The sequence below is a fragment of the Salvelinus fontinalis genome, chromosome 36 (assembly GCF_029448725.1).
Source record: "Salvelinus fontinalis isolate EN_2023a chromosome 36, ASM2944872v1, whole genome shotgun sequence".
In the NCBI taxonomy this organism is placed as follows: Eukaryota; Metazoa; Chordata; class Actinopteri; order Salmoniformes; family Salmonidae; genus Salvelinus; species Salvelinus fontinalis.
In genome coordinates this window covers 34,259,392-34,331,480 of record NC_074700.1, presented here as the reverse complement: position 1 = coordinate 34,331,480, position 72,089 = coordinate 34,259,392, and the positions used below count along the sequence as shown (strand labels likewise).

At 39.9% G+C, this 72,089-nt stretch overlaps 2 protein-coding genes across 3 annotated transcripts; one reads left to right on the top strand and one right to left on the bottom strand.

Annotated features, from left to right (window-relative positions):
• Nucleotides 1–42,631: 42,631 nt before the first annotated feature.
• Nucleotides 42,632–55,780, bottom strand: psmb6 (proteasome 20S subunit beta 6). Its single transcript, XM_055901357.1, has 6 exons — nt 55,666–55,780; nt 54,092–54,159; nt 52,832–52,963; nt 51,008–51,137; nt 43,885–44,029; nt 42,632–42,855 (listed from the first exon to the last, which is right to left on the bottom strand). The coding sequence occupies exons 1-6, from the start codon at nt 55,753–55,755 to the stop codon at nt 42,728–42,730; spliced, it is 693 nt and encodes a 230-aa protein (XP_055757332.1). The 5' UTR covers nt 55,756–55,780; the 3' UTR covers nt 42,632–42,727.
• Nucleotides 55,781–68,292: 12,512 nt separating this feature from the next.
• trappc1 (trafficking protein particle complex subunit 1) lies at nt 68,293–70,518 on the top strand. Of its 2 annotated transcripts, none has more exons than XM_055901356.1 (5): nt 68,293–68,399; nt 68,798–68,896; nt 69,159–69,229; nt 69,742–69,880; nt 70,161–70,255. In XM_055901356.1, exons 2-5 carry the CDS (start codon nt 68,798–68,800, stop codon nt 70,239–70,241), a joined length of 390 nt encoding a protein of 129 aa, XP_055757331.1. In that variant the 5' UTR covers nt 68,293–68,399; the 3' UTR covers nt 70,242–70,255. The 2 variants fall into 2 exon arrangements, with proteins under 2 accessions (XP_055757331.1, XP_055757330.1); XM_055901355.1 differs by lacking the exon at nt 70,161–70,255 and adding an exon at nt 70,262–70,518 and having other exon boundaries at nt 68,294–68,399.
• The last annotated feature ends 1,571 nt before the right edge of the window (nt 70,519–72,089 follow it).

Here is a 72,089-nt window from a genome sequence, read left to right as displayed (position 1 = left end):
AGTAGGGTATATCTCCAGTCATTTACACAGACAGTAGGGTATATCTCCAGTCATTTACACAGACAGTAGGGTATATCTCCAGTCATTTACACAGACAGTAGGGTATATCTCCAGTCATTTAAACAGACAGTAGGGTATATCTCCAGTCATTTACACAGACAGTAGGGTATATCTCCAGTCATTTACACAGACAGTAGGGTATATCTCCAGTCATTTAAACAGACAGTAGGGTATATCTCCAGTCATTTAAACAGACAGTAGGGTATATCTCCAGTCATTTAAACAGACAGTAGGGTATATCTCCAGTCATTTAAACAGACAGTAGGGTATATCTCCAGTCATTTAAACAGACAGTAGGGTATATCTCCAGTCATTTACACAGACAGTAGGGTATATCTCCAGTCATTTAAACAGACAGTAGGGTATATCTCCAGTCATTTAAACAGTAGGGTATATCTCCAGTCATTTACACAGACAGTAGGGTATATCTCCAGTCATTTACACAGACAGTAGGGTATATCTCCAGTCATTTAAACAGTAGGGTATATCTCCAGTCATTTAACAGACAGTAGGGTATATCTCCAGTCATTTAAACAGACAGTAGGGTATATCTCCAGTCATTTACACAGACAGTAGGGTATATCTCCAGTCATTTACACAGACAGTAGGGTATATCTCCAGTCATTTAAACAGACAGTAGGGTATATCTCCAGTCATTTAAACAGTAGGGTATATCTCCAGTCATTTAAACAGTAGGGTATATCTCCAGTCATTTAAACAGACAGTAGGGTATATCTCCAGTCATTTACACAGACAGTAGGGTATATCTCCAGTCATTTAAACAGACAGTAGGGTATATCTCCAGTCATTTACACAGACAGTAGGGTATATCTCCAGTCATTTAAACAGACAGTAGGGTATATCTCCAGTCATTTAAACAGACAGTAGGGTATATCTCCAGTCATTTACACAGACAGTAGGGTATATCTCCAGTCATTTACACAGACAGTAGGGTATATCTCCAGTCATTTACACAGACAGTAGGGTATATCTCCAGTCATTTACACAGACAGTAGGGTATATCTCCAGTCATTTACACAGACAGTAGGGTATATCTCCAGTCATTTAAACAGTAGGGTATATCTCCAGTCATTTACACAGACAGTAGGGTATATCTCCAGTCATTTAAACAGACAGTAGGGTATATCTCCAGTCATTTAAACAGTAGGGTATATCTCCAGTCATTTAAACAGACAGTAGGGTATATCTCCAGTCATTTAAACAGACAGTAGGGTATATCTCCAGTCATTTAAACAGACAGTAGGGTATATCTCCAGTCATTTACACAGACAGTAGGGTATATCTCCAGTCATTTAAACAGACAGTAGGGTATATCTCCAGTCATTTACACAGACAGTAGGGTATATCTCCAGTCATTTACACAGACAGTAGGGTATATCTCCAGTCATTTAAACAGACAGTAGGGTATATCTCCAGTCATTTAAACAGACAGTAGGGTATATCTCCAGTCATTTACACAGACAGTAGGGTATATCTCCAGTCATTTAAACAGTAGGGTATATCTCCAGTCATTTAAACAGTAGGGTATATCTCCAGTCATTTAAACAGTAGGGTATATCTCCAGTCATTTAAACAGACAGTAGGGTATATCTCCAGTCATTTAAACAGTAGGGTATATCTCCAGTCATTTAAACAGACAGTAGGGTATATCTCCAGTCATTTAAACAGACAGTAGGGTATATCTCCAGTCATTTAAACAGACAGTAGGGTATATCTCCAGTCATTTACACAGTAGGGTATATCTCCAGTCATTTACACAGACAGTAGGGTATATCTCCAGTCATTTAAACAGACAGTAGGGTATATCTCCAGTCATTTAAACAGACAGTAGGGTATATCTCCAGTCATTTACACAGACAGTAGGGTATATCTCCAGTCATTTAAACAGACAGTAGGGTATATCTCCAGTCATTTAAACAGACAGTAGGGTATATCTCCAGTCATTTACACAGACAGTAGGGTATATCTCCAGTCATTTAAACAGACAGTAGGGTATATCTCCAGTCATTTACACAGTAGGGTATATCTCCAGTCATTTAAACAGACAGTAGGGTATATCTCCAGTCATTTAAACAGACAGTAGGGTATATCTCCAGTCATTTAAACAGACAGTAGGGTATATCTCCAGTCATTTACACAGACAGTAGGGTATATCTCCAGTCATTTAAACAGACAGTAGGGTATATCTCCAGCCATTTACACAGACAGTAGGGTATATCTCCAGTCATTTAAACAGACAGTAGGGTATATCTCCAGTCATTTACACAGACAGTAGGGTATATCTCCAGTCATTTACACAGACAGTAGGGTATATCTCCAGTCATTTACACAGACAGTAGGGTATATCTCCAGTCATTTACACAGACAGTAGGGTATATCTCCAGTCATTTACACAGACAGTAGGGTATATCTCCAGTCATTTAAACAGTAGGGTATATCTCCAGTCATTTACACAGACAGTAGGGTATATCTCCAGTCATTTAAACAGACAGTAGGGTATATCTCCAGTCATTTACACAGACAGTAGGGTATATCTCCAGTCATTTACACAGACAGTAGGGTATATCTCCAGTCATTTAACAGACAGTAGGGTATATCTCCAGTCATTTACACAGACAGTAGGGTATATCTCCAGTCATTTACACAGACAGTAGGGTATATCTCCAGTCATTTACACAGACAGTAGGGTATATCTCCAGTCATTTACACAGACAGTAGGGTATATCTCCAGTCATTTACACAGACAGTAGGGTATATCTCCAGTCATTTAAACAGACAGTAGGGTATATCTCCAGTCATTTAAACAGACAGTAGGGTATATCTCCAGTCATTTAAACAGACAGTAGGGTATATCTCCAGTCATTTAAACAGACAGTAGGGTATATCTCCAGTCATTTAAACAGACAGTAGGGTATATCTCCAGTCATTTACACAGACAGTAGGGTATATCTCCAGTCATTTAAACAGACAGTAGGGTATATCTCCAGTCATTTAAACAGTAGGGTATATCTCCAGTCATTTACACAGACAGTAGGGTATATCTCCAGTCATTTACACAGACAGTAGGGTATATCTCCAGTCATTTAAACAGTAGGGTATATCTCCAGTCATTTAACAGACAGTAGGGTATATCTCCAGTCATTTAAACAGACAGTAGGGTATATCTCCAGTCATTTACACAGACAGTAGGGTATATCTCCAGTCATTTACACAGACAGTAGGGTATATCTCCAGTCATTTAAACAGACAGTAGGGTATATCTCCAGTCATTTAAACAGTAGGGTATATCTCCAGTCATTTAAACAGTAGGGTATATCTCCAGTCATTTAAACAGACAGTAGGGTATATCTCCAGTCATTTACACAGACAGTAGGGTATATCTCCAGTCATTTAAACAGACAGTAGGGTATATCTCCAGTCATTTACACAGACAGTAGGGTATATCTCCAGTCATTTAAACAGACAGTAGGGTATATCTCCAGTCATTTAAACAGACAGTAGGGTATATCTCCAGTCATTTACACAGACAGTAGGGTATATCTCCAGTCATTTACACAGACAGTAGGGTATATCTCCAGTCATTTACACAGACAGTAGGGTATATCTCCAGTCATTTAAACAGACAGTAGGGTATATCTCCAGTCATTTACACAGACAGTAGGGTATATCTCCAGTCATTTACACAGACAGTAGGGTATATCTCCAGTCATTTAAACAGACAGTAGGGTATATCTCCAGTCATTTAAACAGACAGTAGGGTATATCTCCAGTCATTTACACAGACAGTAGGGTATATCTCCAGTCATTTAAACAGTAGGGTATATCTCCAGTCATTTAAACAGACAGTAGGGTATATCTCCAGTCATTTAAACAGACAGTAGGGTATATCTCCAGTCATTTAACACAGACAGTAGGGTATATCTCCAGTCATTTAAACAGACAGTAGGGTATATCTCCAGTCATTTAAACAGACAGTAGGGTATATCTCCAGTCATTTAAACAGACAGTAGGGTATATCTCCAGTCATTTACACAGTAGGGTATATCTCCAGTCATTTACAGACAGTAGGGTATATCTCCAGTCATTTAAACAGACAGTAGGGTATATCTCCAGTCATTTAAACAGACAGTAGGGTATATCTCCAGTCATTTACACAGACAGTAGGGTATATCTCCAGTCATTTAAACAGACAGTAGGGTATATCTCCAGTCATTTAAACAGACAGTAGGGTATATCTCCAGTCATTTACACAGACAGTAGGGTATATCTCCAGTCATTTAAACAGACAGTAGGGTATATCTCCAGTCATTTACAACAGTAGGGTATATCTCCAGTCATTTAAACAGACAGTAGGGTATATCTCCAGTCATTTAAACAGACAGTAGGGTATATCTCCAGTCATTTAAACAGACAGTAGGGTATATCTCCAGTCATTTACACAGACAGTAGGGTATATCTCCAGTCATTTACACAGACAGTAGGGTATATCTCCAGTCATTTACACAGACAGTAGGGTATATCTCCAGTCATTTAAACAGACAGTAGGGTATATCTCCAGTCATTTACACAGACAGTAGGGTATATCTCCAGTCATTTACACAGACAGTAGGGTATATCTCCAGTCATTTACACAGACAGTAGGGTATATCTCCAGTCATTTACACAGACAGTAGGGTATATCTCCAGTCATTTACACAGACAGTAGGGTATATCTCCAGTCATTTAAACAGTAGGGTATATCTCCAGTCATTTAACAGACAGTAGGGTATATCTCCAGTCATTTACACAGACAGTAGGGTATATCTCCAGTCATTTACACAGACAGTAGGGTATATCTCCAGTCATTTACACAGACAGTAGGGTATATCTCCAGTCATTTAAACAGACAGTAGGGTATATCTCCAGTCATTTACACAGACAGTAGGGTATATCTCCAGTCATTTAAACAGACAGTAGGGTATATCTCCAGTCATTTAAACAGACAGTAGGGTATATCTCCAGTCATTTACACAGACAGTAGGGTATATCTCCAGTCATTTACACAGACAGTAGGGTATATCTCCAGTCATTTACACAGACAGTAGGGTATATCTCCAGTCATTTAAACAGACAGTAGGGTATATCTCCAGTCATTTACACAGACAGTAGGGTATATCTCCAGTCATTTACACAGACAGTAGGGTATATCTCCAGTCATTTAAACAGACAGTAGGGTATATCTCCAGTCATTTAAACAGACAGTAGGGTATATCTCCAGTCATTTACACAGACAGTAGGGTATATCTCCAGTCATTTAAACAGTAGGGTATATCTCCAGTCATTTAAACAGTAGGGTATATCTCCAGTCATTTAAACAGTAGGGTATATCTCCAGTCATTTAAACAGACAGTAGGGTATATCTCCAGTCATTTAAACAGTAGGGTATATCTCCAGTCATTTAAACAGACAGTAGGGTATATCTCCAGTCATTTAAACAGACAGTAGGGTATATCTCCAGTCATTTAAACAGACAGTAGGGTATATCTCCAGTCATTTACACAGACAGTAGGGTATATCTCCAGTCATTTACACAGACAGTAGGGTATATCTCCAGTCATTTACACAGACAGTAGGGTATATCTCCAGTCATTTAAACAGACAGTAGGGTATATCTCCAGTCATTTACACAGACAGTAGGGTATATCTCCAGTCATTTAAACAGACAGTAGGGTATATCTCCAGTCATTTAAACAGACAGTAGGGTATATCTCCAGTCATTTACACAGACAGTAGGGTATATCTCCAGTCATTTAAACAGACAGTAGGGTATATCTCCAGTCATTTACAACAGTAGGGTATATCTCCAGTCATTTAAACAGACAGTAGGGTATATCTCCAGTCATTTACACAGACAGTAGGGTATATCTCCAGTCATTTAAACAGACAGTAGGGTATATCTCCAGTCATTTACACAGACAGTAGGGTATATCTCCAGTCATTTAAACAGACAGTAGGGTATATCTCCAGTCATTTACACAGACAGTAGGGTATATCTCCAGTCATTTACACAGACAGTAGGGTATATCTCCAGTCATTTACACAGACAGTAGGGTATATCTCCAGTCATTTACACAGACAGTAGGGTATATCTCCAGTCATTTACACAGACAGTAGGGTATATCTCCAGTCATTTACACAGACAGTAGGGTATATCTCCAGTCATTTAAACAGACAGTAGGGTATATCTCCAGTCATTTAACAGACAGTAGGGTATATCTCCAGTCATTTACACAGACAGTAGGGTATATCTCCAGTCATTTAAACAGACAGTAGGGTATATCTCCAGTCATTTACACAGACAGTAGGGTATATCTCCAGTCATTTACACAGACAGTAGGGTATATCTCCAGTCATTTACACAGACAGTAGGGTATATCTCCAGTCATTTACACAGACAGTAGGGTATATCTCCAGTCATTTAAACAGACAGTAGGGTATATCTCCAGTCATTTAAACAGACAGTAGGGTATATCTCCAGTCATTTAAACAGACAGTAGGGTATATCTCCAGTCATTTACACAGACAGTAGGGTATATCTCCAGTCATTTACACAGACAGTAGGGTATATCTCCAGTCATTTAAACAGACAGTAGGGTATATCTCCAGTCATTTAAACAGACAGTAGGGTATATCTCCAGTCATTTAAACAGACAGTAGGGTATATCTCCAGTCATTTACACAGACAGTAGGGTATATCTCCAGTCATTTACACAGACAGTAGGGTATATCTCCAGTCATTTACACAGACAGTAGGGTATATCTCCAGTCATTTACACAGACAGTAGGGTATATCTCCAGTCATTTACAGACAGTAGGGTATATCTCCAGTCATTTACACAGACAGTAGGGTATATCTCCAGTCATTTACACAGACAGTAGGGTATATCTCCAGTCATTTACACAGACAGTAGGGTATATCTCCAGTCATTTAACACAGTAGGGTATATCTCCAGTCATTTACACAGACAGTAGGGTATATCTCCAGTCATTTAAACAGACAGTAGGGTATATCTCCAGTCATTTACAACAGTAGGGTATATCTCCAGTCATTTAAACAGACAGTAGGGTATATCTCCAGTCATTTAAACAGACAGTAGGGTATATCTCCAGTCATTTACACAGACAGTAGGGTATATCTCCAGTCATTTACACAGACAGTAGGGTATATCTCCAGTCATTTACACAGACAGTAGGGTATATCTCCAGTCATTTAAACAGTAGGGTATATCTCCAGTCATTTACACAGACAGTAGGGTATATCTCCAGTCATTTAAACAGACAGTAGGGTATATCTCCAGTCATTTACACAGACAGTAGGGTATATCTCCAGTCATTTACACAGACAGTAGGGTATATCTCCAGTCATTTACACAGACAGTAGGGTATATCTCCAGTCATTTACACAGACAGTAGGGTATATCTCCAGTCATTTAAACAGACAGTAGGGTATATCTCCAGTCATTTACACAGACAGTAGGGTATATCTCCAGTCATTTACACAGACAGTAGGGTATATCTCCAGTCATTTAAACAGACAGTAGGGTATATCTCCAGTCATTTAAACAGACAGTAGGGTATATCTCCAGTCATTTAAACAGACAGTAGGGTATATCTCCAGTCATTTAAACAGACAGTAGGGTATATCTCCAGTCATTTACACAGACAGTAGGGTATATCTCCAGTCATTTACACAGACAGTAGGGTATATCTCCAGTCATTTAAACAGACAGTAGGGTATATCTCCAGTCATTTAAACAGTAGGGTATATCTCCAGTCATTTACACAGACAGTAGGGTATATCTCCAGTCATTTACACAGACAGTAGGGTATATCTCCAGTCATTTAAACAGTAGGGTATATCTCCAGTCATTTAACAGACAGTAGGGTATATCTCCAGTCATTTAAACAGACAGTAGGGTATATCTCCAGTCATTTACACAGACAGTAGGGTATATCTCCAGTCATTTACACAGACAGTAGGGTATATCTCCAGTCATTTAAACAGACAGTAGGGTATATCTCCAGTCATTTAAACAGTAGGGTATATCTCCAGTCATTTAAACAGTAGGGTATATCTCCAGTCATTTAAACAGACAGTAGGGTATATCTCCAGTCATTTACACAGACAGTAGGGTATATCTCCAGTCATTTAAACAGACAGTAGGGTATATCTCCAGTCATTTACACAGACAGTAGGGTATATCTCCAGTCATTTAAACAGACAGTAGGGTATATCTCCAGTCATTTAAACAGACAGTAGGGTATATCTCCAGTCATTTACACAGACAGTAGGGTATATCTCCAGTCATTTACACAGACAGTAGGGTATATCTCCAGTCATTTACACAGACAGTAGGGTATATCTCCAGTCATTTAAACAGACAGTAGGGTATATCTCCAGTCATTTACACAGACAGTAGGGTATATCTCCAGTCATTTACACAGACAGTAGGGTATATCTCCAGTCATTTAAACAGACAGTAGGGTATATCTCCAGTCATTTAAACAGACAGTAGGGTATATCTCCAGTCATTTACACAGACAGTAGGGTATATCTCCAGTCATTTAAACAGTAGGGTATATCTCCAGTCATTTAAACAGTAGGGTATATCTCCAGTCATTTAAACAGTAGGGTATATCTCCAGTCATTTAAACAGACAGTAGGGTATATCTCCAGTCATTTAAACAGTAGGGTATATCTCCAGTCATTTAAACAGACAGTAGGGTATATCTCCAGTCATTTAAACAGACAGTAGGGTATATCTCCAGTCATTTAAACAGACAGTAGGGTATATCTCCAGTCATTTAACAGACAGTAGGGTATATCTCCAGTCATTTACACAGACAGTAGGGTATATCTCCAGTCATTTAAACAGACAGTAGGGTATATCTCCAGTCATTTAAACAGACAGTAGGGTATATCTCCAGTCATTTACACAGACAGTAGGGTATATCTCCAGTCATTTAAACAGACAGTAGGGTATATCTCCAGTCATTTAAACAGACAGTAGGGTATATCTCCAGTCATTTACACAGACAGTAGGGTATATCTCCAGTCATTTAAACAGACAGTAGGGTATATCTCCAGTCATTTACACAGACAGTAGGGTATATCTCCAGTCATTTAAACAGACAGTAGGGTATATCTCCAGTCATTTACACAGACAGTAGGGTATATCTCCAGTCATTTACACAGACAGTAGGGTATATCTCCAGTCATTTACACAGACAGTAGGGTATATCTCCAGTCATTTACACAGACAGTAGGGTATATCTCCAGTCATTTACACAGACAGTAGGGTATATCTCCAGTCATTTACAACAGTAGGGTATATCTCCAGTCATTTACACAGACAGTAGGGTATATCTCCAGTCATTTAAACAGACATTAGGGTATATCTCCAGTCATTTACACAGACGGTAGGGTATATCTCCAGTCATTTACACAGTAGGGTATATCTCCAGTCATTTAAACAGTAGGGTATATCTCCAGTCATTTAAACAGACAGTAGGGTATATCTCCAGTCATTTACACAGACAGTAGGGTATATCTCCAGTCATTTACACAGACAGTAGGGTATATCTCCAGTCATTTACACAGACAGTAGGGTATATCTCCAGTCATTTACACAGACAGTAGGGTATATCTCCAGTCATTTAAACAGACAGTAGGGTATATCTCCAGTCATTTAAACAGACAGTAGGGTATATCTCCAGTCATTTAAACAGACAGTAGGGTATATCTCCAGTCATTTACACAGACAGTAGGGTATATCTCCAGTCATTTACACAGACAGTAGGGTATATCTCCAGTCATTTAAACAGACAGTAGGGTATATCTCCAGTCATTTAAACAGACAGTAGGGTATATCTCCAGTCATTTAAACAGACAGTAGGGTATATCTCCAGTCATTTACACAGACAGTAGGGTATATCTCCAGTCATTTACACAGACAGTAGGGTATATCTCCAGTCATTTACACAGACAGTAGGGTATATCTCCAGTCATTTACAACAGTAGGGTATATCTCCAGTCATTTACACAGTAGGGTATATCTCCAGTCATTTACACAGACAGTAGGGTATATCTCCAGTCATTTACACAGTAGGGTATATCTCCAGTCATTTACAACAGTAGGGTATATCTCCAGTCATTTACACAGACAGTAGGGTATATCTCCAGTCATTTAACAGACAGTAGGGTATATCTCCAGTCATTTACACAGACAGTAGGGTATATCTCCAGTCATTTACACAGTAGGGTATATCTCCAGTCATTTAAACAGACAGTAGGGTATATCTCCAGTCATTTAACAGACAGTAGGGTATATCTCCAGTCATTTACACAGACAGTAGGGTATATCTCCAGTCATTTAAACAGACAGTAGGGTATATCTCCAGTCATTTACAACAGTAGGGTATATCTCCAGTCATTTACACAGACAGTAGGGTATATCTCCAGTCATTTAAACAGACAGTAGGGTATATCTCCAGTCATTTAACAGACAGTAGGGTATATCTCCAGTCATTTACACAGACAGTAGGGTATATCTCCAGTCATTTAAACAGACAGTAGGGTATATCTCCAGTCATTTAAACAGACAGTAGGGTATATCTCCAGTCATTTACACAGACAGTAGGGTATATCTCCAGTCATTTAAACAGACAGTAGGGTATATCTCCAGTCATTTAACACAGTAGGGTATATCTCCAGTCATTTAACAGACAGTAGGGTATATCTCCAGTCATTTAAACAGACAGTAGGGTATATCTCCAGTCATTTACACAGACAGTAGGGTATATCTCCAGTCATTTAACAGACAGTAGGGTATATCTCCAGTCATTTAAACAGACAGTAGGGTATATCTCCAGTCATTTAAACAGACAGTAGGGTATATCTCCAGTCATTTACACAGACAGTAGGGTATATCTCCAGTCATTTACACAGACAGTAGGGTATATCTCCAGTCATTTACACAGACAGTAGGGTATATCTCCAGTCATTTACACAGACAGTAGGGTATATCTCCAGTCATTTAAACAGACAGTAGGGTATATCTCCAGTCATTTACACAGACAGTAGGGTATATCTCCAGTCATTTACACAGACAGTAGGGTATATCTCCAGTCATTTAAACAGACAGTAGGGTATATCTCCAGTCATTTAAACAGACAGTAGGGTATATCTCCAGTCATTTAAACAGACAGTAGGGTATATCTCCAGTCATTTAAACAGACAGTAGGGTATATCTCCAGTCATTTAAACAGACAGTAGGGTATATCTCCAGTCATTTACACAGACAGTAGGGTATATCTCCAGTCATTTAAACAGACAGTAGGGTATATCTCCAGTCATTTACAACAGTAGGGTATATCTCCAGTCATTTACACAGACAGTAGGGTATATCTCCAGTCATTTACACAGACAGTAGGGTATATCTCCAGTCATTTAAACAGTAGGGTATATCTCCAGTCATTTAACAGACAGTAGGGTATATCTCCAGTCATTTAAACAGACAGTAGGGTATATCTCCAGTCATTTACACAGACAGTAGGGTATATCTCCAGTCATTTACACAGACAGTAGGGTATATCTCCAGTCATTTAAACAGACAGTAGGGTATATCTCCAGTCATTTAAACAGTAGGGTATATCTCCAGTCATTTAAACAGTAGGGTATATCTCCAGTCATTTAAACAGACAGTAGGGTATATCTCCAGTCATTTACACAGACAGTAGGGTATATCTCCAGTCATTTACACAGACAGTAGGGTATATCTCCAGTCATTTACACAGACAGTAGGGTATATCTCCAGTCATTTAAACAGACAGTAGGGTATATCTCCAGTCATTTAAACAGACAGTAGGGTATATCTCCAGTCATTTACACAGACAGTAGGGTATATCTCCAGTCATTTACACAGACAGTAGGGTATATCTCCAGTCATTTACACAGACAGTAGGGTATATCTCCAGTCATTTAAACAGACAGTAGGGTATATCTCCAGTCATTTACACAGACAGTAGGGTATATCTCCAGTCATTTACACAGACAGTAGGGTATATCTCCAGTCATTTAAACAGACAGTAGGGTATATCTCCAGTCATTTACACAGACAGTAGGGTATATCTCCAGTCATTTACACAGTAGGGTATATCTCCAGTCATTTAAACAGTAGGGTATATCTCCAGTCATTTAAACAGACAGTAGGGTATATCTCCAGTCATTTACACAGTAGGGTATATCTCCAGTCATTTAAACAGTAGGGTATATCTCCAGTCATTTAACAGACAGTAGGGTATATCTCCAGTCATTTACACAGTAGGGTATATCTCCAGTCATTTACACAGACAGTAGGGTATATCTCCAGTCATTTAACAGACAGTAGGGTATATCTCCAGTCATTTACACAGACAGTAGGGTATATCTCCAGTCATTTACACAGTAGGGTATATCTCCAGTCATTTACACAGACAGTAGGGTATATCTCCAGTCATTTAAACAGACAGTAGGGTATATCTCCAGTCATTTACAACAGTAGGGTATATCTCCAGTCATTTAAACAGACAGTAGGGTATATCTCCAGTCATTTAAACAGACAGTAGGGTATATCTCCAGTCATTTAACACAGTAGGGTATATCTCCAGTCATTTACACAGACAGTAGGGTATATCTCCAGTCATTTAAACAGACAGTAGGGTATATCTCCAGTCATTTAAACAGACAGTAGGGTATATCTCCAGTCATTTACACAGACAGTAGGGTATATCTCCAGTCATTTAAACAGACAGTAGGGTATATCTCCAGTCATTTACACAGTAGGGTATATCTCCAGTCATTTAAACAGACAGTAGGGTATATCTCCAGTCATTTAAACAGACAGTAGGGTATATCTCCAGTCATTTACACAGACAGTAGGGTATATCTCCAGTCATTTAAACAGTAGGGTATATCTCCAGTCATTTAAACAGACAGTAGGGTATATCTCCAGTCATTTAAACAGACAGTAGGGTATATCTCCAGTCATTTACACAGACAGTAGGGTATATCTCCAGTCATTTACACAGACAGTAGGGTATATCTCCAGTCATTTACACAGACAGTAGGGTATATCTCCAGTCATTTACACAGACAGTAGGGTATATCTCCAGTCATTTAAACAGACAGTAGGGTATATCTCCAGTCATTTACACAGACAGTAGGGTATATCTCCAGTCATTTACACAGACAGTAGGGTATATCTCCAGTCATTTAAACAGACAGTAGGGTATATCTCCAGTCATTTAAACAGACAGTAGGGTATATCTCCAGTCATTTAAACAGACAGTAGGGTATATCTCCAGTCATTTAAACAGACAGTAGGGTATATCTCCAGTCATTTAAACAGACAGTAGGGTATATCTCCAGTCATTTACACAGACAGTAGGGTATATCTCCAGTCATTTAAACAGACAGTAGGGTATATCTCCAGTCATTTAAACAGTAGGGTATATCTCCAGTCATTTACACAGACAGTAGGGTATATCTCCAGTCATTTACACAGACAGTAGGGTATATCTCCAGTCATTTAAACAGTAGGGTATATCTCCAGTCATTTTAACAGACAGTAGGGTATATCTCCAGTCATTTAAACAGACAGTAGGGTATATCTCCAGTCATTTACACAGACAGTAGGGTATATCTCCAGTCATTTACACAGACAGTAGGGTATATCTCCAGTCATTTAAACAGACAGTAGGGTATATCTCCAGTCATTTAAACAGTAGGGTATATCTCCAGTCATTTAAACAGTAGGGTATATCTCCAGTCATTTAAACAGACAGTAGGGTATATCTCCAGTCATTTACACAGACAGTAGGGTATATCTCCAGTCATTTAAACAGACAGTAGGGTATATCTCCAGTCATTTACACAGACAGTAGGGTATATCTCCAGTCATTTAAACAGACAGTAGGGTATATCTCCAGTCATTTAAACAGACAGTAGGGTATATCTCCAGTCATTTACACAGACAGTAGGGTATATCTCCAGTCATTTACACAGACAGTAGGGTATATCTCCAGTCATTTACACAGACAGTAGGGTATATCTCCAGTCATTTAAACAGACAGTAGGGTATATCTCCAGTCATTTACACAGACAGTAGGGTATATCTCCAGTCATTTACACAGACAGTAGGGTATATCTCCAGTCATTTAAACAGACAGTAGGGTATATCTCCAGTCATTTAAACAGACAGTAGGGTATATCTCCAGTCATTTACACAGACAGTAGGGTATATCTCCAGTCATTTAAACAGTAGGGTATATCTCCAGTCATTTAAACAGTAGGGTATATCTCCAGTCATTTAAACAGTAGGGTATATCTCCAGTCATTTAAACAGACAGTAGGGTATATCTCCAGTCATTTACACAGACAGTAGGGTATATCTCCAGTCATTTACACAGTAGGGTATATCTCCAGTCATTTACACAGACAGTAGGGTATATCTCCAGTCATTTAAACAGACAGTAGGGTATATCTCCAGTCATTTAAACAGACAGTAGGGTATATCTCCAGTCATTTACACAGACAGTAGGGTATATCTCCAGTCATTTAAACAGACAGTAGGGTATATCTCCAGTCATTTAAACAGACAGTAGGGTATATCTCCAGTCATTTACACAGACAGTAGGGTATATCTCCAGTCATTTAAACAGACAGTAGGGTATATCTCCAGTCATTTACACAGTAGGGTATATCTCCAGTCATTTAAACAGACAGTAGGGTATATCTCCAGTCATTTAAACAGACAGTAGGGTATATCTCCAGTCATTTACACAGACAGTAGGGTATATCTCCAGTCATTACAGTAGGGTATATCTCCAGTCATTTAAACAGTAGGGTATATCTCCAGTCATTTAAACAGACAGTAGGGTATATCTCCAGTCATTTAAACAGACAGTAGGGTATATCTCCAGTCATTTACACAGACAGTAGGGTATATCTCCAGTCATTTACACAGACAGTAGGGTATATCTCCAGTCATTTACACAGACAGTAGGGTATATCTCCAGTCATTTACACAGACAGTAGGGTATATCTCCAGTCATTTAAACAGACAGTAGGGTATATCTCCAGTCATTTACACAGACAGTAGGGTATATCTCCAGTCATTTACACAGACAGTAGGGTATATCTCCAGTCATTTAAACAGACAGTAGGGTATATCTCCAGTCATTTAAACAGACAGTAGGGTATATCTCCAGTCATTTAAACAGACAGTAGGGTATATCTCCAGTCATTTAAACAGACAGTAGGGTATATCTCCAGTCATTTAAACAGACAGTAGGGTATATCTCCAGTCATTTACACAGACAGTAGGGTATATCTCCAGTCATTTAAACAGACAGTAGGGTATATCTCCAGTCATTTAAACAGTAGGGTATATCTCCAGTCATTTACACAGACAGTAGGGTATATCTCCAGTCATTTACACAGACAGTAGGGTATATCTCCAGTCATTTAAACAGTAGGGTATATCTCCAGTCATTTAACAGACAGTAGGGTATATCTCCAGTCATTTAAACAGACAGTAGGGTATATCTCCAGTCATTTACACAGACAGTAGGGTATATCTCCAGTCATTTACACAGACAGTAGGGTATATCTCCAGTCATTTAAACAGACAGTAGGGTATATCTCCAGTCATTTAAACAGTAGGGTATATCTCCAGTCATTTAAACAGTAGGGTATATCTCCAGTCATTTAAACAGACAGTAGGGTATATCTCCAGTCATTTACACAGACAGTAGGGTATATCTCCAGTCATTTACACAGACAGTAGGGTATATCTCCAGTCATTTACACAGACAGTAGGGTATATCTCCAGTCATTTAAACAGACAGTAGGGTATATCTCCAGTCATTTAAACAGACAGTAGGGTATATCTCCAGTCATTTACACAGACAGTAGGGTATATCTCCAGTCATTTACACAGACAGTAGGGTATATCTCCAGTCATTTACACAGACAGTAGGGTATATCTCCAGTCATTTAAACAGACAGTAGGGTATATCTCCAGTCATTTACACAGACAGTAGGGTATATCTCCAGTCATTTACACAGACAGTAGGGTATATCTCCAGTCATTTAAACAGACAGTAGGGTATATCTCCAGTCATTTAAACAGACAGTAGGGTATATCTCCAGTCATTTACACAGACAGTAGGGTATATCTCCAGTCATTTAAACAGTAGGGTATATCTCCAGTCATTTAAACAGTAGGGTATATCTCCAGTCATTTAAACAGTAGGGTATATCTCCAGTCATTTAAACAGACAGTAGGGTATATCTCCAGTCATTTAAACAGTAGGGTATATCTCCAGTCATTTAAACAGACAGTAGGGTATATCTCCAGTCATTTAAACAGACAGTAGGGTATATCTCCAGTCATTTAAACAGACAGTAGGGTATATCTCCAGTCATTTACACAGACAGTAGGGTATATCTCCAGTCATTTAAACAGACAGTAGGGTATATCTCCAGTCATTTAAACAGACAGTAGGGTATATCTCCAGTCATTTACACAGACAGTAGGGTATATCTCCAGTCATTTAAACAGACAGTAGGGTATATCTCCAGTCATTTACACAGACAGTAGGGTATATCTCCAGTCATTTAAACAGACAGTAGGGTATATCTCCAGTCATTTAAACAGACAGTAGGGTATATCTCCAGTCATTTAAACAGACAGTAGGGTATATCTCCAGTCATTTAAACAGTAGGGTATATCTCCAGTCATTTAACAGACAGTAGGGTATATCTCCAGTCATTTAACAGTAGGGTATATCTCCAGTCATTTAAACAGTAGGGTATATCTCCAGTCATTTACACAGACAGTAGGGTATATCTCCAGTCATTTACAGACAGTAGGGTATATCTCCAGTCATTTACACAGACAGTAGGGTATATCTCCAGTCATTTACACAGACAGTAGGGTATATCTCCAGTCATTTAAACAGACAGTAGGGTATATCTCCAGTCATTTACAACAGTAGGGTATATCTCCAGTCATTTACACAGACAGTAGGGTATATCTCCAGTCATTTACACAGACAGTAGGGTATATCTCCAGTCATTTAAACAGACAGTAGGGTATATCTCCAGTCATTTACACAGACAGTAGGGTATATCTCCAGTCATTTAAACAGACAGTAGGGTATATCTCCAGTCATTTAAACAGACAGTAGGGTATATCTCCAGTCATTTACACAGACAGTAGGGTATATCTCCAGTCATTTAAACAGACAGTAGGGTATATCTCCAGTCATTTACACAGACAGTAGGGTATATCTCCAGTCATTTAAACAGACAGTAGGGTATATCTCCAGTCATTTAAACAGTAGGGTATATCTCCAGTCATTTACACAGACAGTAGGGTATATCTCCAGTCATTTAAACAGACAGTAGGGTATATCTCCAGTCATTTACACAGACAGTAGGGTATATCTCCAGTCATTTACACAGACAGTAGGGTATATCTCCAGTCATTTAAACAGACAGTAGGGTATATCTCCAGTCATTTAAACAGACAGTAGGGTATATCTCCAGTCATTTACACAGACAGTAGGGTATATCTCCAGTCATTTAAACAGACAGTAGGGTATATCTCCAGTCATTTACACAGACAGTAGGGTATATCTCCAGTCATTTAACAGACAGTAGGGTATATCTCCAGTCATTTAAACAGTAGGGTATATCTCCAGTCATTTAACAGACAGTAGGGTATATCTCCAGTCATTTAACAGACAGTAGGGTATATCTCCAGTCATTTACACAGACAGTAGGGTATATCTCCAGTCATTTAAACAGTAGGGTATATCTCCAGTCATTTACACAGACAGTAGGGTATATCTCCAGTCATTTACACAGACAGTAGGGTATATCTCCAGTCATTTACACAGACAGTAGGGTATATCTCCAGTCATTTAAACAGACAGTAGGGTATATCTCCAGTCATTTACACAGACAGTAGGGTATATCTCCAGTCATTTACACAGACAGTAGGGTATATCTCCAGTCATTTAAACAGACAGTAGGGTATATCTCCAGTCATTTAACAGACAGTAGGGTATATCTCCAGTCATTTACACAGACAGTAGGGTATATCTCCAGTCATTTAAACAGACAGTAGGGTATATCTCCAGTCATTTAAACAGACAGTAGGGTATATCTCCAGTCATTTAAACAGACAGTAGGGTATATCTCCAGTCATTTAAACAGACAGTAGGGTATATCTCCAGTCATTTAAACAGACAGTAGGGTATATCTCCAGTCATTTACACAGACAGTAGGGTATATCTCCAGTCATTTAAACAGACAGTAGGGTATATCTCCAGTCATTTAACAGACAGTAGGGTATATCTCCAGTCATTTACACAGACAGTAGGGTATATCTCCAGTCATTTACACAGACAGTAGGGTATATCTCCAGTCATTTACAACAGTAGGGTATATCTCCAGTCATTTACACAGACAGTAGGGTATATCTCCAGTCATTTACACAGACAGTAGGGTATATCTCCAGTCATTTAAACAGTAGGGTATATCTCCAGTCATTTACACAGACAGTAGGGTATATCTCCAGTCATTTAAACAGACAGTAGGGTATATCTCCAGTCATTTAAACAGTAGGGTATATCTCCAGTCATTTACACAGACAGTAGGGTATATCTCCAGTCATTTACACAGACAGTAGGGTATATCTCCAGTCATTTAAACAGTAGGGTATATCTCCAGTCATTTACACAGACAGTAGGGTATATCTCCAGTCATTTAAACAGACAGTAGGGTATATCTCCAGTCATTTTAACAGACAGTAGGGTATATCTCCAGTCATTTAAACAGACAGTAGGGTATATCTCCAGTCATTTACACAGACAGTAGGGTATATCTCCAGTCATTTACACAGACAGTAGGGTATATCTCCAGTCATTTAAACAGACAGTAGGGTATATCTCCAGTCATTTAACACAGACAGTAGGGTATATCTCCAGTCATTTACACAGACAGTAGGGTATATCTCCAGTCATTTAAACAGACAGTAGGGTATATCTCCAGTCATTTAAACAGACAGTAGGGTATATCTCCAGTCATTTACACAGACAGTAGGGTATATCTCCAGTCATTTACACAGACAGTAGGGTATATCTCCAGTCATTTAAACAGACAGTAGGGTATATCTCCAGTCATTTAAACAGACAGTAGGGTATATCTCCAGTCATTTACACAGACAGTAGGGTATATCTCCAGTCATTTACACAGACAGTAGGGTATATCTCCAGTCATTTAAACAGACAGTAGGGTATATCTCCAGTCATTTAAACAGACAGTAGGGTATATCTCCAGTCATTTACACAGACAGTAGGGTATATCTCCAGTCATTTAAACAGTAGGGTATATCTCCAGTCATTTAAACAGTAGGGTATATCTCCAGTCATTTAAACAGTAGGGTATATCTCCAGTCATTTAAACAGACAGTAGGGTATATCTCCAGTCATTTAAACAGTAGGGTATATCTCCAGTCATTTAAACAGACAGTAGGGTATATCTCCAGTCATTTAAACAGACAGTAGGGTATATCTCCAGTCATTTAAACAGACAGTAGGGTATATCTCCAGTCATTTAAACAGACAGTAGGGTATATCTCCAGTCATTTACACAGACAGTAGGGTATATCTCCAGTCATTTAAACAGACAGTAGGGTATATCTCCAGTCATTTAAACAGACAGTAGGGTATATCTCCAGTCATTTAAACAGACAGTAGGGTATATCTCCAGTCATTTAACACAGACAGTAGGGTATATCTCCAGTCATTTAAACAGACAGTAGGGTATATCTCCAGTCATTTAAACAGTAGGGTATATCTCCAGTCATTTACACAGACAGTAGGGTATATCTCCAGTCATTTACACAGACAGTAGGGTATATCTCCAGTCATTTAAACAGACAGTAGGGTATATCTCCAGTCATTTACACAGACAGTAGGGTATATCTCCAGTCATTTAAACAGTAGGGTATATCTCCAGTCATTTACACAGACAGTAGGGTATATCTCCAGTCATTTAACAGACAGTAGGGTATATCTCCAGTCATTTACACAGACAGTAGGGTATATCTCCAGTCATTTAAACAGACAGTAGGGTATATCTCCAGTCATTTACACAGACAGTAGGGTATATCTCCAGTCATTTAAACAGTAGGGTATATCTCCAGTCATTTACACAGACAGTAGGGTATATCTCCAGTCATATACACAGACAGTAGGGTATATCTCCAGTCATTTAAACAGACAGTAGGGTATATCTCCAGTCATTTACACAGACAGTAGGGTATATCTCCAGTCATTTAAACAGTAGGGTATATCTCCAGTCATTTAAACAGACAGTAGGGTATATCTCCAGTCATTTAAACAGACAGTAGGGTATATCTCCAGTCATTTAAACAGACAGTAGGGTATATCTCCAGTCATTTACACAGACAGTAGGGTATATCTCCAGTCATTTAAACAGACAGTAGGGTATATCTCCAGTCATTTACACAGACAGTAGGGTATATCTCCAGTCATTTACACAGACAGTAGGGTATATCTCCAGTCATTTAAACAGACAGTAGGGTATATCTCCAGTCATTTACACAGACAGTAGGGTATATCTCCAGTCATTTAAACAGACAGTAGGGTATATCTCCAGTCATTTAAACAGTAGGGTATATCTCCAGTCATTTACACAGACAGTAGGGTATATCTCCAGTCATTTACACAGACAGTAGGGTATATCTCCAGTCATTTACACAGACAGTAGGGTATATCTCCAGTCATTTACACAGACAGTAGGGTATATCTCCAGTCATTTAAACAGACAGTAGGGTATATCTCCAGTCATTTAAACAGACAGTAGGGTATATCTCCAGTCATTTACACAGACAGTAGGGTATATCTCCAGTCATTTACACAGACAGTAGGGTATATCTCCAGTCATTTAAACAGACAGTAGGGTATATCTCCAGTCATTTAAACAGTAGGGTATATCTCCAGTCATTTACACAGACAGTAGGGTATATCTCCAGTCATTTAAACAGACAGTAGGGTATATCTCCAGTCATTTAAACAGACAGTAGGGTATATCTCCAGTCATTTAAACAGACAGTAGGGTATATCTCCAGTCATTTACACAGACAGTAGGGTATATCTCCAGTCATTTACACAGACAGTAGGGTATATCTCCAGTCATTTAAACAGACAGTAGGGTATATCTCCAGTCATTTAAACAGTAGGGTATATCTCCAGTCATTTAAACAGTAGGGTATATCTCCAGTCATTTACACAGACAGTAGGGTATATCTCCAGTCATTTAAACAGACAGTAGGGTATATCTCCAGTCATTTAAACAGACAGTAGGGTATATCTCCAGTCATTTACACAGACAGTAGGGTATATCTCCAGTCATTTACACAGACAGTAGGGTATATCTCCAGTCATTTAAACAGACAGTAGGGTATATCTCCAGTCATTTAAACAGACAGTAGGGTATATCTCCAGTCATTTACACAGACAGTAGGGTATATCTCCAGTCATTTACACAGACAGTAGGGTATATCTCCAGTCATTTAAACAGACAGTAGGGTATATCTCCAGTCATTTAAACAGACAGTAGGGTATATCTCCAGTCATTTACACAGACAGTAGGGTATATCTCCAGTCATTTAAACAGTAGGGTATATCTCCAGTCATTTAAACAGTAGGGTATATCTCCAGTCATTTACAGACAGTAGGGTATATCTCCAGTCATTTAAACAGACAGTAGGGTATATCTCCAGTCATTTAAACAGTAGGGTATATCTCCAGTCATTTAAACAGACAGTAGGGTATATCTCCAGTCATTTAAACAGACAGTAGGGTATATCTCCAGTCATTTAAACAGACAGTAGGGTATATCTCCAGTCATTTAAACAGACAGTAGGGTATATCTCCAGTCATTTACACAGACAGTAGGGTATATCTCCAGTCATTTAAACAGACAGTAGGGTATATCTCCAGTCATTTAAACAGACAGTAGGGTATATCTCCAGTCATTTAAACAGACAGTAGGGTATATCTCCAGTCATTTAAACAGTAGGGTATATCTCCAGTCATTTACACAGACAGTAGGGTATATCTCCAGTCATTTAAACAGACAGTAGGGTATATCTCCAGTCATTTAAACAGTAGGGTATATCTCCAGTCATTTACACAGACAGTAGGGTATATCTCCAGTCATTTACACAGACAGTAGGGTATATCTCCAGTCATTTAAACAGACAGTAGGGTATATCTCCAGTCATTTACACAGACAGTAGGGTATATCTCCAGTCATTTAACACAGTAGGGTATATCTCCAGTCATTTACACAGACAGTAGGGTATATCTCCAGTCATATACACAGACAGTAGGGTATATCTCCAGTCATTTAAACAGACAGTAGGGTATATCTCCAGTCGTTTAAACAGTAGGGTATATCTCCAGTCATTTAAACAGACAGTAGGGTATATCTCCAGTCATTTAAACAGACAGTAGGGTATATCTCCAGTCATTTACACAGACAGTAGGGTATATCTCCAGTCATTTAAACAGTAGGGTATATCTCCAGTCATTTACACAGACAGTAGGGTATATCTCCAGTCATATACACAGACAGTAGGGTATATCTCCAGTCATTTAAACAGACAGTAGGGTATATCTCCAGTCATTTACACAGACAGTAGGGTATATCTCCAGTCATTTAAACAGTAGGGTATATCTCCAGTCATTTAAACAGACAGTAGGGTATATCTCCAGTCATTTAAACAGACAGTAGGGTATATCTCCAGTCATTTAAACAGACAGTAGGGTATATCTCCAGTCATTTACACAGTAGGGTATATCTCCAGTCATTTAAACAGACAGTAGGGTATATCTCCAGTCATTTACACAGACAGTAGGGTATATCTCCAGTCATTTACACAGACAGTAGGGTATATCTCCAGTCATTTAAACAGACAGTAGGGTATATCTCCAGTCATTTACACAGACAGTAGGGTATATCTCCAGTCATTTAAACAGACAGTAGGGTATATCTCCAGTCATTTACACAGACAGTAGGGTATATCTCCAGTCATTTACACAGACAGTAGGGTATATCTCCAGTCATTTACACAGACAGTAGGGTATATCTCCAGTCATTTACACAGACAGTAGGGTATATCTCCAGTCATTTAAACAGACAGTAGGGTATATCTCCAGTCATTTAAACAGACAGTAGGGTATATCTCCAGTCATTTACACAGACAGTAGGGTATATCTCCAGTCATTTACACAGACAGTAGGGTATATCTCCAGTCATTTAAACAGACAGTAGGGTATATCTCCAGTCATTTACACAGACAGTAGGGTATATCTCCAGTCATTTAAACAGACAGTAGGGTATATCTCCAGTCATTTAAACAGACAGTAGGGTATATCTCCAGTCATTTACACAGTAGGGTATATCTCCAGTCATTTACACAGACAGTAGGGTATATCTCCAGTCATTTAAACAGTAGGGTATATCTCCAGTCATTTACACAGACAGTAGGGTATATCTCCAGTCATTTAAACAGACAGTAGGGTATATCTCCAGTCATTTAAACAGACAGTAGGGTATATCTCCAGTCATTTAAACAGACAGTAGGGTATATCTCCAGTCATTTAAACAGACAGTAGGGTATATCTCCAGTCATTTACACAGTAGGGTATATCTCCAGTCATTTACACAGACAGTAGGGTATATCTCCAGTCATTTAAACAGTAGGGTATATCTCCAGTCATTTAAACAGTAGGGTATATCTCCAGTCATTTAAACAGACAGTAGGGTATATCTCCAGTCATTTACACAGACAGTAGGGTATATCTCCAGTCATTTACACAGACAGTAGGGTATATCTCCAGTCATTTAAACAGACAGTAGGGTATATCTCCAGTCATTTAAACAGTAGGGTATATCTCCAGTCATTTAAACAGTAGGGTATATCTCCAGTCATTTACACAGACAGTAGGGTATATCTCCAGTCATTTAAACAGACAGTGGGGTATATCTCCAGTCATTTAAACAGACAGTAGGGTATATCTCCAGTCATTTACACAGACAGTAGGGTATATCTCCAGTCATTTACACAGACAGTAGGGTATATCTCCAGTCATTTAAACAGACAGTAGGGTATATCTCCAGTCATTTAAACAGACAGTAGGGTATATCTCCAGTCATTTACACAGACAGTAGGGTATATCTCCAGTCATTTACACAGACAGTAGGGTATATCTCCAGTCATTTAAACAGACAGTAGGGTATATCTCCAGTCATTTAAACAGACAGTAGGGTATATCTCCAGTCATTTACACAGACAGTAGGGTATATCTCCAGTCATTTAAACAGTAGGGTATATCTCCAGTCATTTAAGACAGTAGGGTATATCTCCAGTCATTTAACAGACAGTAGGGTATATCTCCAGTCATTTAAACAGACAGTAGGGTATATCTCCAGTCATTTAAACAGTAGGGTATATCTCCAGTCATTTAAACAGACAGTAGGGTATATCTCCAGTCATTTAAACAGACAGTAGGGTATATCTCCAGTCATTTAAACAGACAGTAGGGTATATCTCCAGTCATTTAAACAGACAGTAGGGTATATCTCCAGTCATTTACACAGACAGTAGGGTATATCTCCAGTCATTTAAACAGACAGTAGGGTATATCTCCAGTCATTTAAACAGACAGTAGGGTATATCTCCAGTCATTTAAACAGACAGTAGGGTATATCTCCAGTCATTTAAACAGACAGTAGGGTATATCTCCAGTCATTTACACAGACAGTAGGGTATATCTCCAGTCATTTAAACAGACAGTAGGGTATATCTCCAGTCATTTAAACAGACAGTAGGGTATATCTCCAGTCATTTAAACAGACAGTAGGGTATATCTCCAGTCATTTAAACAGTAGGGTATATCTCCAGTCATTTACACAGACAGTAGGGTATATCTCCAGTCATTTAAACAGACAGTAGGGTATATCTCCAGTCATTTAACAGACAGTAGGGTATATCTCCAGTCATTTACACAGACAGTAGGGTATATCTCCAGTCATTTACACAGACAGTAGGGTATATCTCCAGTCATTTAAACAGACAGTAGGGTATATCTCCAGTCATTTACACAGACAGTAGGGTATATCTCCAGTCATTTAACAGACAGTAGGGTATATCTCCAGTCATTTACACAGACAGTAGGGTATATCTCCAGTCATTTACACAGACAGTAGGGTATATCTCCAGTCATTTAAACAGACAGTAGGGTATATCTCCAGTCATTTAACAGACAGTAGGGTATATCTCCAGTCATTTAAACAGACAGTAGGGTATATCTCCAGTCATTTAAACAGACAGTAGGGTATATCTCCAGTCATTTACACAGACAGTAGGGTATATCTCCAGTCATTTAAACAGTAGGGTATATCTCCAGTCATTTACACAGACAGTAGGGTATATCTCCAGTCATTTAAACAGACAGTAGGGTATATCTCCAGTCATTTAAACAGACAGTAGGGTATATCTCCAGTCATTTAAACAGACAGTAGGGTATATCTCCAGTCATTTACACAGTAGGGTATATCTCCAGTCATTTAAACAGACAGTAGGGTATATCTCCAGTCATTTACACAGACAGTAGGGTATATCTCCAGTCATTTACACAGACAGTAGGGTATATCTCCAGTCATTTAAACAGACAGTAGGGTATATCTCCAGTCATTTACACAGACAGTAGGGTATATCTCCAGTCATTTAAACAGACAGTAGGGTATATCTCCAGTCATTTAAACAGTAGGGTATATCTCCAGTCATTTACACAGACAGTAGGGTATATCTCCAGTCATTTACACAGACAGTAGGGTATATCTCCAGTCATTTACACAGACAGTAGGGTATATCTCCAGTCATTTACACAGACAGTAGGGTATATCTCCAGTCATTTAAACAGACAGTAGGGTATATCTCCAGTCATTTAAACAGACAGTAGGGTATATCTCCAGTCATTTACACAGACAGTAGGGTATATCTCCAGTCATTTACACAGACAGTAGGGTATATCTCCAGTCATTTAAACAGACAGTAGGGTATATCTCCAGTCATTTACACAGACAGTAGGGTATATCTCCAGTCATTTAAACAGACAGTAGGGTATATCTCCAGTCATTTAAACAGACAGTAGGGTATATCTCCAGTCATTTACACAGACAGTAGGGTATATCTCCAGTCATTTAACAGCAGTAGGGTATATCTCCAGTCATTTACACAGACAGTAGGGTATATCTCCAGTCATTTAAACAGACAGTAGGGTATATCTCCAGTCATTTAAACAGACAGTAGGGTATATCTCCAGTCATTTAAACAGACAGTAGGGTATATCTCCAGTCATTTAAACAGACAGTAGGGTATATCTCCAGTCATTTAACAGACAGTAGGGTATATCTCCAGTCATTTAACAGACAGTAGGGTATATCTCCAGTCATTTAAACAGGGTATATCTCCAGTCATTTAAACAGTAGGGTATATCTCCAGTCATTTAAACAGACAGTAGGGTATATCTCCAGTCATTTACACAGACAGTAGGGTATATCTCCAGTCATTTACACAGACAGTAGGGTATATCTCCAGTCATTTAAACAGACAGTAGGGTATATCTCCAGTCATTTACACAGACAGTAGGGTATATCTCCAGTCATTTACACAGACAGTAGGGTATATCTCCAGTCATTTAACAGACAGTAGGGTATATCTCCAGTCATTTACACAGACAGTAGGGTATATCTCCAGTCATTTAAACAGACAGTAGGGTATATCTCCAGTCATTTAAACAGACAGTAGGGTATATCTCCAGTCATTTACACAGACAGTAGGGTATATCTCCAGTCATTTAAACAGACAGTAGGGTATATCTCCAGTCATTTACACAGACAGTAGGGTATATCTCCAGTCATTTAAACAGACAGTAGGGTATATCTCCAGTCATTTAAACAGACAGTAGGGTATATCTCCAGTCATTTAAACAGACAGTAGGGTATATCTCCAGTCATTTAACAGACAGTAGGGTATATCTCCAGTCATTTACACAGACAGTAGGGTATATCTCCAGTCATTTAAACAGACAGTAGGGTATATCTCCAGTCATTTAAACAGTAGGGTATATCTCCAGTCATTTACACAGACAGTAGGGTATATCTCCAGTCATTTACACAGACAGTAGGGTATATCTCCAGTCATTTAAACAGACAGTAGGGTATATCTCCAGTCATTTACACAGACAGTAGGGTATATCTCCAGTCATTTAAACAGTAGGGTATATCTCCAGTCATTTACACAGACAGTAGGGTATATCTCCAGTCATATACACAGACAGTAGGGTATATCTCCAGTCATTTAAACAGACAGTAGGGTATATCTCCAGTCGTTTAAACAGTAGGGTATATCTCCAGTCATTTAAACAGACAGTAGGGTATATCTCCAGTCATTTAAACAGACAGTAGGGTATATCTCCAGTCATTTACACAGACAGTAGGGTATATCTCCAGTCATTTAACAGACAGTAGGGTATATCTCCAGTCATTTACACAGACAGTAGGGTATATCTCCAGTCATTTACACAGACAGTAGGGTATATCTCCAGTCATTTAAACAGACAGTAGGGTATATCTCCAGTCATTTACACAGACAGTAGGGTATATCTCCAGTCATTTAAACAGTAGGGTATATCTCCAGTCATTTAAACAGACAGTAGGGTATATCTCCAGTCATTTAAACAGACAGTAGGGTATATCTCCAGTCATTTAAACAGACAGTAGGGTATATCTCCAGTCATTTAACAGACAGTAGGGTATATCTCCAGTCATTTAAACAGACAGTAGGGTATATCTCCAGTCATTTACACAGACAGTAGGGTATATCTCCAGTCATTTACACAGACAGTAGGGTATATCTCCAGTCATTTAAACAGACAGTAGGGTATATCTCCAGTCATTTACACAGACAGTAGGGTATATCTCCAGTCATTTAAACAGACAGTAGGGTATATCTCCAGTCATTTAAACAGTAGGGTATATCTCCAGTCATTTACACAGACAGTAGGGTATATCTCCAGTCATTTACACAGACAGTAGGGTATATCTCCAGTCATTTACACAGACAGTAGGGTATATCTCCAGTCATTTACACAGACAGTAGGGTATATCTCCAGTCATTTAAACAGACAGTAGGGTATATCTCCAGTCATTTAAACAGACAGTAGGGTATATCTCCAGTCATTTACACAGACAGTAGGGTATATCTCCAGTCATTTACACAGACAGTAGGGTATATCTCCAGTCATTTAAACAGACAGTAGGGTATATCTCCAGTCATTTACACAGACAGTAGGGTATATCTCCAGTCATTTAAACAGACAGTAGGGTATATCTCCAGTCATTTAAACAGACAGTAGGGTATATCTCCAGTCATTTACACAGTAGGGTATATCTCCAGTCATTTACACAGACAGTAGGGTATATCTCCAGTCATTTAAACAGTAGGGTATATCTCCAGTCATTTACACAGACAGTAGGGTATATCTCCAGTCATTTAAACAGACAGTAGGGTATATCTCCAGTCATTTAAACAGACAGTAGGGTATATCTCCAGTCATTTAAACAGACAGTAGGGTATATCTCCAGTCATTTAAACAGACAGTAGGGTATATCTCCAGTCATTTACAACAGTAGGGTATATCTCCAGTCATTTACACAGACAGTAGGGTATATCTCCAGTCATTTAAACAGTAGGGTATATCTCCAGTCATTTACACAGACAGTAGGGTATATCTCCAGTCATTTACACAGACAGTAGGGTATATCTCCAGTCATTTAAACAGACAGTAGGGTATATCTCCAGTCATTTACACAGACAGTAGGGTATATCTCCAGTCATTTACACAGACAGTAGGGTATATCTCCAGTCATTTAAACAGTAGGGTATATCTCCAGTCATTTACACAGACAGTAGGGTATATCTCCAGTCATTTACACAGTAGGGTATATCTCCAGTCATTTAAACAGACAGTAGGGTATATCTCCAGTCATTTAAACAGACAGTAGGGTATATCTCCAGTCATTTACACAGACAGTAGGGTATATCTCCAGTCATTTACACAGACAGTAGGGTATATCTCCAGTCATTTACACAGACAGTAGGGTATATCTCCAGTCATTTAAACAGTAGGGTATATCTCCAGTCATTTACACAGACAGTAGGGTATATCTCCAGTCATTTACAAGGGGCCCAGACAGTAGGGTATATCTCCAGTCATTTAAACAGACAGTAGGGTATATCTCCAGTCATTTACACAGACAGTAGGGTATATCTCCAGTCATTTAAACAGACAGTAGGGTATATCTCCAGTCATTTACACAGACAGTAGGGTATATCTCCAGTCATTTACACAGACAGTAGGGTATATCTCCAGTCATTTACACAGACAGTAGGGTATATCTCCAGTCATTTACAACAGACAGTAGGGTATATCTCCAGTCATTTAACAGACAGTAGGGTATATCTCCAGTCATTTACACAGTAGGGTATATCTCCAGTCATTTACACAGACAGTAGGGTATATCTCCAGTCATTTAAACAGACAGTAGGGTATATCTCCAGTCATTTACACAGACAGTAGGGTATATCTCCAGTCATTTAAACAGACAGTAGGGTATATCTCCAGTCATTTAAACAGACAGTAGGGTATATCTCCAGTCATTTAAACAGACAGTAGGGTATATCTCCAGTCATTTACACAGACAGTAGGGTATATCTCCAGTCATTTAAACAGACAGTAGGGTATATCTCCAGTCATTTAAACAGACAGTAGGGTATATCTCCAGTCATTTAAACAGACAGTAGGGTATATCTCCAGTCATTTAAACAGACAGTAGGGTATATCTCCAGTCATTTAAACAGACAGTAGGGTATATCTCCAGTCATTTAAACAGACAGTAGGGTATATCTCCAGTCATTTAAACAGACAGTAGGGTATATCTCCAGTCATTTAAACAGTAGGGTATATCTCCAGTCATTTACACAGACAGTAGGGTATATCTCCAGTCATTTACACAGACAGTAGGGTATATCTCCAGTCATTTAAACAGACAGTAGGGTATATCTCCAGTCATTTAAACAGTAGGGTATATCTCCAGTCATTTTAAACAGACAGTAGGGTATATCTCCAGTCATTTAAACAGACAGTAGGGTATATCTCCAGTCATTTAACAGACAGTAGGGTATATCTCCAGTCATTTACACAGACAGTAGGGTATATCTCCAGTCATTTAAACAGACAGTAGGGTATATCTCCAGTCATTTAAACAGACAGTAGGGTATATCTCCAGTCATTTACACAGACAGTAGGGTATATCTCCAGTCATTTAAACAGACAGTAGGGTATATCTCCAGTCATTTAAACAGACAGTAGGGTATATCTCCAGTCATTTAAACAGACAGTAGGGTATATCTCCAGTCATTTAAACAGACAGTAGGGTATATCTCCAGTCATTTAACAGACAGTAGGGTATATCTCCAGTCATTTAAACAGACAGTAGGGTATATCTCCAGTCATTTACACAGACAGTAGGGTATATCTCCAGTCATTTACACAGACAGTAGGGTATATCTCCAGTCATTTACACAGACAGTAGGGTATATCTCCAGTCATTTAAACAGACAGTAGGGTATATCTCCAGTCATTTAAACAGACAGTAGGGTATATCTCCAGTCATTTAAACAGTAGGGTATATCTCCAGTCATTTAAACAGTAGGGTATATCTCCAGTCATTTAAACAGTAGGGTATATCTCCAGTCATTTAAACAGACAGTAGGGTATATCTCCAGTCATTTACACAGACAGTAGGGTATATCTCCAGTCATTTAAACAGACAGTAGGGTATATCTCCAGTCATTTAAACAGACAGTAGGGTATATCTCCAGTCATTTAAACAGACAGTAGGGTATATCTCCAGTCATTTACACAGACAGTAGGGTATATCTCCAGTCATTTAAACAGACAGTAGGGTATATCTCCAGTCATTTAAACAGACAGTAGGGTATATCTCCAGTCATTTAAACAGTAGGGTATATCTCCAGTCATTTACACAGACAGTAGGGTATATCTCCAGTCATTTAAACAGACAGTAGGGTATATCTCCAGTCATTTAAACAGACAGTAGGGTATATCTCCAGTCATTTACACAGACAGTAGGGTATATCTCCAGTCATTTAACAGACAGTAGGGTATATCTCCAGTCATTTAAACAGTAGGGTATATCTCCAGTCATTTAAACAGTAGGGTATATCTCCAGTCATTTACACAGACAGTAGGGTATATCTCCAGTCATTTAAACAGTAGGGTATATCTCCAGTCATTTAAACAGTAGGGTATATCTCCAGTCATTTAAACAGACAGTAGGGTATATCTCCAGTCATTTAAACAGACAGTAGGGTATATCTCCAGTCATTTAAACAGTAGGGTATATCTCCAGTCATTTAAACAGACAGTAGGGTATATCTCCAGTCATTTAAACAGACAGTAGGGTATATCTCCAGTCATTTAAACAGACAGTAGGGTATATCTCCAGTCATTTAAACAGTAGGGTATATCTCCAGTCATTTACACAGACAGTAGGGTATATCTCCAGTCATTTAAACAGTAGGGTATATCTCCAGTCATTTAAACAGACAGTAGGGTATATCTCCAGTCATTTAAACAGACAGTAGGGTATATCTCCAGTCATTTAAACAGTAGGGTATATCTCCAGTCATTTAAACAGACAGTAGGGTATATCTCCAGTCATTTACACAGACAGTAGGGTATATCTCCAGTCATTTACACAGACAGTAGGGTATATCTCCAGTCATTTACACAGACAGTAGGGTATATCTCCAGTCATTTACACAGACAGTAGGGTATATCTCCAGTCATTTAAACAGACAGTAGGGTATATCTCCAGTCATTTAAACAGACAGTAGGGTATATCTCCAGTCATTTACACAGACAGTAGGGTATATCTCCAGTCATTTAAACAGACAGTAGGGTATATCTCCAGTCATTTAAACAGTAGGGTATATCTCCAGTCATTTAAACAGACAGTAGGGTATATCTCCAGTCATTTACACAGACAGTAGGGTATATCTCCAGTCATTTACAACAGTAGGGTATATCTCCAGTCATTTACACAGACAGTAGGGTATATCTCCAGTCATTTACAACAGTAGGGTATATCTCCAGTCATTTACACAGACAGTAGGGTATATCTCCAGTCATTTACGACAGTAGGGTATATCTCCAGTCATTTACACAGACAGTAGGGTATATCTCCAGTCATTTACACAGACAGTAGGGTATATCTCCAGTCATTTAAACAGTAGGGTATATCTCCAGTCATTTAAACAGACAGTAGGGTATATCTCCAGTCATTTAAACAGTAGGGTATATCTCCAGTCATTTACACAGACAGTAGGGTATATCTCCAGTCATTTAAACAGTAGGGTATATCTCCAGTCATTTACACAGACAGTAGGGTATATCTCCAGTCATTTACACAGACAGTAGGGTATATCTCCAGTCATTTACACAGACAGTAGGGTATATCTCCAGTCATTTACACAGACAGTAGGGTATATCTCCAGTCATTTACACAGTAGGGTATATCTCCAGTCATTTAAACAGACAGTAGGGTATATCTCCAGTCATTTACACAGTAGGGTATATCTCCAGTCATTTAAACAGACAGTAGGGTATATCTCCAGTCATTTACACAGTAGGGTATATCTCCAGTCATTTAAACAGTAGGGTATATCTCCAGTCATTTACACAGACAGTAGGGTATATCTCCAGTCATTTAAACAGACAGTAGGGTATATCTCCAGTCATTTAAACAGACAGTAGGGTATATCTCCAGTCATTTAAACAGACAGTAGGGTATATCTCCAGTCATTTAAACAGTAGGGTATATCTCCAGTCATTTAAACAGACAGTAGGGTATATCTCCAGTCATTTACACAGACAGTAGGGTATATCTCCAGTCATTTACACAGACAGTAGGGTATATCTCCAGTCATTTAAACAGTAGGGTATATCTCCAGTCATTTAAACAGACAGTAGGGTATATCTCCAGTCATTTAAACAGTAGGGTATATCTCCAGTCATTTACACAGACAGTAGGGTATATCTCCAGTCATTTAAACAGTAGGGTATATCTCCAGTCATTTACACAGACAGTAGGGTATATCTCCAGTCATTTACACAGACAGTAGGGTATATCTCCAGTCATTTACACAGACAGTAGGGTATATCTCCAGTCATTTACACAGACAGTAGGGTATATCTCCAGTCATTTACACAGACAGTAGGGTATATCTCCAGTCATTCACACAGTAGGGTATATCTCCAGTCATTTAAACAGACAGTAGGGTATATCTCCAGTCATTTACACAGACAGTAGGGTATATCTCCAGTCATTTAAACAGACAGTAGGGTATATCTCCAGTCATTTACACAGACAGTAGGGTATATCTCCAGTCATTTACACAGTAGGGTATATCTCCAGTCATTTACACAGACAGTAGGGTATATCTCCAGTCATTTACACAGTAGGGTATATCTCCAGTCATTTACACAGACAGTAGGGTATATCTCCAGTCATTTACACAGACTGTAGGGTATATCTCCAGTCATTTAAACAGTAGGGTATATCTCCAGTCATTTAAACAGACAGTAGGGTATATCTCCAGTCATTTAAACAGTAGGGTATATCTCCAGTCATTTACACAGACAGTAGGGTATATCTCCAGTCATTTAAACAGTAGGGTATATCTCCAGTCATTTACACAGACAGTAGGGTATATCTCCAGTCATTTACACAGACAGTAGGGTATATCTCCAGTCATTTACACAGACAGTAGGGTATATCTCCAGTCATTTACACAGACAGTAGGGTATATCTCCAGTCATTTACAACAGTAGGGTATATCTCCAGTCATTTAAACAGACAGTAGGGTATATCTCCAGTCATTTACACAGTAGGGTATATCTCCAGTCATTTAAACAGACAGTAGGGTATATCTCCAGTCATTTACACAGTAGGGTATATCTCCAGTCATTTAAACAGTAGGGTATATCTCCAGTCATTTACACAGACAGTAGGGTATATCTCCAGTCATTTAAACAGACAGTAGGGTATATCTCCAGTCATTTAAACAGACAGTAGGGTATATCTCCAGTCATTTAAACAGACAGTAGGGTATATCTCCAGTCATTTAACACAGTAGGGTATATCTCCAGTCATTTAAACAGACAGTAGGGTATATCTCCAGTCATTTACACAGACAGTAGGGTATATCTCCAGTCATTTACACAGACAGTAGGGTATATCTCCAGTCATTTAAACAGTAGGGTATATCTCCAGTCATTTAAACAGACAGTAGGGTATATCTCCAGTCATTTAAACAGTAGGGTATATCTCCAGTCATTTACACAGACAGTAGGGTATATCTCCAGTCATTTAAACAGTAGGGTATATCTCCAGTCATTTACACAGACAGTAGGGTATATCTCCAGTCATTTACACAGACAGTAGGGTATATCTCCAGTCATTTACACAGACAGTAGGGTATATCTCCAGTCATTTACACAGACAGTAGGGTATATCTCCAGTCATTTACACAGACAGTAGGGTATATCTCCAGTCATTTCACACAGTAGGGTATATCTCCAGTCATTTAAACAGACAGTAGGGTATATCTCCAGTCATTTACACAGACAGTAGGGTATATCTCCAGTCATTTACACAGACAGTAGGGTATATCTCCAGTCATTTAAACAGACAGTAGGGTATATCTCCAGTCATTTACACAGACAGTAGGGTATATCTCCAGTCATTTAAACAGACAGTAGGGTATATCTCCAGTCATTTAAACAGACAGTAGGGTATATCTCCAGTCATTTACACAGACAGTAGGGTATATCTCCAGTCATTTACACAGACAGTAGGGTATATCTCCAGTCATTTACACAGACAGTAGGGTATATCTCCAGTCATTTACACAGACAGTAGGGTATATCTCCAGTCATTTACACAGACAGTAGGGTATATCTCCAGTCATTTAAACAGACAGTAGGGTATATCTCCAGTCATTTACACAGACAGTAGGGTATATCTCCAGTCATTTACACAGTAGGGTATATCTCCAGTCATTTACACAGTAGGGTATATCTCCAGTCATTTACACAGACAGTAGGGTATATCTCCAGTCATTTACACAGACAGTAGGGTATATCTCCAGTCATTTAAACAGACAGTAGGGTATATCTCCAGTCATTTACACAGTAGGGTATATCTCCAGTCATTTAAACAGTAGGGTATATCTCCAGTCATTTACACAGACAGTAGGGTATATCTCCAGTCATTTAAACAGACAGTAGGGTATATCTCCAGTCATTTACACAGTAGGGTATATCTCCAGTCATTTACACAGTAGGGTATATCTCCAGTCATTTAAACAGACAGTAGGGTATATCTCCAGTCATTTAAACAGACAGTAGGGTATATCTCCAGTCATTTACACAGACAGTAGGGTATATCTCCAGTCATTTACACAGACAGTAGGGTATATCTCCAGTCATTTAAACAGACAGTAGGGTATATCTCCAGTCATTTAAACAGACAGTAGGGTATATCTCCAGTCATTTACACAGACAGTAGGGTATATCTCCAGTCATTTAAACAGACAGTAGGGTATATCTCCAGTCATTTAAACAGACAGTAGGGTATATCTCCAGTCATTTAAACAGACAGTAGGGTATATCTCCAGTCATTTAAACAGACAGTAGGGTATATCTCCAGTCATTTACACAGACAGTAGGGTATATCTCCAGTCATTTAAACAGACAGTAGGGTATATCTCCAGTCATTTACACAGACAGTAGGGTATATCTCCAGTCATTTACACAGACAGTAGGGTATATCTCCAGTCATTTAAACAGTAGGGTATATCTCCAGTCATTTAAACAGACAGTAGGGTATATCTCCAGTCATTTACACAGACAGTAGGGTATATCTCCAGTCATTTAAACAGACAGTAGGGTATATCTCCAGTCATTTAAACAGACAGTAGGGTATATCTCCAGTCATTTAAACAGACAGTAGGGTATATCTCCAGTCATTTAAACAGACAGTAGGGTATATCTCCAGTCATTTACACAGACAGTAGGGTATATCTCCAGTCATTTACACAGACAGTAGGGTATATCTCCAGTCATTTAAACAGACAGTAGGGTATATCTCCAGTCATTTACACAGACAGTAGGGTATATCTCCAGTCATTTACACAGACAGTAGGGTATATCTCCAGTCATTTAAACAGTAGGGTATATCTCCAGTCATTTACACAGACAGTAGGGTATATCTCCAGTCATTTAAACAGACAGTAGGGTATATCTCCAGTCATTTAAACAGACAGTAGGGTATATCTCCAGTCATTTACACAGACAGTAGGGTATATCTCCAGTCATTTAAACAGACAGTAGGGTATATCTCCAGTCATTTACACAGACAGTAGGGTATATCTCCAGTCATTTAAACAGACAGTAGGGTATATCTCCAGTCATTTAAACAGTAGGGTATATCTCCAGTCATTTAAACAGACAGTAGGGTATATCTCCAGTCATTTAAACAGTAGGGTATATCTCCAGTCATTTAAACAGACAGTAGGGTATATCTCCAGTCATTTAAACAGACAGTAGGGTATATCTCCAGTCATTTAAACAGTAGGGTATATCTCCAGTCATTTAAACAGACAGTAGGGTATATCTCCAGTCATTTACACAGACAGTAGGGTATATCTCCAGTCATTTACACAGACAGTAGGGTATATCTCCAGTCATTTACACAGACAGTAGGGTATATCTCCAGTCATTTACACAGACAGTAGGGTATATCTCCAGTCATTTAAACAGACAGTAGGGTATATCTCCAGTCATTTAAACAGACAGTAGGGTATATCTCCAGTCATTTACACAGACAGTAGGGTATATCTCCAGTCATTTAAACAGACAGTAGGGTATATCTCCAGTCATTTAAACAGTAGGGTATATCTCCAGTCATTTAAACAGACAGTAGGGTATATCTCCAGTCATTTACACAGACAGTAGGGTATATCTCCAGTCATTTACACAGTAGGGTATATCTCCAGTCATTTACACAGACAGTAGGGTATATCTCCAGTCATTTACACAGACAGTAGGGTATATCTCCAGTCATTTAAACAGTAGGGTATATCTCCAGTCATTTAAACAGACAGTAGGGTATATCTCCAGTCATTTAAACAGTAGGGTATATCTCCAGTCATTTACACAGACAGTAGGGTATATCTCCAGTCATTTAAACAGTAGGGTATATCTCCAGTCATTTACACAGACAGTAGGGTATATCTCCAGTCATTTACACAGACAGTAGGGTATATCTCCAGTCATTTACACAGACAGTAGGGTATATCTCCAGTCATTTACACAGACAGTAGGGTATATCTCCAGTCATTTACACAGTAGGGTATATCTCCAGTCATTTAAACAGACAGTAGGGTATATCTCCAGTCATTTACACAGTAGGGTATATCTCCAGTCATTTAAACAGACAGTAGGGTATATCTCCAGTCATTTAAACAGACAGTAGGGTATATCTCCAGTCATTTACACAGACAGTAGGGTATATCTCCAGTCATTTAAACAGACAGTAGGGTATATCTCCAGTCATTTAAACAGACAGTAGGGTATATCTCCAGTCATTTACACAGACAGTAGGGTATATCTCCAGTCATTTACACAGACAGTAGGGTATATCTCCAGTCATTTAAACAGACAGTAGGGTATATCTCCAGTCATTTACACAGACAGTAGGGTATATCTCCAGTCATTTACACAGACAGTAGGGTATATCTCCAGTCATTTACACAGACAGTAGGGTATATCTCCAGTCATTTACACAGACAGTAGGGTATATCTCCAGTCATTTACACAGACAGTAGGGTATATCTCCAGTCATTTACACAGACAGTAGGGTATATCTCCAGTCATTTAAACAGACAGTAGGGTATATCTCCAGTCATTTACACAGACAGTAGGGTATATCTCCAGTCATTTACACAGACAGTAGGGTATATCTCCAGTCATTTAAACAGACAGTAGGGTATATCTCCAGTCATTTAAACAGACAGTAGGGTATATCTCCAGTCATTTACACAGACAGTAGGGTATATCTCCAGTCATTTACACAGTAGGGTATATCTCCAGTCATTTACACAGTAGGGTATATCTCCAGTCATTTACACAGACAGTAGGGTATATCTCCAGTCATTTACACAGACAGTAGGGTATATCTCCAGTCATTTACACAGACAGTAGGGTATATCTCCAGTCATTTACACAGACAGTAGGGTATATCTCCAGTCATTTACACAGTAGGGTATATCTCCAGTCATTTACACAGTAGGGTATATCTCCAGTCATTTACACAGACAGTAGGGTATATCTCCAGTCATTTACACAGACAGTAGGGTATATCTCCAGTCATTTAAACAGACAGTAGGGTATATCTCCAGTCATTTACACAGTAGGGTATATCTCCAGTCATTTAAACAGTAGGGTATATCTCCAGTCATTTACACAGACAGTAGGGTATATCTCCAGTCATTTAAACAGACAGTAGGGTATATCTCCAGTCATTTACACAGTAGGGTATATCTCCAGTCATTTACACAGTAGGGTATATCTCCAGTCATTTAAACAGTAGGGTATATCTTCAGCCATTTAAACAGACAGTAGGGTATATCTCCAGTCATTTAAACAGTAGGGTATATCTTCAGCCATTTAAACAGACAGTAGGGTATATCTCCAGTCATTTAAACAGACAGTAGGGTATATCTCCAGTCATTTACACAGACAGTAGGGTATATCTCCAGTCATTTAAACAGACAGTAGGGTATATCTCCAGTCATTTAAACAGACAGTAGGGTATATCTCCAGTCATTTACACAGACAGTAGGGTATATCTCCAGTCATTTAAACAGACAGTAGGGTATATCTCCAGCCATTTAAACAGACAGTAGGGTATATCTCCAGTCATTTAAACAGACAGTAGGGTATATCTCCAGTCATTTAAACAGACAGTAGGGTATATCTCCAGTCATTTACACAGACAGTAGGGTATATCTCCAGTCATTTACACAGACAGTAGGGTATATCTCCAGTCATTTACACAGTAGGGTATATCTCCAGTCATTTAAACAGACAGTAGGGTATATCTCCAGTCATTTACACAGTAGGGTATATCTCCAGTCATTTAAACAGACAGTAGGGTATATCTCCAGTCATTTGCACAGTAGGGTATATCTCCAGTCATTTAAACAGTAGGGTATATCTCCAGTCATTTACACAGACAGTAGGGTATATCTCCAGTCATTTAAACAGACAGTAGGGTATATCTCCAGTCATTTAAACAGACAGTAGGGTATATCTCCAGTCATTTAAACAGACAGTAGGGTATATCTCCAGTCATTTAAACAGTAGGGTATATCTCCAGTCATTTAAACAGACAGTAGGGTATATCTCCAGTCATTTACACAGACAGTAGGGTATATCTCCAGTCATTTACACAGACAGTAGGGTATATCTCCAGTCATTTAAACAGTAGGGTATATCTCCAGTCATTTAAACAGACAGTAGGGTATATCTCCAGTCATTTAAACAGTAGGGTATATCTCCAGTCATTTACACAGACAGTAGGGTATATCTCCAGTCATTTAAACAGTAGGGTATATCTCCAGTCATTTACACAGACAGTAGGGTATATCTCCAGTCATTTACACAGACAGTAGGGTATATCTCCAGTCATTTACACAGACAGTAGGGTATATCTCCAGTCATTTACACAGACAGTAGGGTATATCTCCAGTCATTTACACAGACAGTAGGGTATATCTCCAGTCATTTACACAGTAGGGTATATCTCCAGTCATTTAAACAGACAGTAGGGTATATCTCCAGTCATTTACACAGACAGTAGGGTATATCTCCAGTCATTTACACAGACAGTAGGGTATATCTCCAGTCATTTAAACAGACAGTAGGGTATATCTCCAGTCATTTACACAGACAGTAGGGTATATCTCCAGTCATTTACACAGACAGTAGGGTATATCTCCAGTCATTTACACAGACAGTAGGGTATATCTCCAGTCATTTACACAGACAGTAGGGTATATCTCCAGTCATTTACACAGACAGTAGGGTATATCTCCAGTCATTTACACAGACAGTAGGGTATATCTCCAGTCATTTAAACAGACAGTAGGGTATATCTCCAGTCATTTACACAGACAGTAGGGTATATCTCCAGTCATTTACACAGACAGTAGGGTATATCTCCAGTCATTTAAACAGACAGTATGGTATATCTCCAGTCATTTAAACAGACAGTAGGGTATATCTCCAGTCATTTACACAGACAGTAGGGTATATCTCCAGTCATTTACACAGTAGGGTATATCTCCAGTCATTTACACAGTAGGGTATATCTCCAGTCATTTACACAGACAGTAGGGTATATCTCCAGTCATTTACACAGACAGTAGGGTATATCTCCAGTCATTTACACAGACAGTAGGGTATATCTCCAGTCATTTACACAGACAGTAGGGTATATCTCCAGTCATTTACACAGTAGGGTATATCTCCAGTCATTTACACAGTAGGGTATATCTCCAGTCATTTACACAGACAGTAGGGTATATCTCCAGTCATTTACACAGACAGTAGGGTATATCTCCAGTCATTTAAACAGACAGTAGGGTATATCTCCAGTCATTTACACAGTAGGGTATATCTCCAGTCATTTAAACAGTAGGGTATATCTCCAGTCATTTACACAGACAGTAGGGTATATCTCCAGTCATTTAAACAGACAGTAGGGTATATCTCCAGTCATTTACACAGTAGGGTATATCTCCAGTCATTTACACAGTAGGGTATATCTCCAGTCATTTAAACAGTAGGGTATATCTTCAGCCATTTAAACAGACAGTAGGGTATATCTCCAGTCATTTAAACAGTAGGGTATATCTTCAGCCATTTAAACAGACAGTAGGGTATATCTCCAGTCATTTAAACAGACAGTAGGGTATATCTCCAGTCATTTACACAGACAGTAGGGTATATCTCCAGTCATTTAAACAGACAGTAGGGTATATCTCCAGTCATTTAAACAGACAGTAGGGTATATCTCCAGTCATTTACACAGACAGTAGGGTATATCTCCAGTCATTTAAACAGACAGTAGGGTATATCTCCAGCCATTTAAACAGACAGTAGGGTATATCTCCAGTCATTTAAACAGACAGTAGGGTATATCTCCAGTCATTTAAACAGACAGTAGGGTATATCTCCAGTCATTTACACAGACAGTAGGGTATATCTCCAGTCATTTACACAGACAGTAGGGTATATCTCCTGTCATTTAAACAGTAGGGTATATCTCCAGCCATTTAAACAGACAGTAGGGTATATCTCCAGTCATTTAAACAGACAGTAGGGTATATCTCCAGTCATTTACACAGACAGTAGGGTATATCTCCAGTCATTTAAACAGACAGTAGGGTATATCTCCAGTCATTTAAACAGACAGTAGGGTATATCTCCAGTCATTTAAACAGACAGTAGGGTATATCTCCAGTCATTTAAACAGACAGTAGGGTATATCTCCAGTCATTTACACAGACAGTAGGGTATATCTCCAGTCATTTACACAGACAGTAGGGTATATCTCCAGTCATTTACACAGACAGTAGGGTATATCTCCAGTCATTTAAACAGACAGTAGGGTATATCTCCAGTCATTTAAACAGACAGTAGGGTATATCTCCAGTCATTTAAACAGTAGGGTATATCTCCAGTCATTTAAACAGACAGTAGGGTATATCTCCAGTCATTTACACAGACAGTAGGGTATATCTCCAGTCATTTAAACAGACAGTAGGGTATATCTCCAGTCATTTAAACAGACAGTAGGGTATATCTCCAGTCATTTAAACAGTAGGGTATATCTCCAGTCATTTAAACAGACAGTAGGGTATATCTCCAGTCATTTACACAGACAGTAGGGTATATCTCCAGTCATTTAAACAGACAGTAGGGTATATCTCCAGTCATTTAAACAGACAGTATGGTATATCTCCAGTCATTTACACAGACAGTAGGGTATATCTCCAGTCATTTAAACAGACAGTAGGGTATATCTCCAGTCAGAAAGAGGTCTCTCACAGGCTGTTCATCAGTGAACAAACAAAAATAAACAATATTTACTTCCAAAAGAACTTTATTTAAAATGTGTTTTTTATTATAAATCTGAAAGGGTTTTACAAACCCATGCAACATCACATCCTGACATGTGTCTTTAAGCAGTAGACCATTTAGGGAGCTGGTTTCCCAGGATGACCTGTCTGTCCACGCCAGTCTCTGAGATGGCTGCCAGCCGGACCACGCCTCCACTGGACCCATCCCTCTCCATAGCCAGGGACAGCGCTGTAGGAGGAATAATATAGAGTTAACGCAATCATAATATAATAATAGTTCATAAATAAAAGGTGAAATAAATGTTAAAAAAATGAATTAATATTTAAATGTTTCTCTGATATATATATGACCCTGTTATAGATCCGTCTCCCCTTACAGCCCTGTTCAGAGTACTGCCCTTAAAACTGAGTTTTAAACTCTGAACTGTTTTCTGAGGGCTCCATTCCGGTTTCACTTAAAACTGTCCATCGTCTGATCCACATTAAAATAAGTCTGTATTTGCCCTGTTACTTATGTCTTTGTGTCTTTGTGTTGATGACGTTGATTCTTATTGTCCCGTCAGAGCTTGTGTTTTATTTTGTTTTTCCATCAAAACATACATGTTATTTTTTGTTTTATCATTATAAACTTTAATTTTGGTCCAGTGGTCTGTGACCATGACTGTCTGTGAGTGGTTGCATTTCTCCTAAACCCTCGTCTGTTTACAGGAACAGTAAGGCGCGATCTTCCAAGGCATCGCTGTGCCACTAGAGATTCTGGGTTCGAGTCCAGGCTCTGTCGCGACCGGCCGCGACCGGGAGACACATTTGGCCCAGCGTCGTCCGGGTTAGGGGAGGGTTTTGGCCGGCAGGGATGTCCTTGTCCCATCGCGCACTAGCGACTCCTGTGGCGGGCCGGGCGCAGTGCAGGCTGACATTGCCCTGTGTTTCCTCCGACACGTTGGTGCGGCTGGTTTCTGGGTTAAGCAAGGCGTTGTGTCAAGAAGCAGTGCAGGTTGGTTGTGTTTCGATGAGACAAGACTGTAACTACCAATTGGATACCACAAAATTGGGGAGAAAAAGGGGTAAAAATGTTTTTGAAAAATAAACAATGGTGAGGTGACCGCTCTGTCCCAACTACAGATTGCCCTTTAACATCTGTACCCTTCTGCCCAGCGTGTTTAACTTGTCTAAAGTACGCTATCTTTACAGCTACTTATTTTTCTACTTGAGTATATAATTTATATTGTGTGTTAAAACTGAACAGAGTTTTGTGTACCTCCAGATACCAGGCGAAGACACTGGTCCTTTGTCATGTTGGGTTTGTAGTTGGAGTCCATGTAACCATAGGTATAGGTGGATCCTGACCCCCCGATTGATACAGGCTGTCTGACCAGCATTCCTCCTACTGGAACAGTGTACACCTGGGGGGGGGACGGGGGGGGGGGACAGAGAGAGGGTTAGGGTCTGACTGATATTGATGCTGTCTGACCAGAATACCCATATCTCCTACTGGACAAGAGAGAGAGAAGGACGGAGTAAGTATTGAGTAGTGTCTGATAGTGGACAGAGAAGGACAGAGTAAGTATTGAGTAGTGTCTGATAGTGGACAGAGAAGGACAGAGTAAGTATTGAGTAGTGTCTGATAGTGGACAGAGAAGGACAGAGTAAGTATTGAGTAGTGTCTGATAGTGGAGAGAGAAGGACAGAGTAAGTATTGAGTAGTGTCTGATAGTGGACAGAGAAGGACGGAGTAAGTATTGAGTAGTGTCTGATAGTGGACAGAGAAGGACAGAGTAAGTATTGAGTAGTGTCTGATAGTGGACAGAGAAGGACAGAGTAAGTATTGAGTAGTGTCTGATAGTGGACAGAGAAGGACAGAGTAAGTATTGAGTAGTGTCTGATAGTGGAGAGAGAAGGACAGAGTAAGTATTGAGTAGTGTCTGATAGTGGACAGAGAAGGACAGAGTAAGTATTGAGTAGTGTCTGATAGTGGACAGAGAAGGACCGAGTAAGTATTGAGTAGTGTCTGATAGTGGACAGAGTAAGTATTGAGTAGTGTCTGATAGTGGACAGAGTAAGTATTGAGTAGTGTCTGATAGTGGAGAGAGAAGGACAGAGTAAGTATTGAGTAGTGTCTGATAGTGGACAGAGTAAGTATTGAGTAGTGTCTGATAGTGGAGTGAGAAGGACAGAGTAAGTATTGAGTAGTGTCTGATAGTGGACAGAGAAGGACAGAGTAAGTATTGAGTAGTGTCTGATAGTGGACAGAGAAGGACAGAGTAAGTATTGAGTAGTGTCTGATAGTGGACAGAGAAGGACAGAGTAAGTACTGAGTAGTGTCTGATAGTGGACAGAGAAGGACAGAGTAAGTATTGAGTAGTGTCTGATAGTGCACAGAGTAAGTATTGAGTAGTGTCTGATAGTGGACAGAGTAAGTATTGAGTAGTGTCTGATAGTGGACAGAGTAAGTATTGAGTAGTGTCTGATAGTGGACAGAGAAGGACAGAGTAAGTATTGAGTAGTGTCTGATGAAGGACAGAGTAAGTATTGAGTAGTGTCTGATAGTGGACAGAGTAAGTATTGAGTAGTGTCTGATAGTGGACAGAGTGGGGAATGAGTAGTGTCTGATAGTGGACAGAGAAGGACAGAGTAAGTATTGAGTAGTGTCTGATAGTGGAGAGAGAAGGACAGAGTAAGTATTGAGTAGTGTCTGATAGTGGACAGAGTAAGTATTGAGTAGTGTCTGATAGTGGACAGAGAAGGACAGAGTAAGTATTGAGTAGTGTCTGATAGTGGACAGAGTAAGTATTGAGTAGTGTCTGATAGTGGACAGAGAAGGACAGAGTAAGTATTGAGTAGTGTCTGATAGTGGACAGAGAAGGACAGAGTAAGTATTGAGTAGTGTCTGATAGTGGAGAGAGAAGGACAGAGTAAGTATTGAGTAGTGTCTGATAGTGGAGAGAGTAAGTATTGAGTAGTGTCTGATAGTGGAGGGAGAAGGACAGAGTAAGTATTGAGTAGTGTCTGATAGTGGACAGAGTAAGTATTGAGTAGTGTCTGATAGTGGAGAGAGAAGGACAGAGTAAGTATTGAGTAGTGTCTGATAGTGGAGAGAGAAGGACAGAGTAAGTATTGAGTAGTGTCTGATAGTGGACAGAGAAGGACAGAGTAAGTATTGAGTAGTGTCTGATAGTGGACAGAGAAGGACAGAGTAAGTATTGAGTAGTGTCTGATAGTGGACAGAGTAAGTATTGAGTAGTGTCTGATAGTGGACAGAGAAGGACAGAGTAAGTATTGAGTAGTGTCTGATAGTGGACAGAGAAGGACAGAGTAAGTATTGAGTAGTGTCTGATAGTGGACAGAGTAAGTATTGAGTAGTGTCTGATAGTGGACAGAGAAGGACAGAGTAAGTATTGAGTAGTGTCTGATAGTGGACAGAGAAGGACAGAGTAAGTATTGAGTAGTGTCTGATAGTGGACAGAGAAGGACAGAGTAAGTATTGAGTAGTGTCTGATAGTGGACAGAGAAGGACAGAGTAAGTATTGAGTAGTGTCTGATAGTGGAGAGAGAAGGACAGAGTAAGTACTGAGTAGTGTCTGATAGTGGACAGAGAAGGACAGAGTAAGTATTGAGTAGTGTCTGATAGTGGAGAGAGTAAGTATTGAGTAGTGTCTGATAGTGGACAGAGTAAGTATTGAGTAGTGTCTGATAGTGGACAGAGAAGGACAGAGTAAGTATTGAGTAGTGTCTGATGAAGGACAGAGTAAGTATTGAGTAGTGTCTGATAGTGGACAGAGTAAGTATTGAGTAGTGTCTGATAGTGGACAGAGAAGGACAGAGTAAGTATTGAGTAGTGTCTGATAGTGGAGAGAGTAAGTATTGAGTAGTGTCTGATAGTGGACAGAGTAAGTATTGAGTAGTGTCTGATAGTGGAGAGAGTAAGTATTGAGTAGTGTCTGATAGTGGACAGAGTAAGTATTGAGAAGTGTCTGATAGTGGACAGAGAAGGACAGAGTAAGTATTGAGTAGTGTCTGATAGTGGACAGAGAAGGACAGAGTAAGTATTGAGTAGTGTCTGATAGTGGACAGAGAAGGACAGAGTAAGTATTGAGTAGTGTCTGATAGTGGACAGAGTAAGTATTGAGTAGTGTCTGATAGTGGACAGAGAAGGACAGAGTAAGTATTGAGTAGTGTCTGATAGTGGACAGAGAAGGACAGAGTAAGTATTGAGTAGTGTCTGATAGTGGAGGGAGAAGGACAGAGTAAGTATTGAGTAGTGTCTGATAGTGGACAGAGAAGGACAGAGTAAGTATTGAGTAGTGTCTGATAGTGGAGAGAGAAGGACAGAGTAAGTACTGAGTAGTGTCTGATAGTGGACAGAGAAGGACAGAGTAAGTATTGAGTAGTGTCTGATGAAGGACAGAGTAAGTATTGAGTAGTGTCTGATAGTGGACAGAGTAAGTATTGAGTAGTGTCTGATAGTGGACAGAGTAAGTATTGAGTAGTGTCTGATAGTGGACAGAGTAAGTATTGAGTAGTGTCTGATAGTGGAGAGAGTAAGTATTGAGTAGTGTCTGATAGTGGACAGAGTAAGTATTGAGTAGTGTCTGATAGTGGACAGAGTAAGTATTGAGAAGTGTCTGATAGTGGACAGAGAAGGACAGAGTAAGTATTGAGTAGTGTCTGATAGTGGAGAGAGTAAGTATTGAGTAGTGTCTGATAGTGGACAGAGTAAGTATTGAGTAGTGTCTGATAGTGGAGAGAGTAAGTATTGAGTAGTGTCTGATAGTGGACAGAGTAAGTATTGAGAAGTGTCTGATAGTGGACAGAGAAGGACAGAGTAAGTATTGAGTAGTGTCTGATAGTGGACAGAGAAGGACAGAGTAAGTATTGAGTAGTGTCTGATAGTGGAGAGAGACAGAGTAAGTATTGAGTAGTGTCTGATAGTGGACAGAGTAAGTATTGAGTAGTGTCTGATAGTGGACAGAGTAAGTATTGAGTAGTGTCTGATAGTGGACAGAGAGAAGGACAGAGTAAGTATTGAGTAGTGTCTGATAGTGGACAGAGTAAGTATTGAGTAGTGTCTGATAGTGGACAGAGTAAGTATTGAGTAGTGTCTGATAGTGGACAGAGAGAAGGACAGAGTAAGTATTGAGTAGTGTCTGATAGTGGACAGAGAAGGACAGAGTAAGTATTGAGTAGTGTCTGATAGTGGAGAGAGAAGGACAGAGTAAGTATTGAGTAGTGTCTGATAGTGGAGAGAGTAAGTATTGAGTAGTGTCTGATAGTGGAGAGAGAAGGACAGAGTAAGTATTGAGTAGTGTCTGATAGTGGACAGAGAAGGACAGAGTAAGTACTGAGTAGTGTCTGATAGTGGAGAGAGTAAGTATTGAGTAGTGTCTGATAGTGGAAAGAGAAGGACAGAGTAAGTATTGAGTAGTGTCTGATAGTGGACAGAGTAAGTATTGAGTAGTGTCTGATAGTGGAGAGAGAAGGACAGAGTAAGTATTGAGTAGTGTCTGATAGTGGACAGAGAAGGACAGAGTAAGTATTGAGTAGTGTCTGATAGTGGAGAGAGTAAGTATTGAGTAGTGTCTGATAGTGGACAGAGAAGGACAGAGTAAGTATTGAGTAGTGTCTGATAGTGGACAGAGTAAGTATTGAGTAGTGTCTGATAGTGGACAGAGAAGGACAGAGTAAGTATTGAGTAGTGTCTGATAGTGGACAGAGAAGGACAGAGTAAGTATTGAGTAGTGTCTGATAGTGGAGTGAGAAGGACAGAGTAAGTATTGAGTAGTGTCTGATAGTGGAGAGAGAAGGACAGAGTAAGTATTGAGTAGTGTCTGATAGTGGACAGAGAAGGACAGAGTAAGTATTGAGTAGTGTCTGATAGTGGAGAGAGTAAGTATTGAGTAGTGTCTGATAGTGGACAGAGAAGGACAGAGTAAGTATTGAGTAGTGTCTGATAGTGGACAGAGAAGGACAGAGTAAGTATTGAGTAGTGTCTGATAGTGGAGAGAGTAAGTATTGAGTAGTGTCTGATAGTGGAGAGAGAAGGACAGAGTAAGTATTGAGTAGTGTCTGATAGTGGACAGAGTAAGTATTGAGTAGTGTCTGATAGTGGAGTGAGAAGGACAGAGTAAGTATTGAGTAGTGTCTGATAGTGGAGTGAGAAGGACAGAGTAAGTATTGAGTAGTGTCTGATAGTGGAGAGGGAAGGACAGAGTAAGTATTGAGTAGTGTCTGATAGTGGACAGAGTAAGTATTGAGTAGTGTCTGATAGTGGACAGAGAAGGACAGAGTAAGTATTGAGTAGTGTCTGATAGTGGACAGAGAAGGACAGAGTAAGTATTGAGTAGTGTCTGATAGTGGAGTGAGAAGGACAGAGTAAGTATTGAGTAGTGTCTGATAGTGGACAGAGAAGGACAGAGTAAGTATTGAGTAGTGTCTGATAGTGGAGAGAGAAGGACAGAGTAAGTATTGAGTAGTGTCTGATAGTGGACAGAGAAGGACAGAGTAAGTATTGAGTAGTGTCTGATAGTGGACAGAGTAAGTATTGAGTAGTGTCTGATAGTGGAGTGAGAAGGACAGAGTAAGTATTGAGTAGTGTCTGATAGTGGAGTGAGAAGGACAGAGTAAGTATTGAGTAGTGTCTGATAGTGGAGAGAGAAGGACAGAGTAAGTATTGAGTAGTGTCTGATAGTGGAGAGAGAAGGACAGAGTAAGTATTGAGTAGTGTCTGATAGTGGACAGAGTAAGTATTGAGTAGTGTCTGATAGTGGAGTGAGAAGGACAGAGTAAGTATTGAGTAGTGTCTGATAGTGGACAGAGAAGGACAGAGTAAGTATTGAGTAGTGTCTGATAGTGGACAGAGAAGGACAGAGTAAGTATTGAGTAGTGTCTGATAGTGGACAGAGAAGGACAGAGTAAGTATTGAGTAGTGTCTGATAGTGGACAGAGAAGGACAGAGTAAGTATTGAGTAGTGTCTGATAGTGGACAGAGAAGGACAGAGTAAGTATTGAGTAGTGTCTGATAGTGGACAGAGAAGGACAGAGTAAGTATTGAGTAGTGTCTGATAGTGGACAGAGAAGGACAGAGTAAGTATTGAGTAGTGTCTGATAGTGGACAGAGTAAGTATTGAGTAGTGTCTGATAGTGGACAGAGAAGGACAGAGTAAGTATTGAGTAGTGTCTGATAGTGGACAGAGTAAGTATTGAGTAGTGTCTGATAGTGGACAGAGAAGGACAGAGTAAGTATTGAGTAGTGTCTGATAGTGGACAGAGAAGGACAGAGTAAGTATTGAGTAGTGTCTGATAGTGGACAGAGAAGGACAGAGTAAGTATTGAGTAGTGTCTGATAGTGGACAGAGAAGGACAGAGTAAGTATTGAGTAGTGTCTGATAGTGGACAGAGAAGGACAGAGTAAGTATTGAGTAGTGTCTGATAGTGGACAGAGTAAGTATTGAGTAGTGTCTGATAGTGGACAGAGAAGGACAGAGTAAGTATTGAGTAGTGTCTGATAGTGGACAGAGTAAGTATTGAGTAGTGTCTGATAGTGGAGAGAGAAGGACAGAGTAAGTATTGAGTAGTGTCTGATAGTGGACAGAGAAGGACAGAGTAAGTATTGAGTAGTGTCTGATAGTGGACAGAGAAGGACAGAGTAAGTATTGAGTAGTGTCTGATAGTGGACAGAGAAGGACAGAGTAAGTATTGAGTAGTGTCTGATAGTGGACAGAGTAAGTATTGAGTAGTGTCTGATAGTGGACAGAGAAGGACAGAGTAAGTATTGAGTAGTGTCTGATAGTGGACAGAGTAAGTATTGAGTAGTGTCTGATAGTGGACAGAGAAGGACAGAGTAAGTATTGAGTAGTGTCTGATAGTGGACAGAGAAGGACAGAGTAAGTATTGAGTAGTGTCTGATAGTGGAGAGAGAAGGACAGAGTAAGTATTGAGTAGTGTCTGATAGTGGAGAGAGAAGGACAGAGTAAGTATTGAGTAGTGTCTGATAGTGGACAGAGAAGGACAGAGTAAGTATTGAGTAGTGTCTGATAGTGGACAGAGTAAGTATTGAGTAGTGTCTGATAGTGGACAGAGAAGGACAGAGTAAGTATTGAGTAGTGTCTGATAGTGGAGGGAGAAGGACAGAGTAAGTATTGAGTAGTGTCTGATAGTGGACAGAGAAGGACAGAGTAAGTATTGAGTAGTGTCTGATAGTGGACAGAGAAGGACAGAGTAAGTATTGAGTAGTGTCTGATAGTGGACAGAGAAGGACAGAGTAAGTATTGAGTAGTGTCTGATAGTGGACAGAGAAGGACAGAGTAAGTATTGAGTAGTGTCTGATAGTGGACAGAGAAGGACAGAGTAAGTATTGAGTAGTGTCTGATAGTGGAGAGTCTAACCTGTCCTCCCCGTCTCTTGTCCCATCCCGCCACGATGATCCCGGCCATCAGCTCCTCTCTGTACCTATAGCAGGACGCCTTAAACAGATTGGCAGCTGTCTGGACCAATGGGGCTTCATCCAGCTCAATACTGGGGAAGAGAAGGAGGAAGTCTTTTTACAGTAGTGTGGAATCCTGTTGTATTTTTACAGTAGTGTGGATTCCTGTTGTATTTTTACAGTAGTGTGGATTCCTGTTGTATTTTTACAGTAGTGTGGATTCCTGTTGTATTTTTACAGTAGTGTGGATTCCTGTTGTATTTTTACAGTAGTGTGGATTCCTGTTGTATTTTTACAGTAGTGTGGATTCCTGTTGTATTTTTACAGTAGTGTGGATTCCTGTTGTATTTTTACAGTAGTGTGGATTCCTGTTGTATTTTTACAGTAGTGTGGATGCAGTAGAGGACAGTGTGTACCTAACATACTGTTGATACGTGGTTGAACTGTAAACGTAGTCTACCTGTGGTATGTGGTTGAACTGTAAACGTAGTCTACCTGTGGTATGTGGTTGAACTGTAAACGTAGTCTACCTGTGATATGGCTGTGATATGTGGTTGAACTGTAAACGTAGTCTACCTGTGATATGTGGTTGAACTGTAAACGTAGTCTACCTGTGATATGGCTGTGATACGTGGTTGAACTGTAAACGTAGTCTACCTGTGATATGGCTGTGATACGTGGTTGAACTGTAAACGTAGTCTACCTGTGGTATGTGGTTGAACTGTAAACGTAGTCTACCTGTGATACGTGGTTGAACTGTAAACGTAGTCTACCTGTGATACGTGGTTGAACTGTAAACGTAGTCTACCTGTGGTATGTGGTTGAACTGTAAACGTAGTCTACCTGTGATACGGCTGTGATACGTGGTTGAACTGTAAACGTAGTCTACCTGTGATACGTGGTTGAACTGTAAACGTAGTCTACCTGTGGTATGTGGTTGAACTGTAAACGTAGTCTACCTGTGGTATGTGGTTGAACTGTAAACGTAGTCTACCTGTGGTATGTGGTTGAACTGTAAACGTAGTCTACCTGTGATATGTGGTTGAACTGTAAATGTGGTTGAACTGTAAACGTAGTCTACCTGTGGTATGTGGTTGAACTGTAAACGTAGTCTACCTGTGATACGTGGTTGAACTGTAAACGTAGTCTACCTGTGATACGGCTGTGATACGTGGTTGAACTGTAAACGTAGTCTACCTGTGATACGGCTGTGATACGTGGTTGAACTGTAAACGTAGTCTACCTGTGATACGGCTGTGATACGTGGTTGAACTGTAAACGTAGTCTACCTGTGATACGGCTGTGATACGTGGTTGAACTGTAAACGTAGTCTACCTGTGATACGTGGTTGAACTGTAAACGTAGTCTACCTGTGATACGGCTGTGATACGTGGTTGAACTGTAAACGTAGTCTACCTGTGATACGTGGTTGAACTGTAAACGTAGTCTACCTGTGATACGGCTGTGGTATGTGGTTGAACTGTAAACGTAGTCTACCTGTGATACGGCTGTGATACGTGGTTGAACTGTAAACGTAGTCTACCTGTGATACGGCTGTGATACGTGGTTGAACTGTAAACGTAGTCTACCTGTGATACGGCTGTGATACGTGGTTGAACTGTAAACGTAGTCTACCTGTGATACGTGGTTGAACTGTAAACGTAGTCTACCTGTGGTATGTGGTTGAACTGTAAACGTAGTCTACCTGTGATACGGCTGTGATACGTGGTTGAACTGTAAACGTAGTCTACCTGTGGTATGTGGTTGAACTGTAAATGTAGTCTACCTGTGGAACCCCAGCTGGTAGGTAACAACATCAGCTATAGCCTGAGTATCGGCAGCAGAACCAGACCGACAGCAGAAGATTCTGTCATGAATAGGAGTCAACTTGTCTGTCACGCGGTTGGCTATGTAGGCCCTAGAGAGAGGAGTCAGAGAGAGAGAGAGAGAGAGAGAGAGAGAGAGAGAGAGAGAGAGAGAGAGAGAGAGAGAGAGAGAGAGAGAGAGAGAGAGGAGAGAGAGAGAGAGAGAGAGAGAGAGAGAGAGAGAGAGAGAGGAGAGAGAGAGAGAGAGAGAGAGAGAGAGAGAGAGAGAGAGAGAGAGAGAGAGAGAGAGAGAGAGAGAGAGAGAGAGAGAGAGAGAGAGAGAGAGAGAGAGAGAGAGAGAGAGAGAGAGAGAGAGAGAGAGAGAGAGAGAGAGAGAGAGAGAGAGAGAGAGAGAGAGAGAGAGAGAGGTGAGAGGTGAGAGAGACACAGAGAGAGAGACAGAGAGAGAGAGCCATTTGCAGGGAATTCATTGTTAGCCAAACAACGAGCGTCTGCGTTGCCAAGGGCTAAAATAGAAGTCAGTTCTATTTCTGATGCAGATCACGCTGCAAGTCCTGCCTCTCCCATCTCCTCATTGGTTTTTAGAAGCAGGTACCCACGTGCCATCTCCTCATTGGTTATACCCACGTGGGTGACTGAAGAATGCACCTAATTTATGAAAGTTGTCAATCGCAATATAAAGTCAAGAGAAAGAAAAAGCCTGGAAGGATGAGAGATGACTAGAAACGATTCGGTTGACCGTTTTATGTGTGGATTAATTGGCGGAGTAGAGGACCTTGTGCATTTCAGGTAAAATAACAACTCAAGGTTTATATCCCAGGACAAATTAACTAGCAACAGCAAGCTAGGTAAATAAAGCAAATTAGCTAGCAATAGCAAGCTAGGTAAATAAAGCAAATTAGCTAGCAATAGCAAGCTAGGTAAATAAAGCAAATTAGCTAGCAATTGCAAGCTAGGTAAATAAAGCAAATTAGCTAGCAATAGCAAGCTAGGTAAATAAAGCAAATTAGCTAGCAATTGCAAGCTAACTAGCTAAATTGCCATAAATGTTTAATGCTTTTCGACCTGTCCCCAAATTAATATAATTGGTTCAGAGTTTGTTTTGATATTTTAACCTGCGTGTCCTGATCACGTTTGGTGTTGGGGGACAAAATAAATGTATGCACGATGGGGCACGATGGGGCACGATGGGGCACGATGGGGCAGCCGGTTCAACTCACCCAGTAGTAGTACGGGAATCTGCACCAATCACCACACCTCCATCATACTCCACTGCCATAATGGTGGTCTGAGAGAGAGGAGGGGTAGAAAAGGATGGAGAGATGAGGAGAGAGAGAGAGGAGGCAGAAAGAAGGATGGAGAGAGATGCGTAGAGAGAGAGAGAGAGGGATAGAAAAGGATGGAGAGAGATGAGTAGAGAGAGAGAGAGAGAGAGAGAGAGAGAGAGAGAGAGAGGAGGGATAGAAAAGGATGGAGAGAGAGGAGGGAGAAAGAAGGACACAGAAATGTTAGCTCAGGTGCTTTGATTTTGATAGCTAGTCATGTCCAACCTGTTCAAAGCAGATAGATGGTAGTGAGTTCACATTTCACCTGGAGCACAGAACCATGTAAACATGGGTTATATAGGGTTAACATATAATATCTAGGGTTATATAGGGTTAACATATAATATCTAGGGTTATATAGGGTTAACATATAATATCTAGGGTTATATAGGGTTAACATATAATATCTAGGGTTAACATATAATATCTAGGGTTATATAGGGTTAACATATAATATCTAGGGTTATATAGGGTTAACATATAATATCTAGGGTTAACATATAATATCTAGGGTTATATAGGGTTAACATATAATATCTAGGGTTATATAGGGTTAACATATAATATCTAGGGTTAACATATAATATCTAGGGTTATATAGGGTTAACATATAGAATATATAGGGTTATATAGGGTTAACATATAATATCTAGGGTTATATAAGATTATCATATAACATATAATATCTATGGTTATCATATAATATCTAGGGTTATATAGGGTTATCATATAGAATATCTAGGGTTATATAGGGTTAACATAATATATAGAATATATAGGGTTAACATATAATATATAGGGTTATATAGGGTTATCATATAATATATAGGGTTATATAGGGTTAACATATATAATATCTAGGGTTATCATATAATATATAGGGTTATCATATAATATCTAGGGTTATATAGGGTTAACATATAATATCTAGGGTTATATAGGGTTATCATATAATATATAGGGTTATATAGGATTATCATATAATATCTAGGGTTATAAAGGGTTAACATATATAATATCTAGGGTTATATAGGGTTAACAAAGAATATCTAGGGTTATATAGGATTATCATATCATATCTAGGGTTATATAGGGTTATCATATAGACTATCTAGGGTTATATAGGGTTAACAAATAATGTCTAGAGAGAACTTTCTGCACTGTGTGTTTCATTTTACTTATAAAATATTTGGTTAAGTTTTGTTCAAACGTAGCTAATCAAAAATCATTAGCCAACTGGCTCAACTTAACTAAATGAGTTGTATGAGATAGATATAAATGATAATGAATGAACTTGGTTTAATAATGGAGAGGCTATCATTAGTAATTAGCTAGCCATGACTGTCGCCAGAAGTGCTGTCTCATTCAGCGGGGTAACAAAGTTCTAGCTAACTTTGCACTGGAACAACCTATCGGGACCGGAACAACCTATCGGGACCGGTTTCAGCCACACCATGCGGACCACTTACCCCGGTGCTGACTTCCTTCATGGTCCAGTCCGGTGCCATGTCGCTACCGGAGGAGAACTGACCGAACTGCATCGCCGTTGCTGCCGCCATTTTGAAACAACTTATTTAGCGTACGTCCAGGGTTGCCAGGTCAAAATAAAATTGCTATCCATCTGACTCCTCAAAACCCGCACACAAGGCCTGAATAGTAGCCTACATAGTTTTTTTTAACAGCAAGAGAGGGGTTGCCACATTTTGCCAATAAACTCCTTTTCTATAACGTTATCAATCGAATTAAGAAGGAATCTAAATTTAACTTCTAACGACCTTGGAAGCTAAATTCGGTTTTCCATCAAAATAATAATTATTGCTAGCTAATGTGACTAATAAAGGTATTTGAATGTCGCAAGAGAAAATATAATTTGCCCTTATTGTACTTCAAAAAACGAATGTTAGGCTATTTCCTGGAAATTAAGCCGTTATTATATGCCAGATGTTAAGACTACAACCCGTTATAAATGGTTAACTCGCAGATGTAGGTAGCCAAACGCCCCTGATAGGCCTACATCTAATAGATAGCCTACAGTAGCCTAGGCAAGATGTAAAATCAACGATTTAGCAGCTTCTTAGTTCAAATTTACAGACGAATTTTATTCAACATGAATAGCAAGGCAATTTCGAGGTGAGAAGTACTTCCATAGCCTCCTAGAATAGGCTACTGAGGATGGGGTCATAGTTTCAAACGCTGAATGAAATATGGATAATATGGATATGAATTGAATAGGCCTATGCTTGTGTAGCAGTGTGATGTTCCACTAGATTACGCACCAAGTTGCACACAAGGACCAGTTCAAATAGGCCAGGTCAAGAGGGGATGTTAATAATCTGATAATAATAATAATAATTCAGTGTATTTTTTTATTTAATTACAGCTGCATAGCTAATGTTATTCTTTGGTGTACAAACACTTTTTCATATCAATATTGTACATACATGTGATTGTAAAAGTGTTGTATATTTTGGTTTGGCCCAGCGCGGGTTATCTGTATTTCCCTACCCCCTTATCGTTCTCTTTTGGCTGACCTTCGGCTAGCGAGGTATGTTGTCCTTAGCTCCGAAATTGTCCAATATAAAATCGTCATAATGTTACACAATGTGCTGTTATGCTACCATAAGTTTGTTGCAATGTGGATAATATAAAGATTATTGTTAACGAGTTTCACAAAGCTCGCTAACTAGGGTATTGTAAGAAATTGTAATAGATACTGGAAACTAGTAATAACAACATTTCAACATAAGCCATCTTTTATACAAAATACACATACTCCTCATTTCTCTTGGACATATGCTGGACTTATTAAGACACCAACTACAGACACACATAATTCCCCTCCCCCATGACAACCACAGACACACACAACTCAAGGTTGGAGCTCAAAACAAAGAACTACCTCAGGAACCAATGGAACGTTGACACCAGGCCTGTTCAGGACTACCCAAGACCCAGATCGACCAATCGGAAGGCCAGACTTCCAGATCAACCTACTTTGCTTGTTGTCTATATAGAACTGTACAACTGCTTGAACTGCCTCTTTCCGGACGATTCCATAAGAATCAGACAGAAAGAGCCTTGCTGCAAGATTTTACTAAGATATCTTTACATGTGATTAAACGGCCTTATTATAAAATGATCCACCTCGTCCTTATGTCTCCTCTTGTTCTCCTGTCTCCAGTAAACGTTTTATCAACAGTATCTATTGTAACTTGTGAGTACTTGGGACAGTGTTTGAGTGAGTGTCCATGTGCTGGCGCAGGTGCCTGAGAGCTAGGACTGCGCCACGGGTTAACATAACATGTGTGTTGTCTCTTCGTGTGCAGGGCAAATAAAAATAATTCAACTAGCAGACCTCCAGTTGTGGCAGCGTCCTAATTAAAAGGACACAATGCAGAACGAACCACGATACACTTGTCAACAACAGCCAGTGTTTTCTTTAACCTGTTGCCTAATCTGACTGACTGTTACCTTCAATCTAATGCATTCTAACAGCCGATCGACAATTGTGATAGAACTGTGACCATGATCACAAATGATAACTTCCCATTTCATTAACTAAACATGGCCATGAAGCATTGCGTAATAACACGGCTATTTATTAAATCAGTTTGACAGCTCCAGGTAGGCTACACAAGTGGCACAAATTGATTTGCAATGACTCCAGTGATATCATAATTTCAACATATTTATTGTAGCCTATGAAACGGTCGGCTACAGGAGCCTATGAAACGGTCGGCTACAGGAGCCTATGAAACGGTCGGCTACAGGAGCCTATGAAACGGTCGGCTACAGGAGCCTACATTGTCATAGAAAGTAATAGGCTAATTAATGGCCAACAGATGCAAATGTGTCTTTGTCAGTTTCATTGTGGACTTTTAACCACAACAGAAGCAGGCGAGGGAATTTCATAACTTCCATTTCAAATGTCCACTCGAGCAGCGCTAGATACCCAAGAAACCTTCGATATGGTTTACCATAAACAGTTGACAGGGTTTACCATAAACAGTTGATATGGTTTACCAGTTGATATGGTTTACCAGTTGATATGGTTTACCAGTTGATATGGTTTACCATAAACAGTTGATATGGTTTACCAGTTGATATGGTTTACCATAAACAGTTGATATGGTTTACCAGTTGATATGGTTTACCATAAACAGTTGATATGGTTTACCATAAACAGTTGATATGGTTTACCATAAACAGTTGATATGGTTTACCAGTTGATATGGTTTACCAGTTGATATGGTTTACCAGTTGATATGGTTTACCATAAACAGTTGATATGGTTTACCAGTTGATATGGTTTACCAGTTGATATGGTTTACCAGTTGATATGGTTTACCAGTTGATATGGTTTACCAGTTGATATGGTTTACCTGTCACGATCGTGTGGCGGATTGACGGACCAAAATGCAGCAGTTGGAAAATAAGCCATCTTCTTTATTAACACCACGAAGATGAACACGACACAAAACTCTATACAAACTAACAAAACAACAAAACGACCGTGAAGCTACAAACGTTGTGCACATACATACAGGCTACAAACGTTCTACATAGACAACTCTAGACATATACACTCAACACAAAACCATCTACTACACCCCATAACCCCTTTACCAAATAAACACCCAAAACCAACAAAACATAAACATTCCCCATGTCACACCCTGACCTAACTAAAATAATAAAGAAAACAAAGAATAATAAGGCCAGGGCGTGACATAACCCCCCCCTTGAGGCGCGAACTCCGGGCGCACCATACACAGTCTAGGGGAGGGTCTGGGTGGGCTCCCCTCCACGGTGGCGGCTCCGGCTCTGGTCGTAGTCCCCACGTCACCACAGTACCTAACCACCTCCTAGGCCTCCTCCAAACGACCCCCCTCCACATTAACCCCATTGTATTAAGGGGCAGTTCCGGACTAAGGGACAGCTCCGGACTAAGGTCCAGTACCAGGGTAAGGGGCAGTACCAGGATCAGGGGCAGTACCAGGGTAAGGGGCAGTACCAGGGTAAGGGGCAGCACCAGGGTAAGGGGCAGCACCAGGGTAAGGGGCAGCTCCGGACTGAAGAATGGCAGCTCCGGACTGAGGGATGGCCCATGGCTGGCTGACGGATCTGGCTGCTCATGGCTAGCTGACGGATCTGGCTGCTCATGGCTAGCTGACGGATCTGGCTGCTCATGGCTAGCTGACGGATCTGGCTGCTCATGGCTAGCTGACGGATCTGGCTGCTCATGGCTAGCTGACGGATCTGGCTGCTCATGGCTGGCTGACTGATCTGGCTGCTCATGGCTAGCTGACGGATCTGGCTGCTCATGGCTGGCTGACGGATCTGGCTGCTCATGGCTGGCTGACGGATCTGGCTGCTCATGGCTGGCTGACGGATCTGGCTGCTCATGGCTAGCTGACGGATCTGGCTGCTCATGGCTAGCTGACGGATCTGGCTGCTCATGGCTAGCTGACGGATCTGGCTGCTCATGGCTAGCTGACGGATCTGGCTGCTCATGGCTAGCTGACGGATCTGGCTGCTCAAGGCTAGCTGACGGATCTGGCTGCTCATGGCTAGCTGACGGATCTGGCTGCTCATGGCTAGCTGACGGATCTGGCTGCTCATGGCTAGCTGACGGATCTGGCTGCTCATGGCTAGCTGACGGATCTGGCTGCTCATGGCTGGCTGACGGATCTGGCTGCTCATGGCTGGCTGACTGATCTGGCTGCTCCTGTCTGGTTGGCGGCTCTGGCAGATCCTGTCTGGTTGGCGGCTCTGGCAGATCCTGTCTGGTTGGCGGCTCTGGCAGATCCTGTCTGACGGACGGCTCTAGCGGCTCCTGTCTGGCTGGCGGCTCTAGCGGCTCCTGTCTGGCGGACGGCTCAGTGGGCTCATGGCAGACGGGCGGCTTTGCAGGCTCATGGCAGACGGGCGGCTTTGCAGGCTCATTGCAGACGGATGGCTCAGATGGCGCTGGGGAGACGGATGGCTCAGATGGCGCTGGGGAGACGGATGGCTCAGATGGCGCTGGGGAGACGGGCAGTTCAGTCATCGCTGTGCAGACGGCAGACTCCTGCCGGCTGAGGCGCACTGTAGGCCTGGTGCGTGGTGCCGAGACTGGTGGCACCGGACTGGGGACACGCATCTCAGGGCTAGTGCGGGGAGCAGGAACAGGGCATACTGGACCCTGGGAGCGCACATTAGGCCTAGTGCGTGGTGCCGGAACTGGTGGTACCGGACTGGGGACACGCATCTCAGGGCTAATGCGGGGAGCAGCAACAGGACGCACAGGACTCTGGGTATACACAGGAGGCTTGGTGCGTAATTTAGGCACTGGTGGTAAAGGGCTGGAGACACGCACCATAAGGCTAGTGCGTGGAGGAGGCACTGGTTGTACTGGGCTGGGGACCGTCACAGGAGAGTTAGTACATAGGGCTAATATAGGAGGTGCAGGACTAGGGAGGCGTACAGGAGGCCTGGTTCGTGGGACTGTCCTTTCCAGACGGTTAGCACGCACATCAGGACGAGCATGTAGAGCTGACTCAGGTAACCTCACATCCCGCACACGCTCTGTCGGGTGGATCTTGTGCCTCACGCACCAACACAGCAGCTCCCTCATTTCACTCTCTTCCAACCTCCCCAATAAATCCTTAACCGTCTCTGCATCATTCCCATTGCTCCCCTCCAATCTCAGCCCGACTGGCTCAGGTTCCCTCTTAGAGGAAGCACGGGAAGCACGGGAAGTTGACGCAGTTCTCCCATCTGGACTCGCCACATTCCCCATGAGCCCCTCCCCAAGAAATTTTTGGGTATTACTCACGGGTCTCCAGCCTTGCTTCCTTGCTGCCTCCTCATATCGCCTCCTCTCGGCTTTCGCTGCCTCCAGCTCTTCACGAGGGAGGCATAATTCTCCAGGTTGAGCCCAAGGTCCCTTTCCTTCCAATTCGTCCTCCCATCTCCAGAAATCCTGTGTAGGTAGGTCCTGTTGCCGCCTTCCATGCCGCTTGGTCCTATGGTGGGTAATTCTGAAACGATCGTGACATTACCATAAACAGTTTATATGGTTTAACAGTTGATATGGTTTACCAGTTGATATGGTTTACCAGTTGATATGGTTTACCAGTTGATATGGTTTAACAGTTGATATGGTTTAACAGTTGATATGGTTTACCAGTTGATATGGTTTACCATAAACAGTTGACATGGTTTACCATAAACAGTTGATATGGTTTACCAGTTGATATGGTTTACCAGTTGATATGGTTTACCAGTTGATATGGTTTACCATAAACATTTGATATGGTTTACCATAAACAGTTGATATGGTTTACCAGTTGATATGGTTAACCATAAACAGTTGATATGGTTTACCATAAACAGTTGATATGGTTTACCATAAACAGTTGATATGGTTTACCAGTTGATATGGTTAACCATAAACAGTTGATATGGTTTACCATAAACAGTTGATATGGTTTACCATAAACAGTTGATATGGTTTACCAGTTGATATGGTTTACCATAAACAGTTGACATGGTTTACCATAAACAGTTGATATGGTTTACCAGTTGATATGGTTTACCATAAACAGTTGATATGGTTTACCATAAACAGTTGATATGGTTTACCAGTTGATATGGTTTACCATAAACAGTTGACATGGTTTACCATAAACAGTTGATATGGTTTACCAGTTGATATGGTTTACCATAAACAGTTGATATGGTTTACCATAAACAGTTGATATGGTTTACCATAAACAGTTGATATGGTTTACCAGTTGATATGGTTTACCATAAACAGTTGATATGGTTTACCAGTTGACATGGTTTACCAGTTGATATGGTTTACCATAAACAGTTGATATGGTTTACCATAAACAGTTGATATGGTTTACCATAAACAGTTTATATGGTATACCATAAACATTTGATATGGTTTACCATAAACAGTTGATATGGTTTACCATAAACAGTTGATATGGTTTACCAGTTGATATGGTTAACCATAAACAGTTGATATGGTTTACCATAAACAGTTGATATGGTTTACCATAAACAGTTGATATGGTTTACCAGTTGATATGGTTAACCATAAACAGTTGATATGGTTTACCATAAACAGTTGATATGGTTTACCATAAACAGTTGATATGGTTTACCAGTTGATATGGTTTACCATAAACAGTTGACATGGTTTACCATAAACAGTTGATATGGTTTACCAGTTGATATGGTTTACCATAAACAGTTGATATGGTTTACCATAAACAGTTGATATGGTTTACCAGTTGATATGGTTTACCATAAACAGTTGACATGGTTTACCATAAACAGTTGATATGGTTTACCAGTTGATATGGTTTACCATAAACAGTTGATATGGTTTACCATAAACAGTTGATATGGTTTACCAGTTGATATGGTTTACCAGTTGATATGGTTTACCAGTTGACATGGTTTACCATAAACAGTTGACATGGTTTACCAGTTGATATGGTTTACCAGTTGATATGGTTTACCATAAACAGTTGATATGGTTTACCATAAACAGTTGATATGGTTTACCAGTTGACATGGTTTACCATAAACAGTTGATATGGTTTACCAGTTGATATGGTTTACCATAAACAGTTGATATGGTTTACCAGTTGATATGGTTTACCAGTTGATATGGTTTACCAGTTGACATGGTTTACCAGTTGATATGGTTTACCAGTTGATATGGTTTACCATAAACAGTTGATATGGTTTACCATAAACAGTTGATATGGTTTACCAGTTGACATGGTTTACCATAAACAGTTGATATGGTTTACCAGTTGATATGGTTTACCATAAACAGTTGATATGGTTTACCAGTTGATATGGTTTACCAGTTGATATGGTTTACCAGTTGATATGGTTTGCCAGTTGATATGGTTTACCAGTTGACATCGTTTACCAGTTGATATGGTTTACCATAAACAGTTGATATGATTTACCAGTTGATATGGTTTACCAGTTGATATGGTTTACCAGTTGATATGGTTTAACAGTTGATATGGTTTACCATAAACAGTTGATATGGTTTACCATAAACAGTTGATATGGTTTACCATAAACAGTTGATATGGTTTACCAGTTGATATGGTTTACCAGTTGATATGGTCTACCAGTTGATATGGTTTACCAGTTGATATGGTTTACCATAAACAGTTGATATGGTTTACCAGTTGATATGGTTTAACAGTTGATATGGTTTACCAGTTGATATGGTTTACCAGTTGACATGGTTTACCAGTTGATATGGTTTACCAGTTGATATGGTTTACCAGTTGATATGGTTTACCATAAACAGTTGATATGGTTTACCAGTTGATATGGTTTACCATAAACAGTTGATATGGTTTAACAGTTGATATGGTTTACCATAAACAGTTGATATGGTTTACCAGTTGATATGGTTTACCAGTTGATATGGTTTACCAGTTGACATGGTTTACCATAAACAGTTGATATGGTTTACCAGTCGATATGATTTACCATAAACAGTTGACATGGTTTACCAGTTGACATGGTGTACCATAAACAGTTGATATGGTTTACCATAAACAGTTGATATGGTTTACCAGTTGATATGGTTTACCATAAACAGTTGATATGGTTTACCAGTTGATATGGTTTACCAGTTGATATGGTTTACCAGTTGATATGGTTTACCATAAACAGTTGATATGGTTTACCAGTTGATATGGTTTACCAGTTGATATGGTTTACCAGTTGATATGGTTTACCATAAACAGTTGATATGGTTTACCAGTTGATATGGTTTACCATAAACAGTTGATATGGTTTACCATAAACAGTTGATATGGTTTACCATAAACAGTTGATATGGTTTACCAGTTGATATGGTTTACCATAAACAGTTGATATGGTTTACCAGTTGATATGGTTTACCAGTTGATATGGTTTACCATAAACAGTTGATATGGTTTACCAGTTGATATGGTTTACCAGTTGATATGGTTTACCAGTTGATATGGTTTAACAGTTGACATGTTTTACCAGTTGATATGGTTTACCATAAACAGTTGATATGGTTTACCAGTTGATATGGTTTAACAGTTGATATGGTTTACCAGTTGATATGGTTTACCATAAACAGTTGACATGGTTTACCAGTTGATATGGTTTACCAGTTGATATGGTTTACCAGTTGACATGGTTTACCAGTTGATATGGTTTACCAGTTGATATGGTTTACCAGTTGATATGGTTTACCAGTTGATATGGTTTAACAGTTGACATGGTTTAACAGTTGATATGGTTTACCATAAACAGTTGATATGGTTTACCAGTTGATATGGTTTACCAGTTGATATGGTTTACCATAAACAGTTGATATGGTTTACCATAAACAGTTAATATGGTTTACCATAAACAGTTGATATGGTTTACCAGTTGATATGGTTTAACAGTTGACATGGTTTAACAGTTGACAGGGTTTACCATAAACAGTTGATATGGTTTACCAGTTGATATGGTTTACCAGTTGATATGGTTTACCATAAACAGTTGATATGGTTTACCATAAACAGTTGATATGGTTTACCATAAACAGTTGATATGGTTTACCATAAACAGTTGATATGGTTTACCAGTTGATATGGTTTAACAGTTGACATGGTTTAACAGTTGATATGGTTTACCATAAACAGTTGATATGGTTTACCAGTTGATATGGTTTACCAGTTGATATGGTTTACCATAAATAGTTGATATGGTTTACCATAAACAGTTGATATGGTTTACCATAAACAGTTGATATGGTTTACCATAAACAGTTGATATGGTTTACCATAAACAGTTGATATGGTTTACCATAAACAGTTGATATGGTTTACCATAAACAGTTGATATGGTTTACCATAAACAGTTGATATGGTTTACCAGTTGATATGGTTTACCATAAACAGTTGAAATGGTTTACCATAAACAGTTGATATGGTTTACCATAAACAGTTGATATGGTTTACCATAAACAGTTGATATGGTTTACCATAAACAGTTGATATGGTTTACCAGTTGATATGGTTTACCATAAACAGTTGATATGGTTTACCAGTTGATATGGTTTACCAGTTGATATGGTTTACCAGTTGATATGGTTTGCCAGTTGATATGGTTTACCAGTTGACATGGTTTACCAGTTGATATGGTTTACCATAAACAGTTGATATGATTTACCAGTTGATATGGTTTACCAGTTGATATGGTTTACCAGTTGATATGGTTTAACAGTTGATATGGTTTACCATAAACAGTTGATATGGTTTACCATAAACAGTTGATATGGTTTACCAGTTGATATGGTTTACCAGTTGATATGGTCTACCAGTTGATATGGTTTACCAGTTGATATGGTTTACCATAAACAGTTGATATGGTTTACCAGTTGATATGGTTTAACAGTTGATATGGTTTACCAGTTGATATGGTTTACCAGTTGACATGGTTTACCAGTTGATATGGTTTACCAGTTGATATGGTTTACCAGTTGATATGGTTTACCAGTTGATATGGTTTACCATAAACAGTTGATATGGTTTACCAGTTGATATGGTTTACCATAAACAGTTGATATGGTTTAACAGTTGATATGGTTTACCATAAACAGTTGATATGGTTTACCAGTTGATATGGTTTACCAATTGATATGGTTTACCAGTTGACATGGTTTACCATAAACAGTTGATATGGTTTACCAGTCGATATGATTTACCATAAACAGTTGACATGGTTTACCAGTTGACATGGTTTACCATAAACAGTTGATATGGTTTACCATAAACAGTTGATATGGTTTACCAGTTGATATGGTTTACCATAAACAGTTGATATGGTTTACCAGTTGATATGGTTTACCATAAACAGTTGATATGGTTTACCAGTTGATATGGTTTACCAGTTGATATGGTTTACCAGTTGATATGGTTTACCATAAACAGTTGATATGGTTTACCAGTTGATATGGTTTACCATAAACAGTTGATATGGTTTACCATAAACAGTTGATATGGTTTACCATAAACAGTTGATATGGTTTACCAGTTGATATGGTTTACCATAAACAGTTGATATGGTTTACCAGTTGATATGGTTTACCAGTTGATATGGTTTACCATAAACAGTTGATATGGTTTACCAGTTGATATGGTTTACCAGTTGATATGGTTTACCAGTTGATATGGTTTAACAGTTGACATGTTTTACCAGTTGATATGGTTTACCATAAACAGTTGATATGGTTTACCAGTTGATATGGTTTAACAGTTGATATGGTTTACCAGTTGATATGGTTTACCATAAACAGTTGACATGGTTTACCAGTTGATATGGTTTACCAGTTGATATGGTTTACCAGTTGACATGGTTTACCAGTTGATATGGTTTACCAGTTGATATGGTTTACCAGTTGATATGGTTTACCAGTTGATATGGTTTAACAGTTGACATGGTTTAACAGTTGATATGGTTTACCATAAACAGTTGATATGGTTTACCAGTTGATATGGTTTACCAGTTGATATGGTTTACCATAAACAGTTGATATGGTTTACCATAAACAGTTGATATGGTTTACCATAAACAGTTGATATGGTTTACCAGTTGATATGGTTTAACAGTTGACATGGTTTAACAGTTGATATGGTTTACCATAAACAGTTGATATGGTTTACCAGTTGATATGGTTTACCAGTTGATATGGTTTACCATAAACAGTTGATATGGTTTACCATAAACAGTTGATATGGTTTACCATAAACAGTTGATATGGTTTACCATAAACAGTTGATATGGTTTACCAGTTGATATGGTTTAACAGTTGACATGGTTTAACAGTTGATATGGTTTACCATAAACATTTGATATGGTTTACCAGTTGATATGGTTTACCAGTTGATATGGTTTACCATAAACAGTTGATATGGTTTACCATAAACAGTTGATATGGTTTACCATAAACAGTTGATATGGTTTACCATAAACAGTTGATATGGTTTACCATAAACAGTTGATATGGTTTACCATAAACAGTTGATATGGTTTACCATAAACAGTTGATATGGTTTACCATAAACAGTTGATATGGTTTACCAGTTGATATGGTTTACCATAAACAGTTGATATGGTTTACCATAAACAGTTGAAATGGTTTACCATAAACAGTTGATATGGTTTACCATAAACAGTTGATATGGTTTACCATAAACAGTTGATATGGTTTACCATAAACAGTTGATATGGTTTACCAGTTGATATGGTTTACCATAAACAGTTGATATGGTTTACCATAAACAGTTGATAGGGTTTACCATAAACAGTTGATATGGTTTACCATAAGCAGTTGACATTAGAATGCAGTTTAAACCAGCTCCAAACTAAACTAAAAAAAATAAACAAATCAAATCAAATCAAATTTATTAGTCACATACACATGGTTGGCAGATGTTAATGCGAGTGTAGCGAAATGCTTGTGCTTCTAGTTCCAACGCAACAATTTCAACGAGTTACAGTTTACATGAAGAAATAAGTCAAATCATTAGGCCCTAATGTATGGAATTTCACATGCCTGGGGATGCAGCCCCATCCACTTGGGAGCCAGGCCCAGCCAATCAGAATGAGTTTTCCCCACAAAAGGGCTTTATTACAGACAGAAACACACCTCAGTTTCATTAGTTGTTGCGTTTATATTTTTGTTATGAAAATATTTTAAATAAATTGCCATTGCGGCCGCGGTGCAATTTAAAACTAGCCCAAAAACCCGAACCCGCGATCACTCCATCTTCACCTCCGACATTGTTTTCAAAGTTAGCCAGAAAACTGCGAACATGGCAACCCGGCGTACGTCTATGTGGATACCAAAGATACGGAAGAAATTGTCGAGTACTTGTACGCAAGTAGCGCATCTCCTCACGTAGCTTGACAAAACAACGCACTTTATGGAGTGCCTTTCTGAAATGATCGCACAAATTCTATCTTGATGTGTAAAATAGTAGCACAAACAGACAAACTATTCCATTCTTATAGTATTTTGCTCTCCTTCCAATCATTGCTTTCATGCCCGGAACGAAAGAGTTTTGGCAGACTTTTTTTTATCGTCAGGCAGTAGAAGGGGCATCTCTTTTGGGGTATCTCTGTAAGAAACAGGAAGAGAAAGGTTAACAGTTTTTGATTCTCGACAAATTCTCTTTATTAATGGTTATTTGTTAGACATTTTCGAAGTTAGATAATGCTAGTAACGACACAGACAACGCAGTGTAACTCGATAGCTTGAATGTCTAGCTAGTTAGCCAACGTTAGCTCAATAGCATCATCACATTACACACACATACTCGTTTATATTGTAGCTAGTTGCACGGCGTATATTTAGTAAGGGAGAGTCCAAAAATACTGACAAAGATCGAAGTAGTTATTCCTCGCTCTGTCTAGCACTACATAATAGGGGTCGTTTCATAGCTAGCCACCACATGACTAAAAAAGCAATATAAAGGATTCACAATTTCACCAGTTGTGGTCGAAGTGAAGCCTGACATTTAACCTCTGACCCCTGTATAGATGACGGTTCATAACTTGTACATCTTTGATCGTAACGGAAGCTGTTTGCACTATGGGGAGTGGAACCGCAAGAAACAGGCCGGCATCTCCAAGGAGGAGGTGAGACAGGAGGCATAACGTGACATACAGGCTTCATAACGCTTCATTCATGCTTCATAGACGTTCAGTTTCATACAAGCTTCATAGTATTTCATACAGGCTTCATAGTGTTTCGTATAGCCTACACAGTGTTTGTAAAGAGTCTTCATAACCAACCATACAGGCTTGTTTCATACAGGCTTTATTATAACAGAAGTGATACAATTGTCTAGACTGGTTTCTCTCTCTCTCTCTCTCTCTCATATCTCTCTCTCTCTCTCAGGAGTTTAAGCTGATGTATGGGATGCTGTTCTCCATTAGATCCTTCTGCAGCAAGATGTCTCCCCTGGATATGTATCCTTCAGAGTGGGTGGTGTGGTATGGGTGGTGTGGTATGGGTGGGTATTGGTGGTGTGGGTGGTATGGGTATATGGTATGTGTTAACATTAGTCTTGTGTGGTCATCCTCCTACATCCTATATTGAACTATTGTAAGTCTGAAGATTTGCTCTGAGTACGAAGGTTCAGTAGCTATGTAGCTTCCTTCACACTGTTAACACAAAGGCCTCCCGGGTGGCGCAGTGGTCTAGGGCACTGCATCGCAGTGCTAGCTGCGCCACCAGAGTCTCTGGGTTCGCGCCCAGGCTCTGCGCAGCCGGCCGCAACCGGGAGGTCCGTGGGGCGACGCACAATTGGCATAGCGTCGTCTGGTTTAGGGAGGGTTTGGCCGGTAGGGATATCCTTGTCTCAGTATGTAAAAATGTAATAAAATGTATGCACTCTACTGTAAGTCGCTCTGGATAAGAGCGTCTGCTAAATGACTAAAATGTAAAATGTAAATGTTATTAACCCTTAACCCCTCTACAGGAAGGATGGCTTCTTGACCTTTCAGACCAGCAAGTATAAACTGCACTACTATGAGACAGCTACTGGCATCAAGATCATAATGAACACAGACCTGGGAGTTCCCAACGCCAGAGAGATACTGCACCAGATATACAGCACCGTAAGCATGGGGGGGGGGTGTAAGAAACCCACTATCTCTCTCTCCCTCGCTTCTCCCTCTGCTTCTCGCTTCTCTCTCTGCTTCTCACTTCTCTCTCTGCTTCTCGCTTCTCTCTCTGCTTCTCGCTTCTCTCTCTGCTTCTCGCTTCTCTCTCTGCTTCTCGCTTCTCTCTCTGCTTCTCTCTCTCCCTCTCTTCTCTCTCTGCTTCTCGCTTCTCTCTCTGCTTCTCACTTCTCTCTCTCTCCCTCGCTTCTCTCCTCTTCTCTCTCTCCCACTCTCACTGTATGTAGAGTACATAGTGAAGAATCCTCTGTGTGTTATAACCTCTGTCTCTCTATTCCAGCTGTATGTAGTATTATAACCTCTGTCTCTCTATTCCAGCTGTATGTAGAGTACATAGTGAAGAATCCTCTGTGTGTTCTTGGGGAGCAGCTGTCCTCTGACCTCTTCTCTACTCGACTGGACCTCTACATCCGAGCCCTGCCGTTCTTCAGCCCCCGCGCTGCATAACACACACACACACACACATTGGGGGGTTGTCTGGGGGAAGTGAGGGGTGTAATCATGTATTTATTTGTTAGTAACATGTCAGAATGTTGGTTGTTGTTAAATAGAACCATTAAACCTGAACAACGTGATGTGATGGCATGTTTCTGTTCTGTGAGAGGAGCCTTTCCATCCTCCACTACGATGGACACACACACACACACACCGAACACACACACACAACACACTGAACACACACACTGAACACACACACACACTGAACACACACACACGCACACACTGAACACACACACACAACACACTGAACACACACACACACACACACACACTGAACACACACAACACACCGAACACACACACACAACACACTGAACACACACACACTGAACACACACACAACACACTGAACGCACACACACACTGAACACACACACACACTGAACACACACACACGCACACACTGAACACACACACACAACACACCGAACACACACACACACAACACACTGAACACACACACTGAACACACACACAACACACTGAACACACACACACTGAACACACACACACTGAACACACACACACACTGAACACACACACAACACACTGAACACACACACAACACACTGAACACACCCACACACACACACAACACACTGAACACACACACACACACACACACAACACACTGAACACACACTAAACACACAGACACACACACACACACACTCTGAACACACACACACACACACACAACACACTGAACACACCCACACACTGAACACACACTAAACACACAGACACACACACACACACACACACACAACACACTGAACACACACACACACACACAACACACTGAACACACACTAAACACACAGACACACACACACACACACACACACTCTGAACACACACACACACACTGAACACACCCACACACACACACAACACACTGAACACACACACACACACAACACACACACACACAACACACTGAACACACACTAAACACACAGACATACACACACACAAAACACTGAACACACACTAAACACACAGACACACACACACACACACACACACTCTGAACACACACACACACACTGAACACACACACACACACTAAACCCAACCCCCCCCACACACACACACACTAAACCCAACCCCCCCCACACACACACACCCACTAAACCCAACCCCCCACACACAACACACTGAACACACCCACCCACTAAACCCAACCCCCCCACACACAGACACACTCTGAACACACACTCTGAACACACACACACTGAACACACTCTGAACACACACACACACACACACACTAAACCCAACCCCCCCCACACACACACACACTAAACCCAACCCCCCACCCACACACACACACTAACCCCCCCCCCCACACACACACTAAACCCCCCCCCCCCCCCCACACACACACACTAAACCCAACCCCGCACACACAACACACACACCCACCCACTAAACCCAACCCCCCACACACAGACACACCGAACACACACTCTGAACACACACACACTGAACACACAGACACACCGAACACACACACTGAACACACACTGAACACACACTGGAAACTTTGTATTAGTTACAACCTTTTGATTACTCAGGTCATTAAATGGCTGATTAAGGGTGATAACACCATCACTGTTGACCTCTGACCTTGGGGGTTCTG

Coding starts and splice junctions, on each gene's coding strand:
- trappc1 (XM_055901355.1), top strand. CDS start 68,798: ATGACGGTTCATAACTTGTACATCTTTGATCGTAACGGAAGCTGTTTG. Junction 69,230..69,741: donor AAGATGTCTCCCCTGGATAT/GTATCCTTCAGA, acceptor ACCCCTCTACAG/GAAGGATGGCTTCTTGACCT. Junction 69,881..70,261: donor TGCACCAGATATACAGCACC/GTAAGCATGGGG, acceptor TCTCTATTCCAG/CTGTATGTAGAGTACATAGT.
- psmb6 (XM_055901357.1), bottom strand. CDS start 55,755: ATGGCGGCAGCAACGGCGATGCAGTTCGGTCAGTTCTCCTCCGGTAGC. Junction 54,160..55,665: donor TGAAGGAAGTCAGCACCGGG/GTAAGTGGTCCG, acceptor CCTCTCTCTCAG/ACCACCATTATGGCAGTGGA. Junction 51,138..52,831: donor TACCAGCTGGGGTTCCACAG/GTAGACTACATT, acceptor TCTCTTCCCCAG/TATTGAGCTGGATGAAGCCC.